This window comes from Sorex araneus, chromosome 1 (genome assembly GCF_027595985.1).
Source record: "Sorex araneus isolate mSorAra2 chromosome 1, mSorAra2.pri, whole genome shotgun sequence".
In the NCBI taxonomy this organism is placed as follows: domain Eukaryota; kingdom Metazoa; phylum Chordata; class Mammalia; order Eulipotyphla; family Soricidae; genus Sorex; species Sorex araneus.
This window is the reverse complement of record NC_073302.1, coordinates 325428239-325500327: the sequence shown is the minus strand read 5'-3', so window position 1 is coordinate 325500327 and position 72089 is coordinate 325428239.

Genomic DNA, 72089 nt, shown 5'->3' with positions numbered 1-72089 from the left:
TGCTACATTACTTGTGGAAATTCGATTGTATGATCTTGGATGGAAATGATGGGCCAAAATTTATTATAATCCGGCAACTTTGCTAAAGTAGAATACCAATATTTATTGAACACATTATGTTGCAGGCATTGCTTTACATTCTTTGAATATTTTTATTTACTTATTATGCTTTGTTTGTTTAACTTAGAGAAAAATGACAGGGGCTGGTGAGATAGCACAGCTTGCCTTGCACAAGGCTCACCCAGGTTGGATCTCCAGCACCCTGTATGTTCCAAAGTACGGCCGAAAGTGATTCCTGAGTAATTCCCTAAGTGATTCCTGAGCTGAGAGATTTGGCTCCATCTCCTCCACCTCATTAAAACAAAAGTTTTAAATTACTAAGAATGTTTAAAATACTATAAAGAAAACTAATATAGATTCTTCCTCAAGACAACACTTTGTACAAACAGGAATGATTCTAAGTATTGAAGAATTAATTTCCCATTATTAATTGATCAATTTATTTAGGTTTTGGGTATCTTTTGCTTTAAGGACCCTTTTGGTAGAATTAAAAGAAAAATTTAGAACAGGAACTGTATCTAAATAAAATAGTAGATACTTAAAATTGATTTTTAAAAAAGTTGGTGACATAGTACACAGATTATACAAGGGCTTGGCACTTGCCTTGCATGAGACTAAGTCATTTTCCCTCAAGCCCCACCAGGAGTGATCCTTGAGCAGTCAGTGACCCTGAATACCACCCAAAGTGATTCCCCAAGTAAACAAACAGAAAACTAAACAAACTTCTGAATGCTTCATGATAGCTCTATGGTAATGTAAAATAATTTTGAAAATTAATTATATTATTAATAATAACATTAATTCAGGGTAAGTTATGATCAGGGTCAACCCTTTAGAACTAATTTTGGTTTTTGTAAAAAATGATGATGTAGGCTTTTTAGGCACATACTATATGACACATAGATTACTTGAAATATTACTTGCCATTCAGAATAAAATTATTTAAACATTATTTCATTAAAAGTACTCAAGATTTGAATAAAAATATACTTTCTTATGAATTCATCCTTATCATGTTGATTATTAATAATATTATACTCTAAACATTATATACACAGAATATGCCCATATACATCTAGCACTAAAACCCCACACCCCACACCTTTTTCCAGGAATGTTGAATATTGTTACATACCTGTATTTTCAAATAAATTCTTTCATTAACTGTGAAAAAGTTATATCACAAGTACTCCCAATTAATTGGAGTGAGAAGTTTTAAAATGCCTTATGATAGTTCAAAATCAGAGAATAGGAATAGAAAGAAAATTTCGGAAGTTTCATGAAAAACAAAAGCCCAGACTCAGTAATACCAGCAAACTTCTTTGTAAATTTATAGTGAAGAACAGTGTAGAGAAATTATGTTAAAGACAACACTCTTAAAAGCAACCAGAAAGAAAATTATTTACTTTAAAATAGGAACATGGCTTAAAATATGACATCTAATTACAAAATAAAATCATGCAATATTTTCAAAACATCAAGATATAATTAATTTAGAACTCCTGAGAAGTAAATAAACTTTGGTTGCAAAGTGAATATATTTAAAGGCTGGAAGGTAAAACATAAATATTTGACAACGAGAAAACACTTTTCTACCAGTAACTCATTTCAACAGGAGAAAACACTTTTCTCCAGTATATAACTCTAATGACTGTACTCTAGTCAGAGAAGGAAAAAAATCATAGTCCTCATACTATGCTATCACAAAAATATACATATCCTAGATTGATGCTGGGATGAGGTTCCCTGTCAAGGCCAGTGATACCCTCTGGATCACACTATGCTTGCTTTGACATTTTTCTACCAAAGCAAATGACCAAGCAAGATTGATCAGTCCATTTGCTATCTAATAAGAAGAAAAAAATCTGTATTTTACAAGCAGTATCATTCTTAAAGCTGTGCTTCTGTTTTAAAATTTTCTGTTAAATCCTGCTTCTCCTTCTCAGTAATATTTCTGATTTCCCTAATATTTCTATAATAGTATCTTTGTGGAAACCGATGATTTATGCTTGGTGTGTACTTGAGCTACTTAATAGTCTCATGGTGACAGGTGGCTCGTAAGACAAATTCCTCAGTGGATTACTTTAAGGATAACTATCCTGTGATGTCATTTTTTTGTGAGCTATTTTTTTAATGGGTTCAGCACTGATAAATGATAAAGGGTTTAGTAGAACCACTTTAAATCTATAACATATAGCATGATTTGATTCAGAGTAAATAACCAGACTGAATGAGTATATAAGTCAATTTTGCCATGCCCATGTGGGTAATGATGGTACAAAATTCGTTGAACAGTTTTATAACACTCAATACAAGAAAATTAATCTACATTAACAGGTATTTTATGTTTTTTAGGTAAAGAGTATTCCGTTTTTATTTTCTCTTTCACCAATCATTCACAGAAAAAAAGATTGTGCTGGTTGACATTTTCAAAATTTCCAGTTAGCTAAACACTTTGAAAAAAAGTTACTTTAATTTCCTGAAAGTGATTTGACTTTTACAGTAAAATAAAAATTGCAATAAAATCTCTTTTCCCAATTAAGTAATATCTGCTATAAAGGAGGAAATCATAAAAATGTAATATTTTTATTACACTCCAAAAGACCTTGTGACTAATATATCCACTGCTCAAGACTAGTGATTCAAGGAAATATACATTGTAATAACGTCAAAACAAAAACAAAATCCTGGAGGTACAGTGCCACCAGCAGGTCAACCTGTACGTGCGGAGCAAGAGCATCGGTAGCCTGATGGTGCCTTCAGGCTTCCTGATACCCCCAAATTACTACTATGCTTCTGACTGGACCCCAACAAGTTGGAACCAAATTTTCTGAGAAACTTAATGGCCAAAAATTAGGTATGTGGGAATGATAGCCACAATCCACCTCCAGCTCATCTACGGCCTTGCTTCAGAGATCCGTAAATAAATCTTGAAAGTGATCAAAATCTGCAGGTAATCTCGGACCCAAGCAAGGTTGAGCAGACTAGGGTAAATAGTAGAGGAATAGGTTAGCCTGGTGTCTGTCCAAGCAGAGCCCCCAGCAGCTGCTTACTCTACAATCCAAAATCACCACCATGCCCTTGGCCAGACTCTACTGTCTCAGAACGACCTCACTATGTGGGTTTTTTGGTTTCTTTTTTTGTTTGTTTTTTGTTTTTGCTTTTTGGGTCACACCCAGCGATGCTCAGGGGTTACTCCTGGTTTTGCACTCAGGAATTATTCCTGGAAGTGCTTGGGGGACCATATGGGATGCCGGGGATCGAACCCGGGTCGGCCGCATGCAAAGCAAACGCCCTACCCGCTGTGCTATCGCTCCGGCCTCTTTTTTTTTTTTTTTTTTTTTTTTTTTACTATGTGGGTTTTGTGACTGAAATCTCCAGGCTTTCTCAGAGTTGGGTTGGGCTACCTCCCCTACTTCCCTGTACTCCTGGAAGCACTGGCAGTTACCCCAACAGCAGAACTACCATATAAGCTCTTTTACTGGCCTTATTTCAGAGACCCATACATAAATCTTGAAAGAGATCACAAGCCACAATTAATCTTGCACCCATACATGACTGATCAGATCGAGATAAATCAGAGGGCGGCAGGCTAGCTTGATGCCCACACCCAAGCAGAAGCCCCCGTAGTCCCTTGCTTCCACAATTCAAAAGCTCTTCCATGCCCTCAGCCTGAATCCACCATTTCAGCACAGACCTCACAGAGATAAAATGTGCTGAAAATTCAGGTACGCGGTTTTTGTGACTGAAATTTCCAGTCTTTCTCGGGTATGGGTTATTTTCCCCCTTGTCCCTGTACTTTCAGAAGTCTTGGCTGTCACATGAGTCCACACCCCAAACCTGCCACCCACTTAAAAAGCTACTTTATCCTTATCGTTCCTATAAAATTACTGAATGCCCTGAATAAACATGATGACCTCTTAGTGCCTTAGCACCCTTAGTACCTTAGCAAACCATAATGTACAAAAATAGAGTGAGGCTAGGGGTAGGGGATGGGATTTGGGGAATGGTAGGAGGGAAATCGAGGATATTGGTGGTGGGAAGTGTACACTGATGGAGGGATGGGTGCTGGATCATTATATGACTATCATGAACATTTCTGCCATGGTCTATCATACAGATATTCAATAAAAAACTTGAAAAAAAAAACAAACAAGATCCCACACAAAACTGTCTCTTTTCCATTTCAGTTTGCATGCTTTGGTTTTCCTATTTAAAAAATCATATTCTCGGGCCATAGCAAAAGTACTTGCCTTAGTATGACTGACTTGGGTTAGGTCCCTGGTGCCCCCATAGTGTCGCCCAAGCCCCACCAGTAATGATCTCTGAACACAGAGCCAGGAGTAAGCCCTGAGCCCTGCCAGATCTGGTCCCAAACAAATGACAAACAAAAGGGCACCACTATTCTCTCAATGATATGTAGAGTATTCTTCAAGAGTCTATAATTTCTTTTTCCCCTGGTATCTCCTGAAAAGAGTTAAGGATCTATTGTCTCAGGATCTCTGTTACAGAGATGCAGACCTAAAGATTCTATACTCAAATCCAGTGTTTTTTGGTATCCTGGGGCTCTAACTGGAAGATTTAGGGGGTACATTTAGTGCCAAGAGTCAGACTCAGGGTCTCAAACATGAAATGTAAATTCTCCTTCTCTTTGTGACATATCTCTGGCTATTAGATTACATTTCTAATTAATTTAAGAAGTAACATTTGTTTGTCCTTGCTATTCTTGCAAGGCGCTTAGCTACAACCCATCACAGTGCTCAGAGGCACACCCAATTTCATCAGACGTTCCTAATCCTCTGTGTTTATATTTAACCTCTCCTTCATGTTCTTCTTCCCCTCTCTATTAATCACAAATATCCCCAAATCAGAACCTGTAACCTGTAGGTCAAATCTTCTGAGGGCTCTGGATTTTGTATATGTAAGTGAAATATTGCTTTTCTCTTTCTTTTATGTTCTTTGTATAGTTAACTTCATAGCAATATCCTTTTTTATATAGACACAGGATGATAGTTAATGCTATGATTTTGTAAACTGGTTGTTAATTTACTCCAAATATTTACTCCTGAGCACCAGTCATATTTACTTCACTAAAGGCTCAGTTGCCCTTAGTTCCTAACACCCTTAAATGGGGTTCCAGCGAGGGCAAGTACTTGGATGGAACCAGGGCAAGCTGTAAACTACTCTGGCAATGAAAACAGACAGGCTAAATTCCATCAGAGCACAGACATGGAATAAGCTCTGCCATGACCCCAAAAGAAGCAACTGAATAAGGATATGCTGTGGTTAGGAAAGACTAACCTGGACTGAGGACTGTAGTCTGGGATATATAGCAAGATGACCCTAGGAAGAGCCACCGTTTAAGCTTAATACACTTCTTACTATATTCATACATAATGACTAGAAACATTAGTAAGAAGTAAATTTAAGATGACTGATTAAATGCTAAGGAAAAGAGAAAAACAATATAACCTTAGATGGAATCCTGGACTTGGGTTGATCTCCTAGAAATCTAGTGTTGTGCCCTTAAATAAATAAAGATATCACTTCACTTGTCACTTCTTAACCTGTTGTTCATCAGTTTGCTCGAGTGGGCGCCAGTAACATCTACATTCATCCCTGTCAGTGCTAGTGTAGCCCAATGTCATCTGTTCGTTCCAAGAACATGAAGAACCTCAAACCGTTCGTTCAGGGTCTTGATGAAGAAGTCTGACCATCTTGTAGGTGGGAGGCCAGGTGTTCTTTTGACATCCCTTGGAATCCAATTGGTAACAGCTCTAGTCCAGTGGTCATCTCTGAATCGCATTACATGTCTGGCTCATCTGATTTTTGATGTCTTGGCAAACAAGATAGCGTCCCTGATTCTCAATGGAGGTTGGAACTCTAGATTCCTTTTCTCACTTGAGTGAAATGTGATATTCCAACTATAGTTCTTTCGATTCCTATTTGGGAGACCCAAATAGCATTCTCATCCTGATTTTGTAGGGCCCAGGTCTCTGAGGAAGAACAGTGCAGGAAGAATGGTGGAGTCGAAAGGATGTGCCTGGAGCCGGAGGTTCTTCATCCTCTTAGCAACTTCTTTGATGCGCTTGATGGTGTTCCATGCCACTCTCTTCCTTCTGCACAGCTCAGGTGCCAGGTCGTTTGTCATGTTGAGTTCTTGATCTAGGTACACATAACTGCTGCATTCAGAAATGTTTGTTCCAGTGAGAGCAAACGGAACATCAGGAACTAGTCTGTTTCTCATGAACATTGTCTTTGTGAGATTCAGCTGCAGTCTGACCTATCCACCCTCATGGTTAAGTCGGCCAGCATTCATGCTGTTTGGCTAATGTTTGGTTTTATAAGAACAATGTAATTTGTGAAGCAGAGGTGATATAGTGGCCTACTATTTATGTTCACTTCCATTTCTGCCCATTCCAGTCATCACCGAACAAGAGTTTCAGTGAAATGGTATCGCCCTGCTGAACCCCTCTCTTAATGTTAATGATCACTTCTTTGTAGAATGGTGAGATCCTGGTGGTGAATCCATAATACAGCTCACAGAGGATCCTGATGTACTGAGTTCCAATGCCCTGTTTGACTAGGGATTTGATGACCTCTTCAGTATCAACAGAATCAAAGGCCTCCTTTAAATCAATGAATGTTAGATAGAGCAGCATCTTGAAATTTTACAAAACCTCAATGCTCTTCGTCACTCTGCAGATATGGTCAATCATGCTGAAACCATGTTAGAACCCAGCTTGCTCACATGGTTGCCTTTTGCCTACTATTCTGCCAATCCTGTTCAGGATGACTCAAGTGATCAGTTTGTAGACGACGAACAGCATGTAGATCGAGTGATAGTTGTAGAAGTCGTGGATGTCTCCCTTCTTGTACAACAGTATGGTCCTGTTGGTTTTCCACTGGGACGGAACCTTGCATTCAGACAGATAGTGTGTGAAGAGTCAAGCCAGTGTATTGATGAGTACTGGTGGCAGATTCTTCAGGTGTTTGGGTCTGACCTTGTCTAGACCAGGTACTGTACGCTTCTTTACTGATTAAATGGTGTGTCAGATTTTGGAAGGGAGAACGCTGGAAATCACATATCCATCCTGTGGAATTTAGTATGTGGGCAGGTGGACGTGGTTATATAAGAGATCTGAGTAGAAGTTGTGGATAACCTTTTCCATTGCCCTTCTGGAAGATGTGATCGATCCATCAGGATGTCAGAGGGCAGTCATCTTGGTCTTATAGTTGGTGAAGGACTGGCAGGTATTGCGAATACTTTTCCAAGCTTCTGCCAAATTGTCCAACACTGCTGATCTTCTCTCTTTGAGGTCTTCCTTTATCACTTCTCTGCACAGTTTTGTGAGCTTGGATGTTAGCTTATGATTGCCTGAGCCTCGTGCCAAACCACGTTGGTGAATGAACTCAAGAGTTTCCGAAGACAGGCGTCTTTTTGTGGCTTTGTCTCTCTCAGAGTTCCTCACATAATCATGGAGTTGCTGAACCAGTTGATTGTATTCCTCTCAATGTTGTCAATGATAGCATCTTCTCATATTGCCAAGATAGTGCCAAAGAGATCCAAGTTGGTGGTCATTCTGGGAGTTCTCTTCTTAAACTGGGCAGCCCTTTGTCCCCACTCCATGAAGTAGAATTTCACATGAAGGAGATGGTTGTCTGATCCCACTTGGAATTTTGGGACAATAGAGACACTGGTCAGGCAAAACCATTGATTGAATGTGATGTGGTCAATTTCATTGTGAAACTTTGAGTTCCTTCATTTGTCCCTCACTGTCAGCCATCCTGAGTGGCAGTGATAGGCACTAAATGCACCAAGGGGAACCTCAGGTCACCATAAGATGGTGACACCACCTCCCAATAATGACACCTGGCTCTTTGAATTTTAAAGAAAATCTACAGGTTGCTTTATAAAACAGTTTTCTTTGTGAGTCTCTGATTCCACAAGGTCAGTGTAGAGAGGTGATCTACACTTCTCTATTTCTATCATCTGATTGAGGACTCATTCTCCTTCCTGTGTTCACTTTACATTTCATTTCCTCTTCAAATCTTAGTTTCTCCCACTAAGGAGAGAGTCTGGCTTTCAAGTAGAGCTGTAGTGTTTACTACTCAGCTTGATGAGTCTCTTGTGAGAAAGGCTTTTTTCTTTTTGCTTTCCCTTCCATTTTGTTCTCTGCTTTTAGGCAAAATAATTCTGTGTTTACAGCCAGCTAAAACAGCCCATCTTCAGACTGCAGCCAGAATATTTAAAGTTACTACGATTACCAAGACACTAATTATGTAAAGATATATCCTAGTAGAACTGGAATCACTATACAAATGTATAACCCATAACATATGGTGATATTAGGAATTCCTTGAAGACAGCTTTACTTTTATAATCCTAGTGATCTGCACATAATCTGTGCTGATTTTTCTTAATCCAAGAAAACTCTGAAGACTAGGAATAGTCTTTAACTCATGTCTAATAATAAAAGAAATTTATTATAATTTCATTTAGGCAATCATTGTTTTCAATTTTAACCAAATATGTAGAACTTTAAGGATTCTACTCCAGTTATAAATTTGAGTTTTTAGGCTATATCTGGGCTGGAGCAATAGTACAGCGGGTAGGGCATTTGCCTTGCATGTGGCCAACCTGGGTTCGGTTCCTCCATTCCTCTCAGAGAGGTTGGCAAGCTACCAAGAGTATCTCGCCTGCACGGCACAGCCTGGCAAGCTACCCATCATAATCAATATGCCAAAAACAGTAACAGCAAGTCTCACAATGGAGATGTTACTGGTGCCCACTCGAGCAAATTGATGAACATTGGGATAACAGTTACAGTGACACTGACAGGCTATATCTGATTAGAACATCACTGTAACACTGTACCACTGTCATCCAGTTGTTCGTTGATTTGCCTGAGCGGGTGCCAGTAACATCTCCATTCATCCCTGTCCTGTGCTAGTGAATCCAGATGGCATATTAGAGGTTCTTTCAGGATTAGGGGAATGAGGACTGTCATTGTTACTGCTTTGGCATATTGAATATGCCACAGGTAGCTTGTCAGGCTCTGCCATGCGGGCAGGATACTCTCAGTAGCTTGCCGGGCTCTCTAAGAGGGATGGAGGCTTTTGAGGTAGCCTCTAATCACCTTTACAGGTGTTCTCAGTCTACTGAATATAAGCTTTTGATTGACTGGCATGTTGTAACTATCTGCACACTGACAAATACGCACCTGCTTACGTTTCTGGGCAGCATCTGGGACATCTGCAGCCTCAGGTTGATCTCCTTGAGCTTGATGGAGTGCACCCTGATGTTGTTGAGCAGCTGGCAGAGCAGCACCCTATCAGGAAGGGTCTGTGCCAGGTTGAATACCTGTGCTGAGTCCCAGGTAACCTGATGGTTGGCTGTCAGCACCCCACAGTGGATGAGCCACTGCGTGCACTGCTGCCACGGATCTATGACTGAGACTTGTCTCACCAGGGCAGACAGCTACACTGTGGCAGCTGCTGCACTTTCTCTGGGCCCCACCGACACCATTCTGTCTGAGTTTCGTAAAACAGTCAGCGATGTCCATCAGGAATCATGTGTAGATTTCCATGCCTGGCGTACTGAGCCACGCATTTTCTAAGATGAGATGGTGAGCCCAGTTTGAGAGAGCACATGGGGTTTGGGCAATGTTGGCACCATCTTGCCACCAATTAAATACTACGGTGTGGTAATTATGTAAAATAAGTAGGGGAGTGTCTTAAGATGTGTTGCACGGCCACAAAAGTGGCCGCGTGGTTTAGGGATATGTTCACTCATATGTGAAGCTTGATCTGACTGTGTGATAAGTGGCCTAGTGCGTGAAAACAGCCTGGTGCACAGTTGGTGGCATGAGGGCCTCATTTTATGCTCCCTTCCAGGAGAAACAGCCGTGAGTTCTGGACAGTGGCTGATGAGGAGATGATCTGGAGCCAGCAGGAGGTGGCTTATGAGTGTGATCCCTGGGTCACCAGAGACTCAGGGAAGCAGGCCAACATCTCTGCTCCCAGGTGCCATTGAGCCCAAAGTCCAAGGTCACAAAGTTCCGCATTACCTGGGTTCTGTGGGACTTCACTCATGTGCGAGGCTCGGCCCGAGCATGTGGAAAGCAGCCTGGAGCATGGTGGCATGGTGGTGGTAACGTGGAACTTTGTGACCTTGGACTCTGGGTTCAATGGAACCTAGGAGAAGAGATCCTCAGCCTGCTTCCCCCAGTCTCCAGTGGCCCAGGGGTCACGCCCATACGCCACCTCCTGCCAGCACCAAATAGTCACTTCATTGGGCACCATCCAGAACTCAACTCTTGGCTGCTTCTCCCAGAAGGGAGCATAAAATGAGGTCCCCATAACCATGCCACCGGACTCCGTGTTAGGCTGTTTTCACTCGGGTCACTCCAGAGGGGGGTGGGTGATGGCCCTCCTTGCCCCAAGGGACCCAGCCCTGGCATCCAACTTCCATGACCATATATGATTAGAACATATAGTTCTAATTAATAAAAACACAGAACTTTATATAGGATAACAGAGATTTTATATTTGTGCATATGTAATACACACACACACACACACACACACACATATATATATATATATATTTGTAGTACTGTCACACTGTCCTCCTGTTGTTCATCGATGTGCTCGAGTGGGCACCAGTAACATCTCCATTGCAAGACTTCTTACTGTTGTTGGCATATCGAATATGCCATGGGTAGCTTGCCAGGCTCTGCCATGCAGGTGGGATACTCTCCGTAGCTTGCTGTGCTTTCCAAGAGGGACGGAGGAATCGAACCCAGGTTGGCTGTGTGAAAGGCAAATGCCCTACCACTGTGCTATCAGTCTAGTCCCATATATTAAATTATGTGGGTGCTTGTGCAATTCATTTGTGCGGCTCAATAGAATTAGAATCTAAAAAAATCATCAAATCTAGCTCCATTTCCCATATCAGGCAACTGAAATAAGCAATAAGTATCAAGGGACCAGATATTTAGAAAGCTTTAATGGACAAGTTTTAAAAATCAGTTTCTTATTTCTCATGATGGGATTCTTAACATATTTTTATGATTTATAATTACATAAAGGAAAATGTATTAAAGGAATTATATTACTTCATTAACCCTAGGTATGTTTGTAAATATAAAACATTAACCCTACATTATGAATTGACAATTTAAGTCACTGGTTAAAAAGGCAAAGATTACACATTTATTAAATTATCTCGTACCCTGCTCTTTGTGTGACTGAGCTCTCCCTAGAAAGAGAACAGGGTCATTTGGGTCATAGAAACGGAAGAAATCTTTGCTGGGGATATAGCTTAATGATAAAGTGCATGGTCTGCCTCTGAGAGGCCTTGAGTTCTATCCTCCCTACCCACTATCCCTCAAAAGAAGAGGAATCATATGAAATTTTATAGTTATCCAAATACATTTCTCATGCTATTGTCATTAACCCAAGTAGAAACTAGGAGTTATACTTATCTGCAGTTCAGCAAATGAGCCAATTCCAAGAAAATCTAAAAAATAAAAGCAGTCATGCTAAAAAAAACAATTTTATTATTTTTCTCACCTTGAAAAATGTGATTTTATTTTAAAAATCGAATAGATTTGTTATTTAAGTGCTTCTATTAATATACTATAAATAACTATCTATAGTATTCATCATAATTTGAGTATTAATTTTAATTGCATTTTCTTATCACTTAATAGGGTGAGGAAATATCTGAATTATCCACTTCTGCTTCATATCGCCATTATATAACTACATGTCTCTGTCAAATTTATATGCACACAGATGTAGAATCTCATCATACTCATTGCTAGAGAATGTGTAATCATGTATTTATAATTTTATAGCAATTTGTATTATTCACATCTTTGTAATCCTTGTATGTTCCAAGGCTACTAATATTTGGGGTTTTTACAGACATTATTTAAAAACCTTTTTTATAGTTATAACTTTTCTCCATTAATCTTAATCAGCATAAGTGCTCTGAAGGGGAATGTCTTACCCCAAATCATAACATTTTATTTTCTCCTCTCAGTAGATATTACCAAACAAGTGCTTGCTTTCCCAAAATGTTGTATACCACCAGCAATGCTTAATCCTACCCAGTTTCACTGCATCGTTAGCAACAACAGGAAATGCTAAAAAAAAGAGAAAAATGAATTTGACCACAGTGTGGCCTCATGAGAGTCTTCACTTGTAAGTGCTAATATAAGCTTTTATATCTGCCAAAAAATTAATTTTGTCATCTGCACACTTTCAGTTTATTTATTTTCTTCCTTCATTTATATGTTGATTGTTAACCACATTCTCTCCTCACTCGAGCTTTTCAAAGAATCTGACAACTGTATTCCTTCTTGCATACAGGTATTCCTGTTTTCCCTTATCAGCAAGCGATTGTTTTCCGGTGTTGTTCTCCACCTAGATCATTAGAGATGCAATCCATTTTGAAGTCTATTTTCTGATTTTGTTGGAATGTTTTGCATAATTTTCTAATACTACAAAATTTTTCTTTCAAGTTACATGTCTTTAAAAATATCCTGTTAACTATTTTCTTTACTTTGGAAATCTAACAGACCAGTTTTAAAGACAAATCAACTTGTGTGCAGCAAACAAAGTTCATGAGGCCAGTAAAGTGACAGAAAACTCAGGAAGATTTGTTTACCATCTCGGTATAATTTGGGTTAATTACTTTTGCTATGTATGAATATATTTTCCAGTAAATGATCAAAGATCAAAAAAAACCTTTTCTTATTTGAGACCCAGATGGAAAATGGCTGAAGTTCAGATTAAATGTTTCCACCAGCAGTATGCCCAGCAGGTGAGATAAGTTCTAAACCAGAGCATGAAAGAGATGGTAGACAGAAAAAAATTGAAATTGCAAAGCTTACAAAAATCAATATTGTGTTATAGTCTGTGTGAGAAGCAGCAGAAACTACTTTGAGGCAAACTATTGGAAAGCTGTGTCTGAGGACAAATTAGCTTTACTTTTAAGAGCTAAATGACTTGGAGGTATTCATTTAATACTTCTTTATTTAGGCTAGACCTAAGTTAGCAAAGTTTAGTAGAGAATTAAGGCTTGTTCTACCATACATCCATTATCCACTATGGCTTGTCTGAAGTGTCCTTTCCTATGCTTCTAGGCAATCTATTTCTTTCCCTTTGAAAACACAGCTCAATGAGCAAGGACTTCAAGAGACCTTACTGTGTAAACTCATTCAACTCTAGTCATTGCTTGATTTGATGACTCTTCTTATGCACCACCAAGAAGATAAACTTAGAAATATTTATTATTCAGACTATCTGAATGTAGCATAAAAGACAACAATCACAGATAAACTGCATTGATAAAATAGGACAAACAATAGTTTCTCACAAAACAGCCAGAAGCTGTTTTGGGTTCAATTACTGGAATGGTGACATTATATCTCCTTTTTTCTATACTATGGCACCTCTAGATTTTATCTTAAATAAACTTGGACACAAATCATAATTTGTTAAGATAATATCTTACTAAAGCCTCTTTTATAAAATATATATATATGTGTGTGCATATATATATATATTTCAAATTTAGGGATAATCAGAAGGAAAAAATAAAATGTGAAATTTGGGAGCTGGAGATGAAATGCAGTAGGTAAGATTTCACATGCATATGGCTGATTTGGGTTGGATCCACAGGATCTCATATGCTCCCCTGAGCACTGCCAGGAGTAATTCCTGAGTGCAGAGCCAGGAGTAATCGATGAGCACTGCTGGGTGTGCCCCTCCAATAAATTGTGGAATTTTTTACATTTAATATACAATTTCGCTGATCACTGAGCACAGAGCCAGGAGTAAGTCCTAAGCACCACAGGGTGAGGCCCCAAGTACTGTAACACTGTCGTCTCATTGTTCATCGATTTGCTTGAGCGGGCACCAGTAATGTCTCCATTGTGAGACTTGTTACTATTTTTGGCATATCGAATATGCCACGGATAGTTTGCCAGGCTCTGCCATGCAGGCAGGATACTCTCAGTAGCTTGCCGTGTTCTCCGAGAGGGATGCAGCAATTGAAACCGAATATTTTACAAAAATAATTATATATTATTAAAGCTATTAACATTGATATTTTAAACTTTAGTCTCTATTTTCTTCCTTTAATATAGAAAAATAAAATGTTCTGTGCACATTTGCATGCTTGTTCATGAACATATTTCCATATAGTTTATATTATAAATATGCTTCTCAATCACACATAAATCAAGAAATTTGAAAGACATAAAAATTTGTGCCTGAAGTTTGTCATATAGCTTTTATTGCAATCATATTTCTTTTGTGATTATTTAATATCTGCTCTAATGAAGTGAGTACACACATTATATTGCATTTTTCCTATAAAATTACTCTCACATTTTTTCATATATAAAATTAATATTTTTTAATCAGATGTAATAAAAAAGGGAAGACCTGTGAAATAAATAACTAGTAAACTATACTTCAATGGTTTTGTTGTTTTTTTTTTGAAGTAACAGATTTTATTCAGAGGTTTCTGAGGGAAGGAGGAAGGGATAAGTGGGAGAGAGAATAGTAAGAATAACACGCTCAAGAGAGAACGCAGGCTTCTCCAAGGGTGGAGAGAGCTCTACACACATTCTAGCACTGGACACGAAAGCATGAAAGTACACATCTCAAGGGGGGAGATGCGGGCGACACATGTGCTCGGGCACCACATGTGCTCGGCCACGTGGGCACAAGCAGCACATGGGCTCAGGAAGCATATGCGCCAATGGTTTTGTTGATGTGGTTAAAATGCTAGCATTTTGTTGATCCAAACAAAGATGAAGTTTGGCCTATTCTTTTAATGCTTAGTTAGCTTCTCTAGGACTTCAATACTTAGATACTCTAAAAGGGAGAATTCTCCCATGGCTCAGTCTTGGGAAGATCACTGTCCCTTGAATCTTTTTTCATAAATGCAGCCATAGCACAGTGGGTAGGGTGTTTGCCTTGCACATTGCCGACTCGGGTTCAATTCCTCCACCCCTCTCGGAGAGCGTGGCTAGCTACCAAGAGTATCCCGTCCTCATGGCAGAGCCTTGCAAACTATCCATGGCATATTCGATATGCCAAAACAATAACAGCAAGCTTCACAATGGAGACATTACTGATGCCCGCTTGACCAAATCAATGAGCAATAGGATGACAGTGATACAGTGATACAGTAGAAAAGAATTTCTTCTGGGAATGTGATTTACAATTTTATGAAAACAAGCAACACAAAATTCTACTACTGGTTTATAGAGAATATCTATAGACAGTTTAGTTGTTATGCTTCAAATACAATCTACCAGTGAATGCACTATGTTTTCTGATATTTTATTTCCTCTGATTTAAAACTAAAGACTCTGGGACAGTCTGTTTAGAAAAATACTTTCATAATATATATGATTTTTTAAATAAATGACAGTTTGGAAAATATTTTCCTTAATGCATAATTTGTTATATGTTAAATTTTAGTTACCGTTGTTGGTATATCAAATATGCCAGGGGTAGCTTGCCACGCTCTGCCATGTGGGCGGGATACTCCCACTTTAGCAAATCAATGAACAATGGACAACAGTGCTACAGTGCTAAATTTTAGTACATTAATTATTCTCTTATTTCTGCTTAAACTAACGTTTCTTTGCATATGACCATTTTAAATGATTGAATAAAGGTTTTCACACACTCAAATGGATTTTTTTAATTTAGAAGAGAAAATACTAATATACAAGTAATTAACGAATATGAATATGGTTGAACACTGGACCTACAACTTATTTAGAGTATCTAAAGACATGTAATTACATCTATAAAAAAGAAATGGAAAAAATAATTAAATGATGGTACTTGTGTGTATCAGCGCATGGGAGGGCAGGAGAAAGGTATTTAAATGGATTAAAAATTAGATTTAATGAAATATTAATAGTGTATATTGATTACAACCTATAAATTCATATTCTATTGTTTTCTTCTGTAGATTATAACTATATTCTAACTATGAAAGATTTTCTTTTAATTTGAGGAGGTGGACATGTTTAGGGCACACTGGGTGATTTCCAGGGGCTATACCCATAAGAATCCTTTTATGACAACAATATATAAATTATTTTATGACAAAAACATCAATTTTCAACCATGTTCTTAGTGGCTAAGAATATGAAAAAATATATGTCTTCTGAAAGTAGCACTATCAAAGACAAATTATTTATAAGGAGCATCCTGAAAATTTACAGCAGACTTATCTGATGAAAGCTTCAGAGCCTGAGGACCAAAGTGGGGGGATATAGTAAAAAAACTCAATGAAATAAACACTTCACCAAAGAATACTTTACCCAGCTAGACTCTCATTCATATTGGAAGGAAGGACACACAGCTTCACAGACAACAACAATTAAGGAACTTCTAGAATCAAACCTTGGTTACAAGAAAAACTCAATGGGCTATGTTAAGACGACAAATACACCAGAATATATTTCAAATACACAAAACTACGGCAGAAAGATGGGACAAAACCCTCTAACAATTATCTGTCTCAATGTCAATGGGATAAACACATCAATTAAAAGACACACGGTGGCAGGATGGATCCGAAAATTGAACCCACCATTCTGCTGCCTGAAAGAAAAATATCTGAACAGTCAGAGGAAACACAGACTCAAAGTCAATGACTGGAAAACAATTCTACAAGGAAATTACTCCCTTAAAGAGCTGAGGTGGCCATATTGGTGTCAGACAACATTGATTTTAGACTGAAGGTCACAAGAGACAGTGAAGGTCATTCCTTAATGATCAAGGGATCTGTACATCAGGTTGAATTCACAGTCGTAAGTGTACATACACCTAATGAGAGACCAGCAAAACACTTAAAACCACTGCTCATAGACTTGAAGAAAGACTTCAGTAGCAACACATACTATATGTATATTTCAACACTGTTTTATCACCTCTTGATAGATCAACCAGACTCAAGTTCAGCAAGGACATACTTTATCTGAGGGAAGAAAAGGACAAAACTTCATCTCAAAAGAACTGGGTATATATTCTTCTCAAGTGCATACAGGACATTCTCCAAGATAGACTACATGCTGGACCACAAAACATCAATTTATCACTGTATCACTGTCAACCTGTTGTTCATCAATTTTCTCAAGCAGGGGCCAGTAACATCTCCATTCGTCCTAGCTCTGAGATTTTAGCAGCCTCTCTTTACTTGTCCTTCCCAATGGTGATGCACTGAAGGCTCTTTCAGGGTCAGGGGAATGAGACCTATCATTGTTACTGTTTTTGGCATATTGAATATGCCACGGGGAGCTTGCGAGGCTCTGCTGTGTGGGCAAGATACTCTTGGTAGCTTGCTGGGTTCTCTGAGAGGGAGAACTAGACAATAAGAGGTCGAGTAGCCATGACTGCTCAAAGCCACTCTCCTCACGCTCGGATGAGCCTCACATATGAAGGAACCAGCAGAGGAACCCTGGTGTGTGGGATCCTGGGATAAGATCTCCAAGCCTGCTCGAATCGGGACTAGGCCTCCTCCAACCAGATCTCCCTTTTTCCAGTAGTTAGGCACCCACAAACTGCCCCGGGACCACAAAAGATACCTCCAAAAAATTAAGACGATAGAGTTTGTATCAACGATCTTTTCAGATCATGATGCACTGGAAATAGAAGGGGTTACCAGGAAAGTAAACCACATGGAAAGAACCCTGAGTGTCCCAGTTCTGCTTAAAAACCCCCAAACAGGTAGAAAACATTGAGTATTGGGTTTAATCACCAAGGGGTTATGATGAATCAATATGCCTGATGAAATCAATCATACACACAAACACACACCCCGACATTTCACACCCATGAAGATAGAGACCATCGAAGCCCTGGGGAAAGCCCAGGCTGATGAATAGTTTGATGTCCCAGCAGGTGACCTGCTGGTTTCCTTTGAGGAGGGGTCACAGCAGATATCTGTTTGCTCCTCTTGCCAGGCCTTGCCCTAGTACTTCTCCCACTTGGCTGCTCCTATGTTATAAAATCTAGGCAAAAACTAACCTTAAGTATGGCTCATTCAGCAAGTTCCAGGAGTTCAAGGCAATTATCAAACCTCCAAGAGAGTGAAGATAATCTACCAAATTGAACAATCACTGAGAAGTAAGAGATATGGTCCCTGGAACTACTCTTTATTAAACTTTGTTCCCCCAAAATTCTTATGTTGGGTTTAATCTCCAGTGTCAAACAAAATATAATGTCCAGAAGAGCCCTGAGAAGAACCAAATTACCCAGATCTCTTATTGTGGATATGGCATCATTTATAATTAATTAACAAAATACATCAAGGTCATTAGGTCATTCTATATATCTTGTTATGACAGCCTGAACTGACCAGGATATGTGGGGACCTCATTAATTGGAGGCGTCTAAAGTGGAAAGAGTCCTGTTAAGAATGGGGCTCTGAAGGTGTGGGGTTTCTACTAATGTGGATAATTTTTGAACTGCAGGTCTCTGTTTATGTCAGAAAATTGGTGTTGGAATGTGCACTTAAGTTATCTTTCTTTGACATAGATGAGGTAGAGAATAACCAATGAGATTTGTTATTTGAATTTGTCATATACTAAAATATAAATATCTAAAACTTGAAACTACTTTAATTTCCATTATCTGAATCTTTAACTGTGTACCCCTACTCCTTAGCACGTTAGCACAGTGCAGTAGAATAGTTTATATATATACACATATATATGTATGTAGCCAATATGTATTTGTCAAATACATCAATTAACCAATAGCACTATTCCAGAAAGATCTTATGAGTGCCATCAGAATATTTTTAATACTAGGAAGTTTTTCCTAAAATAAATGATATGCTTGTTAGTTAAGTTTAATCCATATGTAAGGAGGAGTATTTCACAGTTCACTAAATACAGGCAGGATTATCTTAAGCTTCTAATTTAAAACTCTACTTCCTTTCCCCAAATTTTTGTGCTAATTTATAAAAGCATATATTTCTGTGGTTCCTGTCATTTCATTTCAATTTTGGTAAATATAATTTTTTTCTTTCTAATTCATATAAACTCACCCTTCTTTTTTAATTAAGTACACATACCTTCATACATGCATATATTCTGAGCATTTGTAATGTAAATCACTTTTCACAAGGTTCAGTGGGTAGAGGTCAAAGGGGTTTACATGACACACCCTTTTCCTGGTGCGTCTCCTGTTTCGCTCCATGTCTATGAAGTTCCAGTGCCAGGTCATGGCCATGCCCCGCAGAGACTCAATTACCCAAGTGGTCTAATCAAGGCAGTTTCCAAACAAAGGCAGCTTGATCCCTAAGTTGTTTTTTCCTACCAGCTATGAGAACTCAATTTTCTCCCTCATTACATTTTCCCCTGAGCAAACCAGTTATAGCTCCTTGCAAATTTATTTTATAAATTCTCTCCTTGAACTTTAGGTGAGAAAAAGAAAAGCACAAACAGAACCAGTTAGTTGGTCTAGCCTCTCTCCTTTCTTATAATCTAGGATTGTGTAGGGTTCTGCTCTGAGAGCCCAGATGAATATTGCTTGCAGAATTTTACCTGTAGGTTGCTGGCCTTTTTACTTTCGTTATTCTCATAGCTATTCCAACCAGGCTTTATGTTTTTAATTGAATCACCATAAGATACAGTTACAAAGCTTTCAAGATTGAGTTTTAGTCATACAATGATCAAATACCCATCCATCCACCAGTGTACATTTTTCACCACCAATGTCCCCAGTATTCTTCCCAGCACCCTCATCTCACCCCAACCCCTGATTCAATGGCAGACAATTTCCTTTTTATTGTTTCACTACATTTGGGCATTATGGTTTGTAATATAGATACTGAGAGCCCACCATGTTTGATCTTTTATCTACTTTCAGCACACAACTCCTATCCCGAATGATCTGTCCAGCCATCATTGACTTAGTGATTCCTTTCTCTATTCCAGCTGCCTTCTGCCCCAGATCATGAGGCAGGCTTCCAACTATGAGTCAATCTTCCTGGCCCTTATCTCTACTGTCCTTGGGTATTACTCTCATATTATTTTATTTTATATTCCACAAATGAGTGCAGTCTTTCTATGCCTGTCCCTTTCTTTCCGACTCATCTCACTTAGAATTATATTCTCCATGTCTATTCACTTATAAGCAAATCTTAAAACTTCATCTCTCCTAACAGCTGCATAGTATTCCATTGTGTAGATGTACCAAAATTTCTTTAACCAGTTTTCTTTTCTCAGGCACTTGGGTTATTTCTAGTTTCTGGATATTGTGAACAGTGCTACAATTAACAAACAGGTACATATGCCATTTCTACTGTGCTTTTTTTGCATCCCCAAGATATATTCCCAGAAGAGATATTGTTGGGTTATATGGAAGCACAATTTCTAGATTTTTGAGGAATTCCCATATTGTTTTTCAGAGATACTGGACTAGTCAGCATTCCCACCAACAATGAGAGTCCCTTTCTTTCCACATTCGCACCAGCACTGGTTGTTCTTGCTCTTTTTGATGTGTGCCAGTCTTTGTGGTGTGAGATGATATCTCATTGTTGCTTTGATTTGCATCTTCCTGATGACTAGTGATGTATAGCATTTTTTCATGTGCATTTTGACCATTTTTTGAGGAAGTTTCTTAATTTCTTCTCCCCCATCCTTGATGATATTGGAGGTTTTTTACTTTTACAGTTCTACTAATTTCTTGCATATTCTGGATATTAACCCCATGTTTTGCTTTATTTAATTTTGGGAAAACCCAAAGAAAATAAGATCTTACTTCCAAAGTAGGGCATGGGAGCAGATTTTGTGGCTGCTCAGGAAAGCAGATGTTCCCAGGGACTGACTCCAGGTAACTCACATGCAAAATATATATTCCAAAACTTTAAGTTACCTTCTACCCAATAGTTTGATGATTTAAATAAAACTGAAAATGCCTAAACACATTGCCATAGCTTATGAAAGAAATTGCAGGCAATAAGAATAATTCTTTTCTCAGAGAGTTAGTATAGAGGATAAGGCACTTGCCTAGTACTCAGCTGACCTGAGATTGATCCATGGCACTATATATAGTCTCTCAAGCCCTGACAGAAGTGTTCTCGAGTTAAGAGTAAGCCTGAACACAGCCAGGTGCAGCCCACTCAAATAAACAAAGAACATAAAGACCATGCATATCTAGCCTCTGAGATTAACTACGTTTAATTCAGGAATTATAAAAAACACTTATCTTTACACAGGTGAATGACTGACCAGTCTATCTCAGAAAATCCTTTACAAATGATTATTAGTCAATGGAAGTTAGCAATAGCAAAAAGACAAAACAACAAAACAACAGAACCAAGTGAGTTTATTTCAAGTATGCAAGAGCCATTAAAGATTTTAAGCAATCAATGTAATTAATCAACTTTATGCAATAAGCAAAAAATTAAATATCTCCATTGATGCAGAAAATTCATTTAAGAAAATTAAGCAATTTATGGTAAAAGTTTTAATAAGTGAGAAATAAAATAAACCTTCTTTAATACAAATATCCACTGAAAAATCTTTAGTGGGCAATATAATCAGTGGAAATCAGTAAAAAGTATTTCACTTATAGAGTCAGAGAAAGAGAACAATATAGAGGGTATTTGTTTTGCATGTGGCTGACTGGGGTCAGAACCTTGACACACCACATATGGTCCTCTGGGCAATGTCAGGTGTAGCCCCCAAACCAAAAGGATTCACTTTGAGTATCAGAGACCTGAGTTCCATCCCAACTCTGCATGGTCCCCTGAACACAAATGGAACAAATCCCCAAGCACTGAGCTAGAAGCAGCTCCTGAGCCCCTATTAGTTCAGTTGTCCCCCCTCAAAAAATTTCATTAAAATAAAAAATATACAAGTATAAGCACTATTGTTAAAACTATTGAAATGATAATGCATAGCTTAGTCTGCACAATGAGGCATGGAAATGGAATAGAACTGAGAAGAAAAAATTCAGATGTGACTTCACAAATGACATGATAGAGTACATTAAAAAGAGTCTATGTAAACAATATCTTAGAATAAATGAATTTTCATGACTTATAGACTGTAGGTCAAAACATACACAAATAATAGTGGGATATCTGTGTAAAAGCAATATAGAAAACTATAACATCATTATGAAGCAGAAAATATTTCAGAATAAGTCTGAAAGGGAAGTATAAGATTTTATTTCTGGGTGTTTTATTTTCATATTTAATACCACTGGTTATAAAATTGTTTTACTGTTTCATGCAATTCAAAATATTTTACTCTGCAACCACTGCCAATGCACTAGTATCTACCACAGTCCACTGGACTCCCTTTTTCCTTTAATTCCTATTTCTAGTTCTCTGTGATAACTTTAGTTCTTTGGTTAGTCTAAGTTTGTTTTAATAGTTTGGCATTGTCTGCTTCCTTGCTTTGCTACACTCAGCCACACAGATGAGTGACATTATATGATATTAGTGTTGATACTTCTGATTTATTATGCTTAGTATCACACACTTTAGTTATATTCGTGTTGTCAGAAGAGCAAGATTTCATCTGTTCTAATAGCTTAAAAGTATATAAAAGTATAGTTCATTTATATAGTCCACATATTTTTTTTTTTTTTTTGCTTTTTGGGTCACACACATTAATTCCTGGTGGTGCTCAGGGGACCATATGAGATGCCAGGAATTGAACTTGGGTCGGTTGGGTGCAAGGCAAATGCTTGATCCGATGTGCTATCACTCCAGGCCCTATCGTCCACATCTTTAACCACTGACTTGTTGTTTGGCAGTTGGATTATTTCCAAAACTTGGCTATTATAAATAGCATTGCATTTAAGAAAGATGTATGTTTGTGTATATATATATATATGCATATATATATGTATGTATTTCAATTTAGTGTTCTGCCCAGTTATTAGATATCTAAAAGTGTGATTTCTGGATCTTTTAATAGATCTATTTTTTCTAATAAAATGTTTTCAGTTTTCCCTGGAGGCTGGACCATAGTTGGTCTATTTCATTCTGAGTACAGAAATAATATAGAAGGTAGGGTTCTTGCCTTAATTGACCCAGTTTCAGCCCCTAGAGCCACCACCTGAGCCCTACCAGGAGGAATCTCTGAATGTAGAGCCAGGAATAATTCCTGAGCAGAGTCAAGTGTGCCCTTCAAAGCAAAACAAAAACCAAACAAGCAAAATTTCCATCAAATAGTATAGGAAAATTCCTTTTCTTTAACTGTTTGCCAGCAGTTCTTGTTTCTAGACTTTTTATATGAACCAAATACACAGGTTGAGATGATAGTTGGCAATGAGTTTGTGCTGCATTTCTCTGATAATAAGTGATGTTCATTGTTTCATGTTCCTTTTAGCCATCTGTATGTATTCTTTTTTTTTTTTTTGCTTTTTGGGTCACACCTAGTGATGCACAGGGGTTCCTTCTGGCTCTGCACTCAGGAATTACTCCTGGCGGTGCTCAGGGGACCATATGGGATGCTGGGAATCGAACCCGGGTCAGCCATGTGCAAGGCAAGCGCCCTACCCGCTGTGCTATTGCTCCAGCCCCAGAATGTATTCTTTAATGAGGTTTCTATTCATATCTTCTGCCCATTACTTATTTCTTATTATTGCATTTTTAGTTCCTTATGTAATGTGGATATTACACTTTTGTCAGAAGCATGGTGTGTGAGGATTTTTTTTTCCATTCAGTATGTCTCATCAAGTGGTAGTTTTTTTTTACTCTAAATTTTTTTTCAGATTGATATAACACAGTTTGTTTATTTTTTACTTTTGTCTCCTGCACCACTGGAGACTGAATGGAATATAATAGTATGGAGTGTTTTACCTATGGAATCTTCAAAGTTCTTTGTGCTTTTAACTTCACCACACAAGTCTATTACTCATTTTGAATGAACTTTTATACGTCGCTTAACTTTTATTCCTTTGCATATGACTGGAAGGTGTAAGACATTTTGCCTTGTTATTTTACTTTTCAATTTTTGGGTCATATCCAGTTGTGCACAGGACTTAATCCTGGCTCTTAATCAGGGATCACCCTTAGCAGTGCTCAGGGTGCTATTTGTGGCACATGGAATCAAACCAGGATAAGTTACAAGCAGGGCAAGTGTCTTACCCATGGTACTATCTCTCTGACTCATAATACTTTTTTTTTTTTTGCTTTTTGGGTCATACCCGGTGATGCACAGGGATTACTCCTGGCTCTGCATTCAGGAATTACTCCTGGCGGTGCTCAGGGGACCATATGGAATTCTGGGAATCGAATCTGGGTAGCCACATACAAGGCAAACGCCCTACCCACTGTGCTATACTTCAGCCCCAGTAATACATTTTTTAAATAAACACTTTCAAGATATCATTAAGAGAAATTAAAGATGTCAATAAATGATGACTTAACCATTAGCTTATAATGGGAGTTTCAAAAATTTTTTTAAAAGTCAATTAAAGATTTAATGATGTTCTAATCAGTTTCAGATATTTTTCACTAGGGAAATTTACTAACTTATTTTTGTAAAGAGATGCAAAGGATAAAAATAATTCTTTAATCTTAAAGAAAGATTAATGGTTTAAATGTAAATTATCAAGAATCAAATTTCTTATATAACATGGTAATTAGGAAAATAGTCCTGGTTTATACATAAGCTGGCTTTATAAATGTAACAGAGCCACACTATCTAGTATTGCTTTAACCCTTAATGATAAAGAAAACATTTGAAAAACAGAAGTCTCTTTCTAGTTAAAACTCTTCTTGATAAATTATATTGAATAATATAACTTACAGTATCCTGATTATATAAACAAATTTGTCTTGATAATATCTCATGCAAAGCAAAAAACTTAATTTTCAGAAGACACAAAGATACTGAAAAAAATTCCATGTTAACTCATTGGAATAATTAACATCTCTACAATTCTCATAATGAATGGTGTAAACTCTTCCACTAACAACACCTCTTTACTATATCCCTTTCTTTGAGCTGGAAGTTTTCTATGACTGACATGTAATTTTAAGAAATTTAGTAGTCTTGGGGCTGGAGCCATAGCACAGCGGGTAGGGCGTTTGCCTTGCACGTGGCCGACCCGGGTTCAAATCCCAGCATCCCATATGGTCCCCTGAGCACGTCCAGGGGTAATTCCTGAGTGCAGAGCCAGGAGTAACCCCTGTGCATTGCCAGGTGTGACCCAAAAAGCAAAAAAAAAAAAAAAAAAAAAAAGAAATTTAGTAGTCTTTAGGATGGACCCAAACCATTCAAATATCAGAATGTTTTTCCTCTTACATCTTATTTTGAATTCTCTATCAGAATTGTTATCTACATCATTTTTAAATGGAAAATGTGATTGCAAAGTACCTGTCTTTTAAAAAAGCACATATTTTGGCATTAGAAAATATTACTTCTTCCCCCTCCAATGAAGTTTCACAAACATTTTCTAGGCTCAGTATGAAATTATGATATAGATCATAAAGGAAAAAGACAATATAATTTTTGAGCATTGCACTGAAGGATGTTTATATTAGATTTCTATCTGGGGGTCTTTAAGACTAATGAAATGGAAATAATTCAAGCTAAAACAATTATGCAAACATTTTGCTTAGATAGCACCTGATTGAGTATATCCTTCTGATTCTGATATGCAAATAATCTATATATTAGATGGCATTAATTTCCATATCCCTTGTCCTTACATGGAAGCGATCTTTCAGAATTTCAGTTCTATTGAAATGCTTACTAAATCAAATAACTTTTATGGTACACTTATGATGCCCCGAGCACTTTGGCAGATATTTGGAAGTATACAATAATCAATCATATATGGTCTCAATTTCCAAGAAGCCTGTATGTTTAAATTTTTATATATGTGTACCAAAGTCTTGGAGATTTAAAAACATGCTCTATTATTATTTCAGTATAGATAATGTCAAAGTAACTATATAAAAGTACCATTAAAGTTATTTGATTTAGTAAGCATTTCAGTGGAATTGAAATTCAGAAAGATCACTTCCACCTAAGGACAAGGGATGTGCAAATTAAAGCCATCCCATATATAGATTATTTGCATATCAGAATCAGAAACAAATGACTGCTAAGTTCCCAGCCCCAACCATGATCCTGGAGGTAAAAAAATAAAATCAAGTGAGTGTTTTATTTTTCATCAAATCTAATTTTTCAACTATAAGTACCTTCTAATCATCTCAATGATTACTGAGTTCTAATGAAAATTCAGGAAAATATTGTCTGTGTAGGAAGGAATGGGTGCCAATTAGAGCTGTTGGGCACTCTTCTGAGTTAATCCAAGTTTATCATTTGTTGTTTCAGCTATACTGGGGGAACAAAACATAGAAAGAGTTCAATGCTCACTGGAGTCCTGATGGCTAATGAGAAGATAATAAGGTGCCTATATTTGGGGGCCCAAAGATACCTCAGTGGCAAAAACACCTGCCTTCTAAGAAGAGGCAACACATTTGATTCCCAGCTCTTCCTAAAGGTGCTGTGCAAAGTCTCTACAATTCTGCTGTTTGAGAAACACATATGGACATCTGAACAATATGTGTAATTTCTAATACACTGTGAGCATCAAAAATAACATAGGACTCCTGGCGAGTACTACAACCGGCATATTTGTGATATCTTGTCATTGTGATAACTATATGCACACAAACACACATACACACACACACGGCAGATGGGGATGGGACAATAATTAGAAAAGCATTTTAGGGCCAGACAGATAACATAATATGTAAGGTGTTTTCCTTGCCCAGATGCCACCTAAATTGCTGTTCTTATGCCACAGCTGATACTTATCCTTATTTCCGTGTTTCATACAAATGTAAACAAAAATTTATAGGAAAATTAACAAAAACAGAAGCTTTAGCTGCCATTTTAATAGATGGCCAAATAAAATTGAGGGAAATGACAAAATAAACCAGACAAGAGTCCAGAGAGATAGCATAGTGAGTAGGGTACTTGTCTTTTACTAAGTCAATCTGGGTTCAGTCCTCAGCATCACATATAATTCCTTGACACTGAGCTCAGCCAGGTTTGGTCCTAAGTCTGCTCCCCACTCCAAACAAAATGGAAAGTTATATAGAGATAATAAGTTATAACGCTGTCAAGAAAAGGACTGATGGAAAACATTTGTGCTAGAAAAATATAGAATTAATAAAAGCAAATAGTGTGATTCCAGAAGGGAAAATCAATGATAGAAAAATGTCTTAAATTTTTAATGTATACTTCTTGGAAACAGATCAAACTGTTGAAAAATATTAAGAGCTATTTGTATACTGACAATCATATACTAATAAGCACATGTTTTGGTAAAAATTAAGGAAATTAATAATATGTAACTTCATGTAAGACAGTAGGGGAATGATATATATATATATATATGTATATCCATATTTGTACTTGGATAAAATAGTGTAGAGTAACAAATAAAAAGTATCAGCAGACAGGGAGAGATAGTTGGAAGACAAGGTGGCTTAGGAGATTGCCTTGCTGAGTCCCCAGTAGTGCATGTGATTCCCCAAGTACTACCAGGGGAAACTCTTGAGCTGGGGGGTTCAGTACATAACCAGCCCCACCCCACTCCCACCCTAACCAAAATAAGATAGTTTCTATATGTTTGTTTTTTGAGTAGTTTTGAATTTTTAAATACTGAATTAACAATACCTGTTTAAATAGAAAGTAAAGCCTACCCTTACCCAGTCATAGCCATCTCATACCAAAGGTGATGGATTAAAATGGGAATGCTGAGTCCTGGATTCGGCGTGCCTGTTTGTGAGCACTAATTTAGAATGCCGGTAACAGTCATTCTAAACGTTTAGATATAAAAGAAAAAGTCTGAGTCCCACCAATCAGGGTTCAGCAGGAATACAGATAGCAAGAATTGAGTGAAGAGTCACAGTGAAACCAACTCCAGATTGGATGTCAGAGCTGCTTGTTAAGGATTTGATGATGGTTTTTATCCCTTTAACTTGGGAACTTCTAAGAGTAGAGGATGAAATGGGACATGCGTATCAAAATACTGAGAAACTGCCATACTGAGAATTTTTTTCTTGTTTTGCTTTTTTGGGTCACACCCAGCGATGCACAGGGGTTTCTCCTAGCTCTGCACTCAGGAATTACTCTTGGCGGTGCTCAGGGGACCATATGGGATGCTGGAAATCGAACCCGGGTCTGCCGTGTGCAAGGCAAGTGCCCTACCCGCTGTGCTATCACTCCAACCCTATACTGAGAAATTTTTAACAAAGAAAATTGTCAAATATTAACAGATGTGGATCTTAGTTTCTCTAGAGAATTAGATAGTTCCATTATATCAAATCAATTCAGTTTGGCTGGCTGACCTATACACCAATGGTATAAGGAGGTCCTGAAAGAAAGGGTACAGCAGCAAAACATACCAAAATTACTAGGTAGGTTAAAAGTGCTCTCAAGTTCATTATGATGTGAAGTTCAGAATTAAAACTACGCAGTCGTAATTCACATTTTTGTTACCACTTTTTGGGGAAAGATGTGGGGGCACATATGGTGGTACTTAGGAGTCAGGGGTTATTCCAGACTCTGTACTGGGTATTCCTAGTAGTGGTGCAAGAGTCGGTAGGAACCTTGTGATGCTGATGACTGAACCTCAACTTCCTGCATGCACACTCTGTGTTCAGCTTATTGTTTATTGTTCATTGTTCTCTCTTTCCCTTTCTCTCCCTCTTTCTTTTCTTCCTTCTTCCCTCCCCCATCTCTTACCCATTACTACTTTCCAAGAGAAAACCAGTGAAACTGCATGTTCATATAAGAACTGGTACGGATATATTTCTTACTCCCGCTCAGTGTCTGTTATTAATTTACTCCTCTATCCATCATTCTGACAGTTTAGTTAGACATTTATTAACAGGAAGATTTTTTTCCTTCTTGCTTGTGCATCATGACGTGAGGTTCTCCTTTTGTAAATGCTGTATCCAGCAGGATATTTTTTTCCTTCCAGTCCTCCAACTGGACTCCTACATAAGAATAAATATGCAAGAAAAGCATATGCATGGCTGGCGAGAAGGTCCAAAGGATGGCTGTACATGTACTGAATGTGGGAGCCCAAGGTTCAACTCTTGGCACCACAGTTATACTATGTTGTTCCTAGAAGCAAATCCAGCTCCAGATTTCAGGACCTCAGTAGATCAGAGAAACCTTCATACCTTCATTCAGGGCTTAGTGACCTACTTTTTTGGTTTTATAGGTTTCCTGACATACCACCAATGTGCTCCATTCTACTGAGTATTAGCACCAAAAAGGAGACACGAGAAAAATTTAAAAAACTTGAGTCTATAGCAGTTCTTGAATGAGAAGGTGAGGAGGATTTGGGAACCTTGACAAGATAAGGTATTTGGATAATTTAAGGATATGTTATATATCCCAGAACAGAAACAACAGAAAGATAAATTATTTTTCTTCTCTCATTGTCACATATAATTAAGTTGAAATTTCTCAAATTGGTGATTTTCCCTCAGACTTACATTTATATTAATTTAAGTGGAAAAATAGCAAAGACTTTCTTAAACATACTGAATAATTTCCATGATAAAATAAGTTGCTTGTTTGTTTGCTTCAAGATACGGTAGTAAAAGTTAAGATAAGATGAGGTGAATTTTTTTTACCATAAATGAGGGAAAGAATAAATTTTAAATAAATTCATACACATATAGCTTATAACTAGCTTCACATTGAAGAGTAATTTTATTCTAGATAACAACTTTGATAATGAGTTTGTTGTTAAAAGTATTAATTTCCAGGGAGATTTAGCCAATGTAGAACAAGTCTTTGATATTATAATTTGATAGAAATATTTGGTATCCTCTGTCACAAAGCACAGAAAATTAAATTTAGAGTCATCCATTCAAATCATATAAAAACACTTAACAAATTTCTTTGACCTTTGGGGATTGTCTGAAACCTGCTAATAATGATCCACTCATATGATTTCAATAGTCGCAAGCCATTTTTGTTTTCAGAACCAGTTACCAACGATTGACATCTTTAAAGAAGGTTGCAGCTGTTTGAAAATGTTAGCAAGAAAAGGTGGCTCCCTAAATGTGTTTCTAAACAGAAGTTTGTGTTGGCCAAGCAGAAAATTGCAGCAAGGTGTTGTTGAAACAATTCCCTCCCATTGTATAATTTAGGTTGCTTAGCAAGCATCTTTCTGTTTTCCAGCTGGCTCAGTCTTTCCTGTCTCAACCCAACCTAAGTGAAAGGCTAATGGGATCACTGAAAGAAAATAGAACATATCATTTCTCCTTTATCTTTTTTCCCCTTAAGTATGATTTGGTTGAGCAAAATATGATTACACTTTGGTACAGGAGCGAACGTGACTTGTCCCATTACACTGAACCAGATTAAGGTATCCCATTAGTACCTAAATCCTTGCCTTGGAAAATCAAGCTAGGAAGTTTGTCACCTAGATATATTGAAAATACTAAGCAGTTTAGAGAGAGATGAAAAACTCTTAAGGTAAAGTCAATTGCACAAATTAATTCAGAAGTAACTTCTGTGTTGATAGGAAATAGATTTCTTCCATTAATCTGATAGAAGAAAAGTTCTCAGCACAAGGCAATGAAAATCATAGCTACTGGAATAGAAGAGAACTTAAGGATCAACTACAGTACCCCAAATTGTTTTTATCTCATCACATGAGTGTTGTACTTGACATATTTTTCAGTCCTTATCAGTATCAACATGGGCTTGCTATAAAAAAAGAAAACTATCTTTAAAAGATTTGACTTTTAGCAAAGTACACACAGAAGGCATTTTTGGCTTTTTTATTTCCCTTGTCTTTCTCATGTCCTATTTTATTCCAATTATCATTACTATTTTCCCAGTAAATTTCAAAAATGCATGCTAAAATAAATTTTATCTGTTGTTGCTTGATCTTTTAGAGATAGAAATTACTAAAATATGTCTCAAAAATTCTTTTATCAGAATAGAAAAATTTGTGTTTTCTTTTCTTCGCTTCTAGGTGATGACAACTGCTTGGTTTTCAATTTCGATTCTAATAAAGTAGATCAACGCTGACAAAGCTTAACTAATAACTCCCTTTGACTTGAGGACTATTTAGAATGCAGTTTCAGAGTCAATTACATATTTATTGGCTAGGTGTCATCTACCATGTTACTTCTCATAGATTTATTAACTAATTTCTGATGTCTGTAATTCACACAATAACATTTTGATTCTTCATTTTTTATAATTAGTGACATTTTAATTTTCCTTAGAGAATTATAAATTTATTTTCTAACTATGTAATTCAGCTGTCCTTCCTTTTCCTTTATTTCATGCATTGCCCTTTCTCTTTCCTTTTCTCTCATCTCCTTTCTCCATCACTTCATTCTCTTCTCTGCCCTTTCATTGCCCTTTCTTATTGTCTCTTTATACAGTTATTTTGTATGTTTATACTCTGGTCTGTAACTGTGTGCTTGATTCTGATGATACAAGTTCCTGTCTTGGAGGAGAACAAACTGAAATTGTATTGACATAAAGAGAAACAAATATGTGTATAAGGTTCTAAGGAAAATGATGAAGTTTTTTTGAGGGGCATGTGTGAAAGTGGAAAGGTCAAGAAAGTTTTTTGGGGAGGGGTTTCTGGGGAAGTGGGAGGGTGGGAAAAAAAAGAAAGTTTGATTTTTCAATTTTCAGTTAAATTTAGGAGATAAATGAGAGCATTTTAAACAGAGAAAATACAAAGAAAACAAAATGCAGAGTGTTGTAGAATTGTGAGTAACCAATCTCTTAACTATCACACAAAAGAGGAACCAACAGTCTTTTATTCAGGGGGAGTATTATTGTAGGTAATTTTTTCTTTTCTTTTTCTATTTCTTTTTTTTTTCTTTTTGACACTTCAGCCAGGTTCAGGGTTTACTCCTGGATTTGCACTTAGGAATCACTCCTGGTGGTGTCCAGGGACCTTATGGGATGCCTGGGATAGAATCCAGGTCAGCTGTATGCAAGGCATTAGCCCTACCCACTGACTGTTGTTAAGGCCTGCAGACAAAAAATTTAAAGAACTTTATGTTTCCTGGCATGAGGATAGAGAAACTGATCTTGAGGGCGTTACACTTCTCATTAGGAGCAATTGTGTAAGTCCTTTTCCTCCCGGTGCCGGGAATGGAACTACGTGAGAGGTATATAGGTATATGCTCTGTCTCACTCCAGTCCCTCAACCCCAACTGATTTAAAGGTTTCAACATATTAAGAATGACTCCTTTACTTAACAAGACTCATTTTTCATGTAAAAGGATTTTGAAAACTGTTTAAGGACAAGAATAAAATATCTTGTCTCTGATTCCTCTGATTTATTAGAAATGCCCCTGCAGCAGTGAATGCAGAAAGAATCCTGGGCCAGAAGCGAATGTGGATGTCTCCTCTGTATGCTGGACACAGCAGCCGGACCCCGCTTTGTGCATGCAGTGGGTGACTTGTCTGGGCCCATTCTCTGCAGCTCTGCTGACCTTCTCCCTGTGTTTTTTTAGTAAATACATTGAATGCTTCTAATTTATGTTAGAAAAATAAAAAATGGGGGTGGGGAATAAAAAAAATACCAAAAGGTATTCATTCCAAGCAATTTTCTTTTCACCCAACAAATGCTTAATGGTGTTACTTGGCTTCTTGAGAATCATTTCAGTAATTTGTTGTGATTGTGGTCCATTTCAAATGACTGGAGGGAAAGCTCAAAATATTTGCCACTGAGTACTAATCAATGACACCAGAAAATTGTGAAACATCTCACACAAAATTGCGGTCATCTTCTTTGGCAGCTTTAGCAGAAAAAGTGGAAAATTGCAGAAAATTGAAAAAGATTCAGTTTAAATGGTTTATACTTACTGACAACTTCTATCTCAAACTCTGCTATGTTATCATTTATTTAACCTAATCTATGATTTTAGCTACTAGCTTAAATGTTGCTTTTGTTGTGTTCCCTGTATTAAAGTTCTGGCCTCTTACACCTGCTATCCCAGCACTGAGCATTTTTTCATTCTTGATTACGAGGTCCCTGTGTCATGACATATTCAGACCTGAAGTACTAAATAGTGATGGATGTGATGAAAGAGTGCTATTTCATGTGCATACTTTCTGATTATTCTACCTTTGGTTAAATTAAACTGCAATCTCTTCTTTTATATTACCACAGCTTTTAGTTTTGAATAAGCTGTAGGAGCAACTGGCTTCAACATTTATATACACGTCTTATAGGTCTTTTAATTTTACAGAAATGTTTGCTCTATTATTAAGAGAGTTTTTAAAAATAATGCAATAGAATCTGATCTTTATAATCAAACTCTTTTATCCTTTTGAGACTTCAAATTGTGATGTCTCACTCTTCCACCTTCCACCTCTTAATCAAGTGTGACTTCATATTGCCACTTATTTTCTTGTGTATTTGAGATACAGTTTTTTTTCTTCACAAATTGTGAGCATCCAGAAGACATGAAATGTACACCATATTTTTCTAGCTACCAAATTCCCAAAGAGCCTCAAATGCTACTCACTTTTATTTACAATGTTGTATCCTATTGCCATTATTTTAAATAAGACAATCATACAATTTGGAAAATAGGAAGAAACATAGATAAGTGAAAGAATATATGGATGCTATTTATAAAATTGGAATTGAGTACTGGAGAGACAGAAGAGTGGGCAAGGTGCTTGCCCTGAACTCAGTTGAATTGGGTTTGATCCTGCAGTCACTGGCATCTCTGGAGCCCCAGAAGTAATTGCTAAGCACAAAGCAGAGCAAGACTCTATCATCCTGGGTGTGTCTCTCAACCCCTCCTCCCCAGAACAAAATAAATCACAATAGGGAAGAGTGAAGAAAGTAGAGAAAATTATTTGGGCAAGAAATGTCCTTTAATCATCTGTGATACTAGAGAACAGAAGTTTCCCAGCTTTTTCCATCTATGTGTGAGCTCTTGCCGTGTGTAACTCAGGCATGGAGCGGTGGTTTTCAACCTTTCTACACTTATAGACTGGCATAGTCCAGTGTGTGTTTAAAGACCAGGTATAGAAAGTACAGGCCAACAAACTTTTTTTTATTACTATTAGTGAATCATCATGAGGTACAGTTACAGACTTAACAAACTTTCATGCTAAGATTTCAGTCATACAGTGGTCGAGTGCCCATCCCTCCACCATTGCCCATTTTCCACCACCAATGGTCCCAGCATCCCTCCCACCACCCTACCCCATTCTGCCCCCACCCCACCCTGCCGCTGTGGCAGGGCATTCCCTTTTGCTCTCTATCTCCTTTTGGGTGTTGTGGTTTGCAGTAGAGTTATTAAGTGGCCATTATGTTCCATCTATAGTCTACTTTCAGCTTGCATCTCCCATTCTGAAAGGGCCCTGCTAGCACCCTTAACTTGGTGGTCCCTTCTCTATCTGAGCTGGCTTTCCCCCCAGTGTGCATGTTTTTAAAGGAATAAAATGTTCCTTCCATATCAAAATTATCTCTTATCAATGCTTTTTTTTTTAGCAACTTTGCCTCTTCTATTTTCCCCTACCCCTGCTTAAAATTTAGGAGGACTCTCTGGTGTTAGCAAAAGTTGACATAGACTGCTCTGAGGCTTGGAGTTTAGAGAGTGTGACAGCCCCTTCCTGGGAGAAGTTGCCTGGTTATACTGTTTTGCCTCTGATTGGACCAGAGGGAAACCTCAAGAAAACTGATGCCAGAGCCCTAGCCATAGAGTACCAAACAGTAGGAACTGCACTGGGACCTTCCAACCTTCATTCAACTCCCTTTTCTTTATTATACAGAGAAACATCCCCCCACCCCATAAAGTTTCTCTGCTGTTCTCTACAGTGACATTTGATCATTCTATGCTCTTCAATTGCTCTCTTCATGAGTTTCACTAAAAATATTAGAATAAGTATTAGTTTTTATATAACTATTTCTAAAATCAAGCCCTCAGCTCATCTCTTAAAAGCTGTTCTCCAGGTAATGATGGTGGGCACCTTCCTTGACTTAAATTTTCTGTATTTTCATGCTACCAAAATTTTTTTTTGCTATTCAGTTATTCCTGTGTATGTTTTTGTGACACTTTAACTGCAGAAATAAGAAAACTGGAATTTATACATTATGCAATATTATAAATCAGGGATACTGGACAAAAAGGAAAATGTGGAAGTGAAACAATAATTATTTATGAAGTGCAGCTAGAACTCAAAGATCTTAGGGCATGCATTGACTGTATGGGGCCTGGGTTTGAACCCCAGGACCACATGGTCCCCTACCAATGAGGATTGACCCTCCTGAGCACAGATCCAGGAGTAACTCTTGAACATTGCCAAGTCTGTCCCCCAAACAAATATATGTATGTGTCTGTGTGTATGTGTGCATTTCAGGATAAATAATTTATATATATATTAGACTTTCTCTTTAAGCCCATGTTCTCCCTTCATGTATCTCTCTCACTTGTCTCTATGTTTCTTTAATTGCCTATTTTGACTCTAAAGATGCCTGTGTTCTCTCTAAAACATGTATTTCTTCCTTTCTTTTCCCTCCCATCTTTCTAAATAAGTTTCAGTCAAAACTATCTTGCCTCACACAAAAAAATATATAAATATAAAACCATTGATATACATATAATATATGTGTGTGTATATATGGACACATATATTATATATATATACATAGTCACAGTCTAGATGTAGAACTTTATTTAGCAAGTCACTGTCACTGTCATCCCATTGCTCATTGATTTGTTCGAGCAGGCACCAGTAACATCTCTCATGGAGAGACTTATTGTTACTGTTTTTGGCATATCCAATACACATGGGTAGCTTGCCAGGCTCTGCCACTCGGGCTTGATACTCTCCGTAGCTTGCCGGGCTCTCCGAGAGGGGCGGACGAATCGAACTCGGGTTGTCCGCCTGAAAGGTGAATGCCCAACGGCTGTGCTATCACTCCAGCCCATATTTGGCAAGTAGGCAAATTTAAAAATACATTCCAGTTTCAGAGATCATTAAAGAATGAGTGCCAATTTTATTAAATATGAATATGTCATTAAATTAAAATTCTATTTCTGAAATTTACTTCAAATTATTAATGATTAAATATTATATTTGTAACCAAATCTAAGTGATGCCATTCATCTAACTTTATATACTGTTGCGAGCTTTTCAATTTCCTGCATGGGTGGACTTTCAAAAATATTTTAAAAATCTTAAAATTATACTTGTGAATAATAGTGATAATAAAAATTTGAAGAATAAAAGAAACATATTTTCTACTATAGAGAGGAAAATGATACAGAAGCATTTAAATAAATCAGGTAAATATAAAATTTATAAAACTTGAACATAACTCACTAGACCTTTTTTTAGTTAAAATATTATACCAGAGGGAAATTTTAAGTTTTTCAAGTTTCAATTTTCAAATTTTAAGGTTTTTAACAACAAACCAAAATTTATGGAAGCAATTGCTTCCAAACTTTACAATGTTACCTAAAATTCAAAATTGCTATTAATAATTACATAATCATATAGGCTGATATCATGTTACAAATGAATCCAGAAGTGGTTCATATTCACATTCCCACTTAATTGTCAAACATTTAACAACTGTTCCCCAGGTAAATTTCCAATGTGTAAAGAAGACAAAAATCAGGGGCTAGAGCGATAGCATAGCGAGTAGGGCATTTGCCTTGCGCACCGCGAATCGGGTTTGATTCCCAGCATCCCATATAGTCCCTCGAGGACTGCCAGGAGTAATTCCTGAGTGCACAAGCCAGGAGTAACCCCTGTGCATTGTTAGGCGTGACCCAAAATGCAAAATTAAAAAAAAAGAATACAAAGTTCTTAATGTTGGCAATATTATCAAGGAATCCAATATTGATCACAGCATTTTTTAAAATTTGATCTAGTAGTCAAATCCACTATTTTCTCTAAATTGCTAACACACGAAGAGTGTATGAAAAGATTTCATTAGACTTCTAAACTGTTGATGAGATTACACGGCGCCGGGGCAGTTTGTGGGTGTAAAATGATTTAATGTTGTTGTAGCACCACTGTAGCACTATAGCCCTATTGTTCATCGATTTGCTCGAGTGGGCACCAGTAACATCTCCATTGTGAGACTTGTTACTGTTTTTGGCATATCAAATATGCCACAGGTAGCTTGCCAGGCTCTGCCGTGCATGCGGGCGAGATACTCTTGGTAGCTTGCCAGGTTCTCTGAGAGGGACAGAGGAATCGAACCCAGGTTGGCTGCTTGTAAGGCAAAAGCCCTACCCACTGTGTTATCACTCCAGTCCATGATGTTGTAATCTCATGTCATCTCATGTAAATTATAATGTAATCTCACCAACGGCCAAGATTCAGAGACTTCAAAACAAAGTTCCTGAAAGAGAGTGATGCAGAATCTCACATGGCAGAGCCTGGTAAGCTACCTGTGACATATTCAATATACCAAAAACAGTAACAATAATGGACTTCATTACCCTGAATGCAACAGGGACAAATGGAGACGTTATTGGAACCTGCTCGAGCAAATCGATGAGCAGTGATATGACAGTGATACAGTGATACAGTGATACTAAAACTGTACTATTTATATTGTCTTTAGAGTTCATATTACTCTTAGATATAGTCATTAAAAAAACCTTTTAATCATTAGGGGAAGGGTTGGAACCCTCGTTTGATGTTGTTTCTAATCATCCACTAGTATACATATTAACAGTGATAGAATGATTGATATAGGTGTTATATCTGAGGGAATCTCTGATCAAAAGGAGCTCTGATACTATGGGATGATGGATCTAAGTGAGATACCCCACTCATGTTTACCATTCCTTCTTTCACCAAAACTCTTCAGAGTATCCAGAGTCCAGAAACCAATGAGAAGCCCAGGTACATGGGAGCAGTAATAGCAAACCCCAGGTCTCACAGGATAGGGGATGAGCCAGTCCCTCTCATCCCTCCGCCCTGTTGGCATCCTGGGTTAATGCCTACAAATTGCCCCCAGGTACTATTTAAGCTCCCGATGGCCATGATCCAGAGACACACAAAAGAATTTCTTATGCTATTCATAACAAGCAATACAAAATATTGCCTAGCATTGCCTTTTCCACAGGTTTGAGTGGTGACAGGAAAATTCCAAATATTAATGGTGAGACTGGTGTTGAAATATTGAATGTAATCAAAGGAGGGAGAGAGTATTGTAGAAATTGACACACAGGCAGGGAAAGGGTTGGGATGGGGGCGGGAGGATACTGGGGACTTTGGTGGTGAAAAATGTTCACTGGTGAAGGGATCAGTGTGTGATCGTTGTATGACCAAAACTCAATAATGAGACCTTTCTAACTGTATTTCACAGTGATTCAATAAAATAGATAAATAAATAATAATTTATTTCTGATAATAGTTTTCTTTTATCAATGTATATTTTAAAACTGTATAGACACAAGTTAATATTTCCTTCAATAATATATTTAAATTAATAAAAACCAAAAGACCTCATCTAGAAGCAGTTTAGAGCACCTACATATCTATTTCCCATTAAAAACTGAAGCTTGTACCTGTGCTGCTTGTGCCAACATGGCCGAGCACATGTGGCACCTGAGCATATGTGGCACCCATATCTCTCTTCTTGAGATGTTTGCTGGAGCTCTCTCCATATTTGAAGAAGCCCATATTCTCTCTTCAATATATTAATCTCTCTCTTTCTCTCCCTGTCTCTCTCTCTCTCACACACACACACACACTCACACACACACACACACACACACACACACACACACACACTTTCTCTCTTTCGTCCCTCATCCTAAAAGTCTCAGAATAAAATTTGTTTTTACTTCAAAATAAACAAAGAAATAAAAACTGAAGCTTTTTCTTTTCTAACTTTTGTCCATTTCTCACAAAATGAGGCTGAATTTTCCACAATCAGGTATAATGAGCATGCTCATCTAAAATAGTGTCTGGGAATAAAACCAGTGGTTGATATATAAAAGAGGATCTGAGTCTATTTTGGTTTTGTTTTTATTGGGGGCTAGGGTGGGGCTTATTTTTGGCTACCCCCAATAGTATTTAGGAGCTACTCCTTATTCTGTGCTGTTAGGGGTGAGCCTAGTGGTGCTGTAAGACCAAATATGTTGCTGAGTATTTGAATAAGGCACAGACATGTACAAGGTAAGTGCCTCAATCCTTGTACTATCTCTCATACAATTATTTATTGAGTCTTCATAATCATGATACGGGACTGGAGCGATAGCACAGTGGGTAGGGGGTTTGTTTTGCATGCAGTTGACCCAGGTTCAATTCCCAGCATCCCATATGGTCCCCCAAGCACCGCCAGGAGTAGTTCCTGAGTGCATGAGCCAGGAATAACCCCTGAGCATCACCAGCATGACCCAAAAAGCAAAAAAAAAAAAAGTCCTGATATACATCAATTTTGAATTTGTATAGGTCAGATCTCTGGGAAGGTTTTATATACCTTTGGGAAGGTTTTATAGACCTTTTCTTGACCGCTTCTTCTTAATTTTGAAAGAATCTACATCCTCAAGCTATACTTCTCATAACCTCTTATATCAATGGAAACATTTTCCTTTGTCAAAGGGAAATATCTGCCATTTTAAAAGTCAAATATAAATATCAATAGATGTTTAACTATTTAAAAAACAATAATTGAAAATAGGAAAATTTTGAAAGTTTCTCCAGCACATTCAAGGATGGAATCACACATGAAGATTCACTAATACAAAACCTTACTTCATATATGTAATTTGAAATATACAATTTCAAGATATGATTTCTTTAGAATATTTAAACATGTAGGAAGAAACATTAGTGCTTGGTTTTTAAGATAATTGAACACATTTATATTCACTTGTATATTTGAATAAAAGGAGAAGGCCAATGATTTTGCAGCAGCTATAAAATTCGGGAAACATTCAATAACACCATAAATCAAAAAATTATTTTTGATTTTCAAAAATGTTTATAGAATCAAGGTACTCTGAAAGGAAACAAAATATGAAATCTGTAAAAATACTGTAGTTGAAATATTTATGCATCTTAAAATAAAAGAATAGAAGTGAAGTTTTTATATCTAGTATAATTTTCCTCTATAGAGTGAATAACATTGAAATTAAAATATTATCCAATAAGATAAGTCCATTGAATGTATCAACAATTTCAGTTTTTAGCCACAAATTGCATATAGAAGAAAATTACTGACAACCTTATGAAAAAAGTAATTTCAATTTTCTGAACACCAAGATTTCTCTGAGAAACACCTGGTTAGTAAATGGCTCTTATGTGAAGTTGCTGTATAGAACTGCTCTGCTATTTGACTTTTTATAAGAAATGGCAGTGATTTTTTTCCCCTCCAAGGGATGGGTTCTACTTTGCTTCCTGAATCAACAATATCTTAGCCCTCTAAGCAGTGTTTCAGTTCCATTATAGCAAACAGTTCATAAGAAATGGTCACTCTGGTAGCAGCCTCTGGACAAAGATTCTCCCCAAGGCTTGCAAACAGGAGAAGTGGTTAGGTCTGGAAACCACATGGATTCTGAAAAATGTTATTCCTACAAAAAGTGTGGATTACATTTCCACACTCTGGAAAATAGCACAGATTAGACTTGGCTTTTTACAGTTTCTTTTTTAAAAAATCAAATTCTGGAATACAAACTAGCACTTTTTGGTCCTAAGTTTAAGGTTTGAATATCATACTTTCTGCTGACCAAAGATCACTTTCTGCTGACTTTTTCTAAAGCACAATTCTGAAAGATAGAGGTTTCCTGCAAAATAACTCTTCATTCCCTTTCCCTTCCTCGCCAGCAACTGTTACCTAGAGAACAAAAAGATTGCAGAATGCGAAGATGGCGAAAGGGACTTTTTGATTGCTCTAGGTTGAGAAAAGATGTGAACCTCCATGGATTGCAACCTTTTCTGAACTGTAGGCAGATGAAAGATAGCATGAGGTCTTTTCAGGAAATATTGAGACAGAAGACATCTAAGAGGCTGATTTATCTTGGGTGGCCTGATTAAAGTTCTATCCATTTAGTTGAAGGCAGTTATGATAAAAAGCAAGATTGCTAGAAGCCTGGACTATCAGTCCCAACTGTCAGACCACACTTGCTTCCAAATCTCTTGAGGAATATTCCACCCATTACTTTTTTCAGTATTCTGATCACTATGCTGTGACAAATGGCTCTATTATAGTATTTAATAATTTTTTTCTCATGTTACTATTTCAGCCCTTACCTCATCTGTAACTATTTAATCTTATCTCTTCTCATCAACATAGATTTTGTATAGAGTTGAATGCATTCTATATATGTATGCAAGTATGTGTTTAACATTTTACATCATGACTCCAGCTTACTATATATTTAAAATTTGTATAGAACTTCTTAATTTGAAGGAGCTATGCAGAGACAAGTTAGTGAAAAGGGAGTGGAAGAGTCAGTTCTATGCATTATCTTTTTTTTTTTTTCAAAACAAAATGGGATAAAAGTCCTCAGAAGCAAAAAATTTAATAGAAACAGTGGAATGTACCCAAGAAAAGGTGAAGTGGTAATGCCATTTTAACTAGATGATAGGATAGGGAAATAGTGAGAGGGGTATATTATAATAATATTCCAAGTAGAAGATTGGGGATGGAGCAATCTGTGAGCAGAAAATATCATTGATCGGAATATGATTTGTTTGTTTGTTTGTTTTCTCTTTTGTGTCACACCTGGAGATGCACAGGTGTTACTCCTGGCTCTGCACTCAGGAATCACTCCTGTTGGCGCTCAGGGGACCATATGGGATGCTGGGAACTGAACCTGGGTTGGCTGCATGCAAGGCAAACGCCCTACCCACTGTGCTATTGCTCCAGCCCCAGGAGTATGAGAAAGATACTGCAGTATATATATATCTGCTTTTTTGTATTGACTGAATGCAACTTAAAGTCAGCTTTACCTGTAGTCATATCACTTGTGAGTATACCATACTAAATAATAACATTAATAAGCTCATTTATAAAAACTTTGTAATTTACTAAGCTTAGTTATGTTCAGGAATCACTATTCTTAGACAGTTGTTTACAGCAGAAATAAAAGCAAGTTTCAGGGTCAAAACTAATTAAGAAAAAAAAATCAACAGGAAGATAAAGATGTGGGACAAATGAGACAACATCAAACCCTCTCATAACCAGTTCCCCTGCATGAGTTGAAAAAAATGTAGAATGGTTATTTGCTAGCAATTACTCAAGCTTTATGTCATTATAGATTTATCATGTCATGGATTTAGCAAATCTTAATTGTTTGATGCTAAAACTATCTTTGAAACATTAGGGTGCTATGCACATTAAGCTGTAGAATTAGGAGATGTGGTACAGTTGGACTCAACACAAGCTTCAGTAATAAGTGAAAGATGAGAATGATTTTTATGCAAAAGAAAGAGAAGACAGCATAATTTCATAGACAAGGAAGCAAGAAAACTCTCAAGCAAAGTATTGGACTGAGGGTTCAAAATGAAAATTCAAGAATTCCTCACAAAGCTATCAGGGTAAAAAGTGTGCAAACTTGGACATTCTGATTCTTAAATTCTAAAAACTTAATGCATATTGCCATAATGTTAAAGACAAAATTTTAGATCACACTGACTAGAAAATAAAAAAGATTTTTTAGCAGTCCAATCTTCTGGATATCACATATGTATTTGTGGATTAAATGAACTGATAATAAAAAATAGTTATGTTGCTAGGACAGTAGAAACAACTCTACTCTATCACTTTGGGAAATTACTCCTTATTCAATCTAAGTATGTTTAGTCCATTCACTTCAAAAATATTTTTTCTCATTATCTGTGAGTGGAATAGTTAGAAGGCAAGAAATGCTGACTGCTACTAGAAGCTGAAGAGTAACAAATTAGCATAATGAAAATTCATTAACTTTTAAAGAGTCACTCATCTGACTCCCTCTTTGTCTCCTAGTGATCCATGTGATTATGTTGGAGCTACATTGGCAATCCAGGATAATCCCCCACATTTAAGTCATCTGATTAGCAGGTTTAATTTCATCTGCAACCTTAATGATCCCTTTCCCTATAATTTACCATTCAGATCTCCAGGGACTAAAACCCTTTTCACCATCTTTACTTCTGGCTAAACAGAATTCTTCCAGATTATATTTTAGGTCAGGTACCGGAATAGACATTAATGCTTCATTCTGAAAACCTTTCATATTCTAATTTCAGAATAAAAATCTTTGATGCCTGAAGCCCCACATAGATCAATTGCATTTGTTTACATTTCTACTTCCTAGAAAGTTACTCCTAATTTTAAAATTTTTCAGAAAGTCCTTCAAAGTGTGATTCTGTCTGCATCTCTTCATTTCAATAACACCAATTACTGTTCTCTCTCTCTTCTAATTTTCCATGACTTTAAATTCTTATATAACTAAAATATAGATATGTTCAGATGTAATAGAGAAATGTGAGTTTATTATACTTATTTCTTTAGGGCTTTACTAATATTCTGAGTTTTTTTAGGAAGTATGCAATTCTAAGTTGTCTCTGCATAATATTCCCATGCATATCAGCAATCAAATGTGAGACAAAATAAATAGATCACATTTTAAGAATTTAGTGAGGATGTTAAGTGGACTAAAATTTAGAGAAGACACACAAAAATAATTATCCCTGAAAATGAACAAAAAAATGTATCCACATACTAAATAGAAATTATATGCACTGTTTACATATGAAATAAGTATATAAGATATCATTTTAAAACTTATCAATAAATTACTCTACCTCACACTTAATTACTTAAAAGTATTTTAAGTTTTTCAAAACCAGGATGTCTATATAAACAGAAATCACTGAAAAAACACTATGAGTACTTTTAATTACAATGTTTTATTAGGACAGTGTCTAAATACTATGCACTCATATTTGACACCCAAGAAATCTACATTTTACTTTATCCATATAAATTCCACTGATAAAAATTTTATTGTTTATATTTTTGTTTCTCATCTATACTTTTACTGGGTTAGAGTTAGGGAATAGCAATTTATCTTTTCACTATAGCCAAACAGTACCTGATTCACTGCACATATCAAACTTTCTCTCTCATCCAAATTATTATATATATTCTATATAATATTGTTACATGTGCCTTTTCAAATAGTTAATAAACTGCCGTAGGTAAAAATATGAGAGAAGCTTCCATTTCCCACTACAAATCATACTATAATGTTACAGCTATCAAAACAGTGTGGTACTGGAATAAAGACAGATTTTCAAACCAATGGAATATAAGAATCTGTAGACATATCCTCATATGTATGGACAGTTAATCTTCAAAAAAGTGGCCAAAAGTTATAATATGGGGCAAAGAAAACCTTTTGACAAATGATGGTGGGAAAACTAGTCATCACAAGTGAACTCAGACCCTTTTATGACATCATGTATGAAATTAAAATTAAAATGGATTATAAATTTTTACATTGGAACTAAATTCATAAATTTTATTGGCAAAACCATCTAGAGGCATTTTCAATGATTCAAATCCATTAGCCGAGATAACTGATGCATAAACAAATGGGGTCACATCAATCTGAGAGCTTTTGTCCCTCAAAAGAAACCAAAATAAAAAGACAAGTGAACACTAGACTTTAAGAAAAAATGAAATCATGCAATTTTCTGCCAGATGAATGGTTTTGGAGAGTATTATGATGATAGAAGTTAGTCAGAAGGAGAGGGACAAATTGTATAATGCTCTCTTTCAAATGCAGGACATAAAGGAATTTCGAAGGGGAGTAAGAAATCCCAAGAAAACAGAAAATGAGGACATGCCCTCAGAAATAAGCTTACTATGGGGCAAATGTGGGGAGCACTTGTGGGTCTGGGAACACTGTGACAATGGTGAAGAGAAGCAGATGCTCTGGTCAAGGATTATAGTGCTAAAATGATTTGTGCAAGAAAATCTACCATTAACAGTATTATAAACAATGGTGGTAGCTAAAGTAAAATTTGGAAATGATAATATCTAATGATACATTAGTTAAGGAACGCCCGTAACTTCTATAAGACATAATTCTCCCAAATATTAGAGGTTTAGGTTTAACAAAGAATGTTTTATTTCTTACTCACACAGAACCCATTGGTATTATGGGTCAGAAACTCCTCTACCATATGTTAGGACAAATGTTGTAAGAGATTCTGTTTTCTGTGACTGTAAGTAGGTCCTACAGTTATAACCTATGGTAGAACTTCAACAGTTATCCTTGGTGGTATCCTCTAATCTGCAAATAGAGGAAGCAGGATCAGGGTTTTTTTAATGAACAAGTACCAAGAAAAGAGAATGACTAATGTAAATGTGGTAAACAACAGACCTAGCTGGGGTAGAAATTGGAAAAATATTGCCTCTTTGTGAAGACATTGCAAAACTAACAATTGCACCACTCCCTTAAATAGTTACTTCCTGTTAATAAAGGAGCATTAGCTATCAGACTTTATCCTTTAACCCATTTATAGCACACTCCTCCCATCTTAATTATGTATCTCTTACATAACCATGTACAATGCTGAGAAACAATATTTTTTTTACCAATGACTTTGGTAAACTAACACTTTATAAGTGAGACCAATGAGATGTGAGACCTACTGGATCATGCAACTATTGGAATCAAGAAAATATACTGTTCCTCTTTTATTTTAGGCTCTTATCCTATACCCTGAGGGATGGGGTGAGATACTGTACGGAACACCAGTTTTTCTCTTCACTATAGGCAATCAGTATCTGATCCACTGAAATGTACTAATTCTGCACTCTCCCTAAATTTCTAAGTGATTTTTGTGTAAATGCTAACATAAGTTCTCAAGAGTATCAGTTCTAAATATATGTTCTATATATTTGAGGATATGATGTGCTACTAAGAAAATTATTTCCCCTCTTCCTATAATACTTCTAAGGGAAGACAACATAGAAATGTTGAACAACTTATAGAGGAAGAGAAAGACAAAATGGAAAAGAAAGAATTGCAAGTAAAAGGAAGAATTAGAAGTTTTATTGAATACATTCATTTCTGACTTTGCTATCTATCTCCCTTCATTGAAAAGAACTCTTAAATGATTGTGAATGTACACATGATAAAAGCCAATGCTTCCTTAAAAGGAAATTTAAGATTAATTCCCAAGGACAAGAGCTACCATAAACATTTGAATGACTCACATATATGCTAAGTGTAGCTACCCGTGGCGTATTGGATATGCCAGAAACAGTAACAATAAGTCTCACAATGAGAGACATTACTGGTGCCTGCTGGAACAAATCAATGAGCAATGGGATGACAGTGACAGTGCTTGCACTAATAGTTTTGACTTTCAGAAAACTTTATAAGATTGCTCTAGTTATATATTTTTTCAAAAAATTAAAAACCAAAACTGACATAAAAGCTTCTACTATGTACAAATAAGATGCAATCAGAAAAAACTCTCCATATTTGCCTAAAAGCAGAATATTAATATGTGTCCCTATTCTCTCTTTACCAGAAGAGATCAATGCTAATTTCCAGTAACAACCCTGGTTCCTCTGAACTGCACCAGATGAGTCTACATAATTGACATGACTTGGTAGCCTCTTTCTTTCATGTATTTGCCTTTTCACACTTTCACATTCTTCAAAACTCAATGTCCTTTTTCTTTGGTTTGCCAATTCTCTTATTTATTGTTTCTTTGTCAAAATGCTTTATAAGTCTAAACTCTTAGTCTTTTGAGCTGTCTGTCATGGATGATTTCCACATATCTGAGGAATGCAGACATTAATGCACTTCTGTTAATTTCTGGCTAATCCATCACTTGTCTCTAATTTGTAGAGCCTCTGTCTCAGGACTTAAAATGGGCAGAGGAAAACTGTTTTTTCTCCCTATGGTTTCGACACATAAAATCCAGGTCCAGGTCTTAACAAAACTAATTTTGAGGAAGACTAGCTAATGGACATTATTGCTGAAAATGAATCAGCTGAAGCACAACTAGATAATTCCGAGAAGTTTGTGACATCATTGCAAAGCAATTTGTCTAAAATAAAAGAACTTGGACAAATAAAATTGCTTTCAGTTTGCTGCCTTTCTGAAATATATATAATGTAGAAAAACTTTTAATGGAATTAGGAGTTAAAAATGAAAAAAACCCATAAATATTTAATTAAATTAAAAGGCCAATAAATAAGTTGGGATGTTAATGATATACTAGATGAGACCTCAAGTTCTATTCATAACACCTAAAAACAAGAGCTACCAAATAAAACACAGAACGTTCAGTAAAACTTTTTATGTCTGGTGCTAAGAATCCAACCCAAGACTCACAACCCAAGACATATATCCTATTACCGAGCCACATTCCAACTCATACCTCAGTTAAATGTGAAGTTTATAAAAACAGCAAATTTTTAAGTATAAATTCACTAACCTAATGTAAATTTATTTTAAAATATAACCATGTCTTAAATATTTGCATGCATTAGGCAGAGTGAAAATTATCCTATACTCCTGCAGATTCTTCAAATAATTAAGTATGCATTAGACAAATAGATGAGAACAAAAAGTGTTGGTACCACTTATGCCTCCTATGCATATGTGAAACATCCATAAAAACGGAGAACACTTTGAATACACTTAGCTAAAGAAAGGGTATATTAGGAATATGGGGAAAAAGGGTCAGGAAATTACCAGGTGGTTTGGGGTGGAAGATTTTTGATTCCTGATATCTGGAATCTACTTATAAAATATTTGTTGTTTTATTGAAATTCAAATTGTTAAATTTGAATTTAACAGTATACTGTTAAGTATACTCTGTAGTATTAGCTAAATCTGGCAACAACTGTCTTTAGAAAAGATTGGCAGATGTCTCTCACTTTCATTACTATTAAATTCTTATTTCTATTTTCATCTCATGTTCTGATTTAATCTTCATTTGTGATGATTTATTTCTGAGCTAGTTGTATATTTTCTGAACACTGCTGCCACAGGATTAACATTTTTGAAAGCATTTAGTTAAATTCTTGAACTTGGCTCCTTCAAGAGGAGAGCACATTGTTTTACAATGTGTTATGCATAGATAATGCATTTTAAATTGAGAATATATTTATTGAAGGCCAAGGAAGTATTAAAAGTGTTTGCATGGGTCAGTAATTGCAAATTAAGGAGAATTTTTCTTATTCCTCAGTTCTCATGGTTTTTAGTTCTCCTTTTTCTAATTTTTTCCTGCTTCCTGAATTTAAACCTCTTCAGCTCTCCTTTACTTCCAGTCTGCTACTTGAGATGAAAATGGAAAATCCTAGATAAATTTATTAATGTCTTTGTGTCTACTGTGATTACCATTTTTCGTTGTTGTTTTTGGAGTGGGGGAAATTTCAGTTATGTAAAGTACCCACAGTCAAATCAGTTAAGGTCTATAAAAATGCAAAACGCATAGCTGAGTTTTTGCTGCTTCTCAGTAGAGGAACCAATTTACAATATCTGTTGGTTTAAAGTATGACAGGAGTGTACACAGAGAAAGGTATGATAAACCTCTGCATGGTGTATTTGCTTTTGATCTGTGTGCAGACTTACCACAGGATCAAGTTGGAATAAATGTATCTTTCAAAAATACTGCCTACTCCTGTATTCTACCTCCGCAATTTCCAATTTTTTCTCATCCTTTTTTTCTAAATCCCTCCACTTTCTTACCACCAACAAGAAATTCAGTAGAACCTTAAATCTAAAAGATACTTCTTTATTTTTCATTCTTTGAGTTTTCCACAATAATGGACAATATCATTCTTTCTGGAAACAATAACAGACCATCAAATTCTGTATCCCGGCAATATTTTTTTCACTTTTTGAAAAAACATTTATGATGAGGCATACCTTTCATAAATATTGGTGGAAGAGATTTAATCAGGGAACAATCCTATTAAACTACCACCAAAAATACAACTATATATGTCCTAGAACTCTCATCAATTTATCACCAAGTAATGCAAGCGCTATAATTTTGAAGGGGGAGGGATGCCCAAGAGCACACGGTGTTAGCAGAATAGAGAGATCAGCAGAACTCCAGCTCCTGTCAATATAAATAATTTTGAAGCTTCTATGACATGGGCAGCTGACCAACTGGAGATGAGTCGAGGCACTGGGAGCCCTGAGTTCGCAACCACATTCACTTCTAACCCGGGCAAAGTCCCGATGAGTGTCAGAAACTGAATGTAGTCCTGAGATTCTGAACACCTGAAATTTTAACACGGAGCTTCCCTCCCTCACAGAACCATCAGTGCTAAATCCTGAGAGTCACCGAAATAAAGCCAACACGCCAGCTAGCAGAGAATTACTGCAGTCCTAGTAGGAAGTATGCCTCAGCTCCAAGACCATGCCAGTCTTCAGGGAAGATCCTTCACAGAGAAGATCCCCACAAGTCTGCCTCCCTGCTCAAGGCAACCAGCTGAGACTAGTGAACCAGATAGGTTTATAGATGATTTTAACAGACATTTTAGCGTGACAAAGGCCCCTACTCTTTAACCTTTAGAGATGAGCCTCTTCAGCTGTTAAATCCCCAGGCTACAGAAGGCTGCTCTACCTGAGAGAGAACAGGCAACATATAGAAAGCTGAGAGGCTTCCTCCCTAAGAATCCAGACAGTCTCCATAGTAAACCAGCACTGGCAGGAAACACCAACGTGTGGACCCAAAGGAAGAATCAAAAATCAGAGTCACTGAACTTAGAGAACAGGTTGAACAGAAGACTAGTAGGAGCAATGAAGGATTTCATACGCTTATTCAGGCAGCAACTGAAGAAAATGTGTAAATCTAGAATCTGATAGCTATAAGGAATATCCAAGGATTTTTAAAGCTACTAGTTTAAAGCTAAGAATCACCACTGGATCTTTATGAAAAATCTTTTGTTCACACTCTTGACACTGTCAGACTTTAAAAATTTTCCACAGAAGCAAAATAAAATTTTATTGTGGGTTACTTTGCTCTTCTTAGTTACTACATGGTTTTGCTCTACTCTTTGTTCTTCATAGTTTTGTCCACTTTCCTATTATGTCTATTGTTTTGTATAGAATTTTAGTTGGACTGTAGTTTTACCAAAGGAATTCTTTTTAATTAAATTCACAGCAGAATCTTTTCTCAAGTTTTTTTCTTTTTTCTTTATTTTATACCTTGAAATTTCCATAAATATTTAATCATAGGAAAATTATTTTTTATTATAATTTTCTTGTTATTGTTCTTGGGCCACAACTTGTAGTGCTCAGCAATCAATTAATCCTGGCTCTGTGGTCAGGGATCACTGTTGGGCATGCTCAGTGGGCCATATGCAGTGTGGGAGATGGTACCTGGGTCAGCTGGTATAAAGTTTGTTTTTTGTTTTATTTATTTATTTATTTATTTATTTTTGGTAGATTTTTTAAATTAATTGATTTTTTAATTAGTGAATCGCCGTGAGGGTACAGTTACAGAGTTACAGATTTATACATTCTCGTTTTTGTGTTTCCCTCATACAATGTTCCAGAACCCATCCCTCCACCAGTGCCCATTCTCCACCACCAATAAACCCAGCATCCCTCCCACCCCCCAATCCCATCTCCCACCACCCCAACCTGCCTCTGTGGCAGGGCATTCCCTTTTGTTCTCTCTCTCCAATTGGGTGTTGTGGTTTGCAATAGGGGTGTTGAGTGGTCATCCTGTTAAGTCTCTAGTCTATTTTCAGCACGCATCACCCTTCCCCCGAGTGGCCTCCAACCACATTTTACTTGGTGTTCCCTTCTCTATCTGAGCTGCCTTTCCCCCAGAATGTGAGGCCAGCTTCCAAGCCATGGAGTCAACCTAATGATACTTATTTCTACTATTCTTGGGTGTTAGTCTCCTACTCTGTTATATTCCACAGATGAGTGCAATCTTTCTATGTCTGTCTCTCTCTTTCTGACTCATTTCACTTATCATGATACTTTCAATGTTGATCCACTTGTTTTTTGTTTTATTTAGAAGTAATTCCCCACATGAAAGTTTTAAAAATATTTTTTCTTACTTCTTCTAGTAGTTTTGTAGGTTGACTTTACAACATTTAGATTTTAGTTGATTAAAATATTATTTTCATACTTGGTATAAGTCAGAAATAACTTGTTAGGAATATCTGGATGTTCTTTCCAGATTTTCAAAGCAGATTTTTTAAAGATATTTAAGAGAAGATGAATTGGACTTCTTATCATTGGGGCACAAAACTTAAATATAGGGAGCCATGTAGATCTTTGAATAGTCACCTAATTTTTAGGTCATCACTCTTCTAGAATGTATAAAAGCAGAACAATGACAGTTATAACTATGCTAGATTAGACACCCTGTGGATATATAGAACACATTAGCTTTTCCCCACAACTCTCACATAACTAACACTTTATTGAAAATAGTAAGATTCCTGATTCAGATTCCTGCTCATAGAAATTGTGGAGTAAGTTTTGTAGAATCCAGAAAAGTCAAGTTTAAGGATAGCTTACAAGAGATTAAAAACTAGAGTTCTAATATTGGTGTCTTTATTTCTCAATGCATGAGCATTTGGTTTTATATTTTACCATACTAATACAGTCATGCAGAGATGCAGAGAGTCGCTTGCCCGCACGGCATGCCTGGCTGTCTTCCCTGGGGCCCCTTGGAGGGGATGGGCTCCAGCTTCCCTCCCCACCCCAAGCAGAGCTCCCGGCGGCCGAAGACTGCCAGAACCTAGCTGCAGCCATGCTGGAGGCTCCTCTCTACACGTTCAGACAGGCCTCATGCATGAAGGTACCGGCAGAGGAACCCAGGTGTGTGTAATCCCATCAACGGTCAACACCCAGAGACTTAAAAGCAAGCTCTCAGAAGTGCGATATCTTTAGCCTGCTACTCCCTTTAGGAGAAATTGGTAGTCTTCTAAGAGTTTCCTGCCCACATGGGACAGCCTTGCAAACTTCCCATGGTGTATTTATATGCAAAATCCAGTTACAAGCTGGATCTTATTCCCGTGACTCTGAAGAGCCCCCAGTGCAACATCGTTGGGAGGGCCAATTCCAGATGGACTTCTAAGATCTCAGGAAAGGGATGAAATGAGTTGTTACTGGGGCCCGCCTGAGATATCGGTGTTTAACGGGCTATCGTGAACGTGATCGTGAATACAGTCATATGAGTTTTCTTTTAAGTATTAATAGATGTACTTTGAGATTTTGGATGAGGATGGATGGCACTTTAGCAATGCCTCACTGCCTAGATAAGAAACCGTAGCAAGATAACACAACCTAGGAGACACTTCCTTAAAATTGACCCCTAAGTAATGGATACCATTTTCTAGATGCTAGGAGAAAAATTGGTAAGCTTATTCATAAATCTATGTGAGACGTCAAGATTGAGTAATTTCTTCCTGCTGACAAAACAGTCTTTTAATTTAACCTTGAGGCAGAATGTTCTGGAACACTGTTCTCCAAGCAGAATACAAAAATCTGTTTGAATTCAATTTCTGCCTCTTAGGTTAAGCTGGGACATGATGACAGTGCCAAATCTTGACTCCTGTGGAGAACTAAGTGCAGAGTCTCCCTTACTGTGGAATTCTGAAACTTGACATATCTCACACTGAATGCTCAGATCCCAAATTACTCATTCCACTTAGATCCTGCGCCAATTTTATAGGCTCCTAGATAGTCTTCAATTAAATCCATTTATAACACCAGTTTAAGTAGCAGTGGTCATTTACCCCTTGCTAGTCCACTTTTCAAGCTTGTACTTTATTGCTTATAAGCAATTATTCCCCTCACTGATTTGTTCTTCCAAGGATTGAATCCAAACACATGCTCACATTTTGTGAAGTCTTTGATGAGCCTGACCTTTGTATTATCATGTATGCTCATGATAATTACCATAACATTCAGCAAAGAGATATAACAAGTGAGTTTTAGAAGATTTAGTAATTTGCTTAAGGTTATACAACTAATAAATTTGTAAAATGCAGTGTCAGGATCTGAACTCAGGATTACTGAATTTTGGATTCCAGTTACCTTCCATTGTGCCATTTACTTGCCATGGCATTACAGGTAAATTAGTCCATGTTAAATTCAGTCTTCATTCTGGGTAATTTTATCATGTATTGCAGAAGCCTTTTTGAAAAGTATGTGGCTTAACCTGGGTAAATACGAAGTCATCAGGTCCATGCTATGTGCCAATCTGCCCCAGCTAATGTGGATGTGTTATCTTTCGTCTTCTCCTATTTAGTCATACAAGTTCTCAGATATCGCCAACAGTGAGAAATCAGTAATTTTCCATTTCACAGCACTGCTGTTTATTTCTAGTTTTGTATATTTTCATTTTATAAAAATTGGGTAACTCCAAGATGCCACCACTGTTACTTGAGAGAATACCCAGTTATAGGAAGGGCATCTACCTGCAAGACATAAAAGCACTCTATCAAAAGGACATATGTATATCATTTTTCATTGCTATACTCAGTACAATAAGTAAGATATGGAATAAACCCAGTTGTGCAATGTCAAATGAATGGATGATGAAGATGTGGTATATATACACAATGGAATACTACACGGCTGTGAGGAATGGTAAAATCATACAATATATTGCAATGTGCTTAGAACTGGAAGATACACATTTAGAGAAGCAAGCCATAGAAGACAAACACAGGATGATGTAACTTATTGTGTTACATAAAATGCTGGATGAATAAATGTACTATAGTTAAAGGGGATGTCTAGATCATTCTTGATCCCAGTGTTTAGAGAGGAAAAAGACAGAGAAGGATAGAAATCTAAGAAGAAAGAAGAGAAGGGAACATAATGAGTGAACAGGTATCGGGGTTCCACCTATACTGATGATAGGGCTGAGTTGAATAGTCATATATAGAACCAAAACATACACAACCAAAATACAGATTCACAAAACTGCAACATGCATTCTAAGCTACAACCACTGAAGCTTGGCAATGTGCCTGTTCAAGTTGTCAAGCAGGGATAGGGTGGGGGCATGGGGGGGAAATACGGCAGCACTGGTGGAGGAAAGTTGACACTGGTGGTGGGATTGTGTTGAAATATTATCTGCCTAAAACTCAACTATCAGTAACTTTGCATATCATAGTTCTTTAATAAAGTAAAAGAACCTTATAGCTAGTTCACTATATGTTCTGTCCACTATTTAAGTTACAAATTGTTTTCCATTAATTTTAATGTCAAAATATGCTGTGAGGAGTCAGAGGATGCTCAGAACCTAATTATTATGTGCTGGGAACCACACTCAGGCAAGGTTATATTCCTCCTCAGCCTGGCAGATGCTTTAGTCATTTAAAGGCTTATTTTAAAGTTCAAAAATAAAATTATTACTGCACAGAGACATCAACACAGAGCTTAAAGGGTATGGTAGAGAAGCAATGAGTGATACTTTATATGAACAAATACCTTTTTATGGTCTATTAACAATTCTGTGCTTGAACTAGTAGTTATTCATATTATCTTCTAAATGGAGCATTGTTCAGAATCACCGGACTATAATATTGTGTATTACATTATGCTTTTAAAAAGTGATAAAGGAGTTGATCTATTTTTCAGATGATGGCTGGAGAGATTTATAGGGTCAGGAGAGTTGTTGTATAAAGAAATTTACTATTAATGCAAACTCTTTCCCTTCGACCAGAGTGTGACGAGGACTGCATTTCCATTGGGTTCAAATAAGTGATAATACTAAAATACAAAGATGGGAGTGCAGTTTTTATGGTCTCCCTTAATTTATAGGATTTACTGGACTAGAGCCTCAGTTGAATCAAAAGTGAGGTGGGGTACAGACTCCTTCGCACTATCAGGAAAGACAGGGACTAGCAAATCTTTAAGAGCAGGAAATTCCTGTGATGATCAGGCATGAGGCAGACATCTGAACCATGTCTAGGCAGAACTGGAAACTACTGTAAGCAAAACCAAAAAAGGCAGATTACAGAAAAATAAGAATAATGAGGATTCTCAAGAATGGGATGGGCACCAGGGTTATGGCTGCACTCATGATTTAAGATCAGACCTATTGGGGGCTGGAGCACTAGCATAGTGGGTAGGATGTTTGCCTTGCAGGTGGCCAACCGGGGTTCAATTCGCAACATCCCATATGGTCCCCCAAGCACCACCAGAAGTAATTCCTGAGTGTGTGAGCCAGGAGTTACCCCTGTGCATCACCAGGTGTGACCCAAACACAGAAAAAAAAATTTTTGAAAAAAAAAATCAGACCTGCTTAGTGGGGATCAGGCTTCATTCACAGGTTCAGGCTTTTATCAAGAACAGACCAGTGTGAGTCTGTAAGTAGCAGCCTATTTATTTTCTAGTGTCTTTTGCAGACTATGAATTAAAAGCTCATCTTATCAACAACAATAAAGTTTCCCCTTGACTACCTTTTATTGACCCATTGTATCTTACTCTTATTTTCTCACTCTATCCAGTTAAGTACTTGCCTATTTTGAGTTCTTAGTAAGTGTACAGTATATTTCTTTTTAAAACTAACCTGTAAGATGGCAAAGAATATTATGCTAGGTCTCATAACAAAATTTCTTTGAAAGAATAATAGTTGTGTTAAGTTAATATTTGTTGGTAGGTTTAAAAAAAAAAGTAAAGCCCCTCAGTCAGGGATATAGTAGAAAATGAAAACATGAAGTTGTGTTTCACAAGCAATTAATAGGCCTTTAGAGACCCATTATGACCTTAGAAGAAAGAGACAGAGTCTCGGAGAGCAGCATCTGAGGAGTAAAGGGAAGATTAGCCACTGAGACATTCCCAGTGGCACAGAACTTCAACAAAAAGAAGAATAAGTATTTGGTTCTAAGTTGTTCATGCTATTGAGCATTTTATTTCACGATATGAATTGTCATGTTAAACATACATATATGCATATCTATATATACATATATACATATGTATCTCTCTATATATATACTTATATAGAGAAAGTGAATAACTTAATATGACTGGAATTGATCATAAGACAATGCAAGAAAATAAATTCACAGTTAACATTTAAGATGAACTCTACATTTATCTAACATGGAAACAGGACTGGGAATACTGGATTGAATAGGTCAAATGTTATTTTTACTTATTTAGTAAAATTTTTGGAGAGAATGGGAGGGACCTAAATCACCCTGTCTGGTAGGAAGAGAAATAACTCAATTTAGTGTGAAAATGTAAGGGATTTGTTAAATTTACAAGACTATCTCCAGATCATTAAGAACAAAAATAAATTCCAATTAAATCCTTTCATATAGTCTCACTTAATCATACATATGTAATTAAATATAGATTTTACAGGAAAAAAATACATGCACAGAGACCCGAGAATAGTTCAAAAGTTTCAATTGCGGGGGCCGGAGCGATAGCACAGCGGGTAGGGCGTTTGCCTTGCACGCGGCCGACCTGGGTTCGATCCCCGGCATCCCATATGGTCCCCCAAGCACTGCCAGGAGTAATTTCTGAGTGCAAAGCCAGGAGTAACCCCTGAGCATTGCTGGGTGTGACCCAAAAAGGAAAAAAAAAAGTTTCAATTGCATGCACTGCATGCAGAAGCGTGAGATTCTATTCACAAGTTCCCCCAAACTAGGAGTAGCTCTTAAGTGCCTGTGGATGTGGATCCCACACCACCTCTACTTATACACACATATGCATATATTCATATACATAGGGTAAAGAACATCTAGTAAATATCAAATCACGTATAGTCCTTCAACAAGAATCCTATAAACTTTCAAGCCCTAAACGTTTTTTTTTTTTTTTTTTTTTTTGGTTTTTGGGTCACACCTGGCGATGCACAGGGGTTACTCCTGGCTCTGCACTCAGGAATTACTCCTGGCGGTGCTCAGGGGACCATATGGGATGCTGGGATTTGAACCCGGGTCGGCCGTGTGCAAGGCAAACGCCCTACCCACTGTGCTATCGCTCCAGCCCCCTTAAACGTTTATTTTCACTACTCTTGGGTGTTAGTCTCCCATTCTGTTACTTTATATTCCACAGATGAGTGTGATCTTTCTGTCTCTCTCTTTCTGACTCATTTCATTCAAGATGATACTTTCCATGTTGATTCACTTATATGCAAATTTCATGAATTAAAACAAGGATAAGAACCAGGAAGTCTGCCCCACAGCTTGGAAACTGGTCTCACAAGCTGGGGGAAAAGGCAGCTGAGAGAGAGAAGGAAACATCTCGTAGAGGATGTTGGGAGGACCCACTCAGGTTGAAAGATGCGTGCCAAAAGTACACTATAGACTGAACATGATGGCTACTCAATACCTATATTGCAAACTACACACCCAAAAAGAGAGAGAACAAAAGGGAATGCCCTGCCACAGAGGCAGAGTGGGGTGGTGGGGATTGGTGTGGTGGTGGTGGGAGGGAAACTGGGAACATTGGTGGAGGAGAATGGGCACTGGTGGAAGGATGTAAACAATCACTGTATGACTGAAATGGAAACATGAAAGTTTATAAGTTTGTAACTGTACCTCACGGTGATTCACTAATAATTTTTTTAAAGCTGAAAATGGGGTGGGGGGAGTTTATTTTTTTAAGAATCCAGGTATAGAGAACTAAAAGTTTAATAACCAAGAATTAAGATGAATATATATAACTCAGTTCATTCTCCTTGTTATGAAAGATTTTAACAAGTCCACTTGGAATTCTCTTAATTTTGAGATCCTTTCTAGAAGACTTCTCCATGGTATGCGTGTTGTAGGTCAGAGCATCTCCCAGTCATGTCACAGGACTTCCAAGCTTCTCTCCTTCCCTTACACATTCTAGATGACTTCTTACATATTCTCAGCCTTGAAAAATTAATCCGGGTGATCTCACATTATTCTTTTGTGAGACCCTCAAAGTACTTTTACTATCCCATCTACACCTGTGAGGAAACTAATGTGAACAGACTGACATGGGGAATTAAAACCTGCCTGTGGTAGACCCAGCAAATCTGATCATGTCAGTTCAAGGTAGGAAGTACTGGCAGGTGAGAGTTGAACCCTCATGGGTCACACCAACAATTCTTTGGCTACACTTTCCCATACAACACTGTGCCTTTTATAAGCTGAGGGGGGCTTTATTATTTTTTTGAACTTTTTTTAATTGAATAACTGTGAGATACAGTTACAAAAATTTCATGTTTGAATTTCAGTAATACAATGATGGAACACCCATCCCTCCACCAGTGCACATTCCCCACCATCAATGTTCCCAGTATATCCCCCCTTCCCAACCCTCCCCCTGCCTCTATGACAGACAATTTTCCCCATACTCTCTTTCTACTTTGGGGTACTATGGTTTGCAATATAGATACTGAGAGGCTATCATGTTTGGTCCTTTATCTACTTTCAGCACACATCCCATTCTGAACGTTTCCTCCAACCATCATTAATTTGGTGATCCCTTCTCTATTCCAGCTGCCTTCTCCCCCAGCTGATGAGACAGGCTTTCAACTATGGAGCAATATCCCTGGCCCTTGTGTCTACTGTCCTTTGGTGTCCTTCTCATATTATGTGATATGCCACAAATGAGTGCAGTTATTTTATGTCTGTCCTTCTCTTTCTGACTCATATCACTTAGCATGATACTCTTAATAACCGTCCATTTATAAGCAAATTTCATGACTTCATCTTTCCTAACAGCTGCATAGTATTCTGTTATTTAGATGTACCAAAGTTTCTTTAACCAGTCATCTATTTTCAGAGACTTGGGTTGTTCCCAGATTCTGGCTATTGTGAACAGTGCTTCAATGAACATACAAGTGCAGATGTCATTTCTACTATGCTTTTTTTGCACCGTTGGTATATATTCCCAGAAGTGGTATTGTGGGGTCATATGGAAGCTCAATTTCTAGTTTTTGAAGGAGTGCCCATACTGTTTGAGGAGGGCTTTATTTAAGCTTTTAAGAAAAATACCGAGGTTAAGGAGACTACTATTACCTTTGCTGGCATCTGTCAATGTCATAACATGCATTATACAATGAAGCTGGAAAATTATGCAGAAACAATTAAACAAAACATCTTAGAAACTTACATTATCATATGTTAAATATTTATCCTACACAAGTATATAATTCTATACGCATAATTATACCAAAGCAGACTCAATCCTTGAGCGCAAAATAGAAACAAATAAGCTCTGATTCTCTTCTCCTCTCTTCCCAGACAGCAATAATAATGCTAATTTAAATGTTATTAGACTGCACAGCTCAGACAGCTTTCAGCTCGGAATCTCATCTGATGACAACAGTGACCCTGTGTAGCATAGAGCTGAGGTATAAATATCTTACTTTAAAGATGAAAAAATGTTAAGTACAGAATGTGTCTTTGGCCTAATTTCACACCACTCACCAAGGGCACCATGAGAATCTGATCCAGATTTTGTGACCTGCTCTAAATTGCTGTGGAGCATGAGAGGAATATCACTTTCAGCTGAAACGAGCCCCATTATTGAGCTAAACGGATGCCTGGTACTCTGCACAACCAGTCCCTCAAGCCTGCAGATAGCCAGCTTTTCTCCTAGCGCAATCATCATTAGATATTACTTCCCTTTCCATGGCTTTCCATGGTTCCCAGATGTCTCTTAAATCCAATTAAAAACTCCTGAGTTGGAGTTTTTGTTCTTTTCACAATTGGTTTGTTTGTTTTCAGTTCTTAGTATTTTCCTCAGGTTGCTAAAGTTTTTATTGTTTGGTGGCACTGCTTAGAAAAACAACAACAACTCCAGCGACAACAAACCTCCTCTGTGCCAAATCACATCTTCCTTAGATCATAACTACTTGCCCCAAAAGGACCTCCGGTTCTTTTTCCTTTGTTCTTGTTTCCGAATATTCTGTAACTTTCCTCAGCTCAACTGGGATGATTGCGTGCTGTGTTGGATGCTGGTAACTGATTCAAAGAGTAAGTGGTTTGGACTCAGACTTTGGCAGATATCCTCTAGGACTGACTGGTGTTAGTCTTAACACTTTTTAAATTAAACCTCAGTTTTTGCTGGAGTGAGAAGGAAAAGTGAAGAAACAGCACGGTAGAAGTGAAGTGATGCAGAGAAAGACACTGGGTAGACAGGCTTGGGAAGGCAGAGCAGAGCTGATTCACCCGGGGAGCATTTCTGCTGGAACTGAGCTTTCCGTTATGACTTCATTTTGGGCCAATCTGAAAATTCCCCATTCTGTTTCCCTTCTTTCTTTCTCCGAATTTCTATAGAGTCCTATGGATTTTACATCCATACAGGGACAAGCCAAGGACTCCAGGAAAACTTGTAAATAATGATGTGTTTCAATTTATAAACTTTTTCCTTCACTAACCTAGATTAAGAGGTTTCACACAGCATTTCACCTTCCCTAGAGATCTGAAGAAATTAACAGTTCTGGATAAACAATAAGCATTCTATTTTAGTCTACAGAGCACCTTTAACCCTAAAGAAGCGATGGCATGAAGCATCAAGGAGCCATGCCAAAATTAAAAAGATACACTGGAAAGTCAACATAGCTTCAAAATAATTATTTAATTTGTGTTAACATCAGATGAAGAGGACTAGTACGTATCAAGGCCACAAGCCTCCTCTTCAATATCACACCCTGAGCTGGTGAATCATATATAATTATCCCAATTTTAGCACTAGAGTTTAAGTGCCTTTCCTTCTATTTTTGGAAGGTGCTGGGATTGAATCCAGGGACTCACATTCAGTGCTTTACCACTGAGCTCTGCTCCTAGCCTCTAACTCTCCCAAAGAAAATCAAAAGCAGGAGGTAGAGCCAAGCTTGAAGCTTTGCTCTGTCAAACACAGACAATATCATATGGCTCCCTGATAAACACAAGGCTTTTCCAGAAATTACATCATCCCCATTGTTTGAGGAGGCATTTGGCAAACAGCAATGAGACACTTAGATTTTTTTTTTCTCAGCAGAAACCACAGAAATAAACAGTCACTCAATGTGCTTCATCTCAATGTGAAATATTTTTCTCAATGTTAACAGTTAAAAGATAATCTGCTTTTCGATTAAAGAGATAGCAAAAGTTACACAGCATAGAAAATAGTGTTATTCTCATGCAATGTAATGAAGCTATTTTATGTAGGAGCTCAACTTCAGAATATTAGGAAAAAATAAATATCTCTTAGCATAGTTCCCAAATAACTCCCTTTGCAATTAACATTGTCTAGTTTATGCAATACAAGTAATTTTAAAATACCACAAACATACCTTTCGTGTTTCGTGGATCTCTCACCCCTTCTTTCCTTTCTTCCCTCTTTCCAATTCTGAACTCCCAGGTTATACATCTCTACCCATCTAATCACTCTGACAGCTGATTTGGATCGATGTGGTTTACACATGTTAACAGGCCTTCACTTTCCTAATTGCCCTCACTCAGAATCACAGCTGTGTTTTGACTTTCTTATGCCACTGACTCTTTAGACTGGGACATTTTCAGGGAATTTAACAAAAAAAAATCAGGAATTTATATCATGAATATTATCACCCATTTTTAGGGAAATAATGTAAGCATAAAGCATCAAATGATATTTTTTTGACATAACTGAACTATATGCATGTTTTGATTGAACTTTTTTGGCATATGGAAGTGGTATTTTTTTAATTTTATTGAATCATAAGATAGTTACAAGCTTTCATGTTTGGGTTACAATCACACAATAATCAATCAGCCATCCCTCCACCAGTGCACATTCCGCACCACCAATATCCCCGGTATACCCCCCCTTTCCCACCCTCTCCCTGCATCCATGGCAGACAATATTCCCCATACTCTCTCTCTACTTTGGGGCATTATGCTTGCAGCACAGTCACTGAGAGGTCATCATGCTCGGTCCATTATCTACTTTCGGCACACATCTCCCATCCTGACTGATTCCTCCAGCCATCATTTTCTTAGTGATGCCTTCTGTATTCCATCTGCCTTCTCCTCTCTGCTCATGAATCAGGCTTCCAGCTATGGGGCAATCCTCCTGCCCCTTGTATCTGCTGTGCTTGGGTGTCAGCCTCATGTTATGTTATTCTATACTCCACAAATGAGTGCAGTCCTTCTATGTTTGTCCCTCTCTTTCTGAGTCATTTCACTTAGCAAGATACTCTCCATGTCTATCCACTTTTAAGCAAATTCCATGACTTCATATCTCATAACAGCTGCATAGTATTCCATTGTGTAGATATACCAAAGTTTCTTTAACCAGTTATCTGTTCCAGGGCACTTGAGTTGTTTCCAGATTTTGGCTATTGCGAACAGTGTTGCAATATACATTATCGGTACAGATTTCATTTCTACTGTGCTTTTATGCATCCTGGAGATATTTTAAACTTTAAACTCTACTACAAAGCAGTAGTAATTAAAACAGCATGGTATTGGGCTAGAACCAGACCTGCAGACCAAAGGAACAGAGATGAATATTCTGTCACAGACCCCTAAATATATGGCCACTTAATCTTTTTTTACAAAGAAGCAAAAAATGTTCAGTGGAACCAGAAAAGCCTCTTCAACAAGTGGTGCTGGGAAAACTGTATAGCTACTGCACAAAGATGAACTCTGACCTCTGTATAATGCCAGGCAAAAAAGTTAGATCAAAGTGGATTAAAGACCTCCGTATTAGACATAAATCTATAAGGTACATAGAGGAAAATGTGGGCAGAACTCTCCATGACATTGAAGTTAGAAGCATCTTTAAGGATGAAACAGCATTGACCATGCAAGTGGAAGCAAAAAATGTAAACTAATGGGTCTATATCAAACTAAGAAGCTTCTGCACTTCAACAGAAATAGTGACCAAAATACAGAAAGAGACCACAGAATGGGAAAGAATATTTACCCAATACCCATCTGATAAAGGATTAATATCCAGGATATATAAGACACTAGTAGAATTGTATAAGAAAAAATCCTCCAACCCCATCAAAAAATGGGGAGAAAAAATGAACGGGGGTTTCCTCAAAAAATAATTACAAATGGCCAAAAGGCACATGAAAAATACTCTACATGGCTAGTAATTAGGGAGATGCTAATCAAAGCAACAATGAGTTATCATCTCACACCACAGAGACTGGCACACATTCAAAAGAACAAAAGCAACCAGTGCTGGAGTGGATGTGGGGAAAAGGGGACGCTCCTTTACTGTTGGTGGGAATGCCGACTGGTCCAGCCTTTCTGGAAAACAATATGGACAGTCCTTCAAAAACTAGAAATTGAGCTTCCATATGACCCCATAATACCAGCTCTGGGGAGTGAGTTTTGTTTTGGAACCATACCTGGAGATGTTCCCCTGGCTGAGTGCTGGGTGGTGGTGGTAGTTTGTTCTCAGGACCACATATTGTGGCAGAAGCAAAGCTGGGAGTGGCTTCTGCAGGAGCTCTGTGTGTGCTAGTCTATTGTGGGATCTTCCGAGCTCCACTAAGAGACTCTTCACAGAGGACTAACAAATAAATTTGTGTCTTTTTCTACTTAATTTATAATCACTCTAGGCATTTAATGATCAATTATAGAGTTGTTGAAACCCTAGTAATAAAGTAGTCACCCTTTAATTCATCATGCACTTAGTAGTTTTTTAAAATGTCTATAGCACAATTGTCTGGTGCTTTACATAACTTTCAAAACTGGTGTTCACTAAGTTTGTCTTTTCTGAAAAAGCATAGTCTAGCAGACAATGCAACTCAAAATGATACCATTATTCCCCACTTACTTGCTTTAGAAACTTGAAGAGATTTCAAGTATGGAGCTCACACAACATCTATAATTGTCGATATCCTATATTCTTCAGTCCACTTTTCTGCTTAAGGCCCAATTTTAATATCTACAGCAATTCTGTTAACTTCAAGAGATGTCTGATGCAGTTGTAGGTTTGGGTTTCTGATTGAGAAATCTTTGCAAGTTTATTGATTTTGTGCCCAGTGCTCGGATGTTTGACTCAGCAGGGCCAGCAGTTATGTGGGAAGATGGGCACGAACCCGTACAGAAGGACAAAACGGAACTCATGTAGGTGACCTGGAACTCATGTACCGGTTTCTCACTGCCTCCTTCTTTCACAATCTAGGTGGCCTTCAGGGGAAGGTGGTGAGTTAATAGAAAAGTGAACCTGGTGGTTCAGTGGTGAGAGAAGCTGAAGGAGGTTCCAGGCAAACTCCTAGAGGTGTAGGTTCTGCTATTCTGAAAACCGATGGGGCCAGCAGAGTGGTGAGAGTCTGTGTGCACCACTGACCCTGAAAGGTCACTAAGCGTTAAATAGAAACTGATAAACAAAGCTGTGGGAAATAACACAGCTTTCTGACAAATACACCAGAACAAGTTAGAAAATGAAAGGCTGAAAATGTAGACTTTCTGCAGTGCTGTTGCTGTGATTAAAATTCACCATTAGTAGGGGTAGGGGCAGTGCGGATTGGGTCCGGTTATACTGGACTTACTGTTTGTCTTTTCATTTGTGCTTGTTTTTAGTAGACTGGAGACTCTACTGAAGTGGCCCTGAGATTTCACTTTTAATGTTACTGAGGATCTGAAACATGTTGCTTTTTGCTTGCTACTTTCAAGACTCTATGACTGAATATTGTTTGACTAAAATGTGTCTGTTTGCTCTCTGTCCTTTTTTTTTTTACCAGAATTTGAGTTTCCTGGAATTTTAAATTCCATTAAATTGGGAGGTCTCTTCTCATTTAATTCTGCAAAAATCCTTTCTACATTATCACATTTTATTTTTTTCTCCTTTTCTTCCATTTCTCTCTGTCTTCCTCTCTCTGATTTCTAGGACTCAGTACATGCTGGTTCACTTGATGGTGTGAGGTTATTAGGTTCTCAGTAACTTCAGCTGCTAGACATTCAAGTTACCTGATTTTTTTTTTGATTGTGCTTTTTCAAATCTGCTGTTAAATATCTGCAGTGAATTTTTCAACTCAGTAAATATAATTTATAAATTATGCTTTTCAGATCTAAATTTTGTATGGCTCTATTTTGCTATATCTATCTCATTATTGACATTTAAATAATGTTGTAAAACCTTATTTAGAGCATATTTATTTCTATTATTTGGAGCATTTATTAAATAACCGTTGTCAAATATGTCCAGACATCTAGACCTACCAGTGACCATTTCTGTGAATATATTTTGGCTCCTTTCAAGGCGTCATGCTTTCCTTTTTTATGTCTTGTGCTATTTGTCTATTGAGTATTAGTCATTTAACTACAGCAATATGGTAATATTAAAAATCAGATACCCAGCATCCTCCCTCCCCCAAACTAGCATTTTGCTCTTTTTGTTGATCTGTTGAAGGTTATAGTCTATAGTACTTTCATAAAGGCCACATGTCTGATTGTGGATAGTTACTGAAATCCTCAGTTGGAATGCCAGAAACCAAATAAAAATCTCCCCCTCATCTGCCAATCCACATAAATAATACAAAACAGGAAAGTAGAAGCCCACACAATAACAGCTAATAACAGTCAATATTTGCAGATTGTAACTATGCTGATGTATTCTGCCAACACTAAGTCAAACTTGCCCTAAGCCTGGGGTTTAGCCCTAGGTGAATGCTGGGGATCCTCTCACGTCTTCTCTGTGTCTTTTCTAGCCATGGGCACTTGCAGGATTTTCTCAATTCTCCTAGATTCCTGACTTTTAAAAACTTTCCTAAATAAAAACAATTAAAAACACCTTTTACTTTTGTTTACTATAAAACCTTATCTAGTCTAGTGCATGTTTAAAACTGTCTCTATTGCCACAGTATTTAGGGCTAATTCAATTTGCAGTGTTACTCAGATATGCATGTTACTTTTCCAGGTTGAGTTGAGAATTTGGCAAAACAGATACAAACAGATACAAATGCACCAGGTTTTAAATATTTAAATAATTAGGTAAGTGAGAACAGATATGCACACTCATTTTTAAAGTACTGCTGTAGTTACTCAAAACCAAGGACTTAGGACCTGTAGTGGGCACAGAGAATGCCACTGCCTCAAGACCAAGAGAGCTGTTAAATCCAGAAATGAGTAGGTTAAAGTGAGTTTCAAATGCTGCAAAGTATTTCTCCTGCTTATGTTACCCTTTCTTTGCCTACATATTACTTTAGTTACATTAAAGTTTGACCACTTCCAGAGTGCAGACAAAGTTGATTCTGATAAAATTGACTGTTTATCATTGTTTTGTGGGAAAGGAGCTGGGACTGCAAGAGTTAATAGCGGGCTGGGAAATAGTAGGGTTGGATTCCTAGTACCCCATATGGTTCCCAGAGCACCGCCAGAAGTAATTCATGAGTGCAAAGCCAGGAGTAAATCCTGTGTATTGCCAGGTGTGACCCAAAAAAGAAAAAAAATGGAGTTAATAGCCACCTATCTGTCCACATAGAAAGTAGACTCCAGACTCTGCGGTCAAGGTGACTTCATACTGAGGATGGACAGATCAGTAAATTCTAAGGCACTATGTATATTGGAGATCAGGGTCTCTGATTCCTTTGGGTGGAAGATGCCTATATATGTTTGTGTTCACTGAATCATCAAAAACTTTCTCTGACTACAAAGCATATTCAAGCTGTTACTTGAATTGGAGTAATTAGATAAACTTACATTTTTAACTTGGTGCTCTAGAATCAGAACAACTAATTTTCAAGTTATTTAAAAATGATTAGCAAACTGTTGATATGACACTTTTGACCTACCAATCGGAGAGCCTGGCAAGCTACTGACAGTATCTCGCCCGCACAGCAGAGCCTGGCAAGCTACCCATGGCGTATTCAATATGCCCAAAACAGTAAAGATGAATCTCACAATGGAGACGTACTGCTGCCCGCTCAAGCAAATCAATGAGCAATGGGGTGACAGTGACAGTGAGTGAGTGACAGTGAACTACCAATTATCTGTATACATCTAACTCTATCTTTCCTCATGTTCTGCTTTTGCTAACTTTAAGGTTCTGTTTTTTTTTAAATAATGCACAAAAATACACAACCATGTGAAATAGTCCCATGATCAAATCATATCATTAACATTGGAAAACTAACAGCCAAATAATTGCATATTCAGAAACCTAAATAATACTCTTCCATTAAAAATAAATATTGATTGGAGGTTTTCCAAATGTATAAAAAAACCTTCCCAGTCTTACTATTATTCAAAAGGTAATTAAAAATCAATAGAGCAAGGAGGAAAACAGCACAATTATTATCCTAAATATCTGAATTGTGTTTCTATTATTATCAGGCATGACTCAGAAGTCTTGAAGTCTGAATCTTCAATTCAATATATCACATTTGAAAATTCTAGAGAAAAAAAAAAGTAATTCAAATAAGAGACAGAGCTAGTACAGTGAACAATGTTCTCATGCTGCTGACAAGGTTCAATACTCTCCACCAGCACCATATATAGTCCTGTGAGTGCCACTGAGAGTGGGCCCTGAGCAAAAAGTCAGGAGTAAACTTTGAGCACTGTTAGGAATCTTCCACTCTAAAATTTCCCAAATATAAGCCCATAGTAAGTAAGTATAAATGCTATTTATTTATTAACTGATTTTAATGTTAGTAGGAATCTTTTTTACATAAAGATGAGTATGAATATGATACATTATATAATGCACATAATTTCAGCATGTGATTAGATTCCTATACCACAGTGTCTCATAGAACAAAATATAATATTTCATTAAGTCATATTGGATCAGTTTCTGCAAACCAGATACAAGTGCATCAGAAAGTGGTTTTTTTTGTGTGGGGGGGGACTTTTTGGGTCACACTGGGTGATGCTCAGAGGTAACACCTGACTCTGCAATCAGGAATCACTCCTGGCAGTCCTGGGATGCCAGGGATCTAACCTAGGTCAGCCACATTCACTGTATGCCCTATGCACTGTACTATGACTCTGGCCCTAGAAAGTTTTTTTAATGTTTAAGTTTAATTATTTTTTTCACTGAAAATGCTCTGACCTCTGCCTAATGCCAGGCACAAAAGTCAGATAAAAATGGATTAAAGACCTCAATATCAGACATGAATCTATAGGGTTCATAGAAGGAAAGGTAGGCAGAACTCTCCACAACATTGAAGCTAAAAGCATCTTTAAGGATGAAACAGCATTGACCATGCAAGTGGAAACAAACATAAACAAATGAGACTACATTAAACTAAGAAGCTTCTGCACTTCAACAGAAACAGTGACCAAAATGCAGAAAGAGCCCACAGAATGGGAAATAATATTTACCCAATACCCATCTGATAAGGGATTAATATCCAGGATATACAAGACACTAGTAGAATTGTATAAGAAAAAAACTCCAACCCCATCAAAAAGTGGTGAGAAAAAATGAACAGAAGTTTCCTCAAAAAAGAAATACAAATGGCCAAAAGGCACATGAAAAATGCTCCACATGTTTAGTCATTAGGGAGATGCTAATCAAAACAACAATGAGATATCATCTCACACCACAGAGACTGGCACACATTCAAAAGTATAAAAGCAACCAGTGCTGGCATGGATGTGGGGAAAATGGGACGCTCCTTTACTGTTGGTGGGAATGCCGACTGGTCCAGCCTTTCTGGAAAACAATATGGACAGTCCTTCAAAAACTAGAAATTGAGCTTCCATATGACCCTGCATTACCACTTCTGGGAATATATCCCAAGGATGCAAAAAGCACAGTAGAAATGACATCTGTACCTAAGTATTCATTGCAGCACTGTTCACAATGGCCAAAATATGGGAACAACCCGAGTGCCCTAAAACAGATGACTGGTTAAAGAAACTTTGGTACATCTACAAAATGGAATACTATGCAGCTGTTAGGAGAGGTGAATTCATGAAATTTGCTTATAAATGGATAGACATGGAGAGTATCATACTAAGTGAAATGAGTCAAAAAGAGTGGGACAGACAGAGGCACTGCACTCACTTGTGGAGTTTAAAATGACATCACATGAGGCTGACACCGAAAAACAGTAGATACAAGAGCCAAGGGGATTGCCCCATAGCTGGAAGCCTGCTGCATGAGTGGAAGGGAGAAGGAAGATGGAATACAGAAGGAATCACTAAGAAAATTATGACTGGAGGAATCAGTCAGAATGGAAGATGTGTGCCAAAAGTAGGTAATGGACAAACATGATGAATTCTCATTGTCTGTGTTGCAAGCTCTAATGCCCAAAAGTAGAGAGAGAGTATGGGGAATAATGTCTGCTATAGAGGCAGGGGGAGGGTGGAAAAGTGGGGTATACCTGGGATATTGGTGGAGGGGAATGTGCACTGGTTGAGGGATGGGTGTTTGATCATTGTAAGATTGTAACCCAAACAGGAAAGCTTGTAACTATCTCACAGTGATTCAATAAAATTTTAAAAATATTTAAAAAAGAGAAAAGATTTAAATAGCCTAAAAATGCTACTAAATCTAAATAACTCAAACAAAAAAAATGTATTGAAACATTGAAAACATTGAAAATGTATTGACAATATCTGTGTACAAGTTCTGAGTTCTCAATTAACAATAAAAATTAATTCTCAGTCCCCATAAATGTTATACTTTGTCAATATATAAAGGATTTTCACATAGTTTTCAATTCTACAAAATTGCTACTTAAAGAATGATTGTTTCCCTTTAAGAAATTAATAAATTATTTTAACTAACAAAAGAAATAAACTCTAATAAGAATGAATAAATGCCACACCTAATGATCTGTGTGAGGAATTATCTGGTACATAAGATATCCTATGTTATTTCCTTAGCTGCTAATTTAACTCAGCTTACATGTGCCCAGCTTGCCAATGATATTATCTATTTTTAATTAAACAACAACAAATATAATCAGCAAAAGGGTTTACAAACTATCCTGCAAGAAATCCATGAATACTAAATTCCAAGCACTAACACTGTAGCACTGTAGCACTGTCTTCCCATTGTTCAATGATTTGCTTGAGTGGGCACCAGTAAAGTCTCCATTGTGAGACTTGTTACTGTTTTTTGAATATCATATGCTCCACAGGTAGCTTGCCAGGCTCTGCCTTATAGGCGGGATACTCTCGGTATCTTGCCAAGCTCTCCTAGAGGGATGGAGGAATCGAACCCAGGTTGCCATGTGCAAGGCAAACACCCTACCCACTCTGCTATCACTCCAGTCCAAGCAGTAACAAATACCAAAAAAAAAAAAATGACAAAGATACTTGGGCTGAGCGATAGCACAGTGGTTGGGCGTTGGCCTTCCACGCGGCTGACCCGTGTTCTATTCCTCCGCCCTACTCTGAGAGCCCGGCAAGCTACCAAGAGTATCGAGCCCGCTTGGCAGAGCCTGGCAAGCTACCCGTGTGTATTGGATATGCCAAAAACAGTAACAATAAGTCTCTCAATGAGAGACATTACTGGTGCCCGCTCGAACAAATCGATGAGCAACGGGATGACAGTGACTCTCTTGGAGATCTTTATCTCACTATTAAAAGGGAAAACAATTGCTGTCACAAGCAAGCTATTAAAAAGATATTTAGCAAATAAACAAGTCACCTTGAAGATAAGGGCATTATTTTATTAATGACTAAGTAAACAGTCTTCCTATTTGAAAGAAAGACATGACAAGGAAAGATAATTTAGGAAAAATTGCTCACATAAGGGTGCTGGTATTCTCTATGAAATTTCCAAGTGTATTACATATTAAAGTTTTTTTATACTTCAGACATAGGGAAATAGATGTTGTTAGTGGACAGTGCCTCAGTGGAGAGCCTCTCTTGCAAGTTTTAAAGTCACAAGTTCAAACATTGGGTGTGATCTCTGGTATGCTACAACCAAGTAGGAAGTTAAATGAAACAAAATATATTTAAAAGCTGAGGACAAAGGGGAAAAAGTTAAATTTAGTTGAAAACTGGAAAATTTTCACAGGAATAATTTCGTTAGGTTTTGGTAAACATACAATACTGTAAGTCTAATTTTTTTTTAAAAATTAACTTTATTTGGTTTACAAAGTTGTTTGTAATACATTTGCTTCAGGCATTCAATGTTTCAACACCAATCCCACCATCAGTGTGACCTTCCCTTCACCATATTGTCTCTAGTTTCCCACCCACCTCCCAAGCTTGCCTCTTTAGCAGGCACAAAGTAATTTGCTTTATATAGTTTGTTACAGCAAAAAATGGTTAATGAAATAATCAAAAGATAAAAAATACTTCAGCAAAAGAAAATTTGTAAAAACTGTTAATCTCACAAATAGGTTCATTAAAGAAAGTATAGTTTACTAAGTTGTTTGTTGCTAGTTGAGCCTTCTGTCTTATTTTTGTTTACTTAGCTTGGTTGGCTTCTATGCTACTTTCCAGATGTAAATCTAAAATTTATCAGATTTACAGTGCACTCAATACTATAAATCTGATGAATTTTAAAAAAATATTTTATGCCATCAAGAAACTGATGATTTAACAGTTAATTTCAACAAACAACTTTGAACAATTAATCTAATGCTGTAAACCTAATCAATAATGCAATTTTTCCCATTAGTATCAGTATGGTGTTAAAAGTTTCTCTTTCAGTCCCAAAACTAAATAAAATACACTACAAAATAAATTCAACTTAGAAATATATCCTGTATAGTATAAAAGTTTTAAATAAAGCCTTGGTTTTTAAAGAGCCACATACAAAAATATTTAATGATTTTTCAAATATTCTGTGGGCTTGATAAATGAAAGTTATCAATATATACTTATGTTAATAATGTGCAAAATTTTATAGAGGTATGAACACATATAATATTAATAAATTAAGTCATTAAGAGATTTGTAATCATGTTTGATTTAGCACTAGAAAAATGGATAGGAATCAGGGAGGTGGCTCAAAGGGCTGGAGCATATATGTTAAAAGCAGAAGCACTGGGTTTGAATCTTGGCACTGCAAGAACACCCTGAGATCAGAGAAGTAGCCCCAAGTACTGTTGGGAAGGCCCTAGCTCAAAGCAACAATGAATAGATTTTTTAATACATAGTTACTTCATATATAAATTTCTATGTTATGGGGACAGCAGGGAAATGCATGTATTAAATGT